Genomic DNA, 72089 nt, shown 5'->3' with positions numbered 1-72089 from the left:
TGTTTACATGGAATGGTCTGGGTCCTCTAGCCCAACTCAATCGATCATTGACTGGAAATGGTTATGTTGGGCTACTTGGAGACCATTAGAAGCCATTCATGGAATTAAAGTTCCCAAACAATGATGGAATATTCGTGGATGGCAAAGCGTCTTGTCACAGGACCACAACTGTTCAAGATTGTTTTGAAGAACATGCTGGACAGTTGGAAGGAATAATTTGACCACCCATTTCGCCCGACATGAATCCTATCAAAAATGCGTAGGACATAATAGAGAGATCAGTTCATACACAAAATCCTACACCGGGAACACTTTTGCAAATATGAACGGCTATAGAGGCAGCATGGTTGAATACTTCTGCAGTGAACAACCGATGTGTTGAGTCCGCGTCAAGTCGAGCTGCTGCACTACTCCGGGAAAGAGATGGTCCGACACGATATTACGAGGTATCCTATGACTTCTAACACCTGAGCGTATTTTCGTGGGCAGTGGAATTTTATCACTATCGCACAGATTTTTTGTCTGCAGAGGCGTATATTAAACGATCACGATAACCTTGCTGTAAAACAGCTCAGCAGTAAATGAAAATTTATTTCTCAGCTACCAAACACAGATCCACCGTCACCAAACCATCTATCTACATAAAAATGACATGTGTTGTATTCATGTAGTGCCGAGGTAAAGTTCAGTATGTGTTGCTTTGCAAGGAATTAAATAAGATGAACTTTTGGATTCAGGTACCTATGGTATAGATGTAGTAGTCTCTAAGGTTCCTAAGATATAAATTATTTTATGTTCATCAGTAATTTCGTGAGAGGCTCGTGGTCCCTGTTCATAGCCATATACTCTCTTTGCCCTGAACGGCTTTATTCTGAATATCTTAGAAGTGATGGGAGTGCACAGTCCCATTCTCCGTTAACCGTTGATTTTCATACTATTTTAGTGGAAGACAATGAGGTGGAACATTATTGTACCACCTATCTCACATGCTTTTATGCATTGTTTAGCGACTTGTGTGGGCCAAGGTCGCTATTTGTGAGGGAGTCGAGTGTTGGTGTAAGAGTGGTCGGGTGGTACATCTGAAGATATACCCATCTCGTTACTTCACTAGAAGGAGCTTTCAGTCCTAACAGCCTTTTCAATGATTTTGTCTCTGTTATTACCTCAAATTTCAGGCCACATAAGTAACAACCAAAATTTGAGATCACGTGTAGAACCGCTGATATTTCTTTTCCATCGTGGACTATTTACGCTTTGATTTGTTCAGCTGTAGTGAAGTATATGTTTGTGCATGTTCTTTTCCATCGTTATTCTGGCTGAGAATACAACCAACCGCTCCATTGCCGGAGTCAGACAATGTGTTAAACTCTTTTTCATACTCGTGATGGATCAGAAACCAATGTTGTCTTCATTGTATCAGACGTCGTTTGACATTCCGCCGACCACTGGAATTTCACACCCCTTCTTAACAAACGATTCAATGGATCTGCTATTTCTGCAATTTTTTTAAAACTTTTCGATAAGATTTTCATATTTCCAGAAACGACTATAGTCATTTCACTGTCTGTGGTGTTGTGAGGTTCCAAATTGCCTCTGCTAGGAGAGGATCAGATTGAATACCTTTCCCACAAATCACATATCCAAATTAGTTCACCTGTGTCTGCGCAAAATGGGATTTACCTATACTGCTGTCAAATGTGCTAACTGTTGTCTGCTGAACATGTCTTCCAAGTATTTCACAAGACGTGGTATATCTTTCAGAAACACAGTGATATCCTTCAAATATACCATGAGTGTCAGTCCACGTGGCACTCCCTGTAATAACTTCTGGAATGAGGTAGGAATATTTTTGGGCCCAAACAGCATTCTACAGTATTGGTAATGGCCCCACAGTACTGTGAATGCTGTCTCTGGACTATCCTCTGGAACCACCTCTAGCTGGTGAAATTAGATACATCATTTTTAAGTCCTGGGACTGTCCTAAGTTGTCCAATGTTCCCATTATATTTGGAGTCGAACTTGCATAAGTCACCATCTTAGCATTGAGATATCTGTAGTCGCAACAAAATCTGTATTTCTTTGCACCACACAGTGATTTCTTTGGTACAATGGTCTCTGCTGCACCCCATGAGCTGTCACTATTCTCTGTTATCCCTTCTGCCAGTTGCTGTTGTTTGAACTTCTTTATTAACGGTTGTGGATACTTCGATATTTGGTGTGGATTTCTGTAGACTGACCATTGCTAGCCATAGGTGTAAGGTGCTCGATAAAAGATGTTGCTAGTAAAGGACCCTTTATATTATATAAATCCACAAACCGTGGAAGCAAAGCCTCCATTGCCTGCTGATTACTGCCTTGCAAGTGATCCTCTTTCCTATCTAACGCTGATGCGCCAGTGGTTTATTAGCACCTCTGGTCATCACACGACTTACTAATGTCCTCTTAGGCTAATAAAACTGAAGTAGCGAAGCCCGACGACAGACTTACTATGTCCATTCCAAAGCTATCCTAGCTTACAGGGACCATGCGCCAAACAATGCATTTTGTCCAGTTCTTCATTATTTACCAGTGGCTCTACCACATATAATGCTCCACGTAGTAAACTAGTATCAACGGAAAGCCCCACTAATTACAGTGAAATGTGTTGTGTGCTGTCCTTAGGTTAGTTAGGTTTAAGTAGTTCTAAGTTCTAGGGGACTGATGACCTTAGATGTTAAGTCCCATAGTGCTCAGAGCCATTTGCTCCAATTACAGTGAAATGAATACCCTTAGCTGCATACAGGCGTTGATATAAGTCAACGGGGACAGTTGAAAATGTGTGCCCCGAGTGGGATTCGAAACCTGTATCTTCTGCTGACATGGCAGACGCTCTATCCATCTGAGCCACGGAGGACACAAAAGATAGTGCGAATGCAGGGACTTATCTCCGGTACGCCTCCCATGAGACCCACATTCGCATCTTATTGTCCCGCACTATATTAATGGTGTCCCTGCCCATCATATTCATTATTTGTGGCTTTACTGCCGATTCGGGTAAGAGTTCGGGCACTGTTTGTGCATGCGCGCAGAAGAAAATGGTCAAATGGCCGGTGAGCATTAAATACGTATATGAAGATGGTATCTGTTCCTTCGGACATGCTCAATTGGATTCAAATCAGGAGAGCGAGCAGGCTAAGCCACGCGTGTAGTATTTTCCAAGAAAACATAAACCTTTCGTGCTTGATGAGGTCGAGCATTGTAGTTCATCACTACGAAATCTGGGAGCACAGCACCTCTCAACAACAGTACATGAAGCCCCAAGATCTCAACACGGTACCTCACAGAAGTTAATTCTTCCCGATTCACTCGCACAGTTTCACGAAGAGGTCTTCGAGTGGTCAACTAATCCCTGCCCACACCATTAGCGATCCTTCTCGATATCTGTCTCGTTGCACAAATTTCGGGTCTTGACATCGTGCCACTTCAGATACGAATCCGTCGAGAATCAGTTTCCAGACCAAATCGGGACTCATCTGCGAAAAGAACAGTGGCACACTCTTCGACTGTACAGGTGGCATGTTGACGACTCCCCTTTTGTGAAGAGGTGTCAAAGGCAGACATAAGACAGGTCTCCGACAGTGTAAGCCTTTCTATCGGATCCTTCTCTACACCGTTGGCCTCGATACAACGCGTCCTGTGGACGCTTGAGGTCCGATGCCAGTTGCTACACAGTACTATGGCTGTACCGTCATACCCTTACAGCCAAATAACGGCCCCTTCTTTCTGATGTCACACGTGGTCGGCCGCGCCCAGGTCTTCAGGATATACTATTCACTGTCGCCACATCGGATAAATCCTACCTCGGGCATGGATGTGTGTGCTGTCCTTAGGTTAGTTAGGTTTAAGTAGTTCTAAGTTCTAGGGGCTGATGACCTTAGAAGTTAAGTCCCATAGTGCTCAGAGCCATTTGAACCACATCGGATAAAACAACAGAACGATTCACATTAAGCCATCGAGCCGCATGAGTTTACGACTGTCCTACTTCCGTTCTTCCCTCCACTGCAAAGAGTCTGGTAGGCGTCTTCTCTGTGCCATACTGCACCGTCTGTGACTATATACACAGCGATTGCGAATGTGGGATTACCCGACAACACTACTCTCTTTGATAGATGCCCTGACGTCTTTGTTGGCGTGGATTTCCGTTGACCGAAATGACATCTTCCGTGCAGAATGCAATCGTGAGGGCGTCTGTTGACAGTTTGTGTGATTATATCGTGAATTAAACACAGGACGGGGAAACAGCTGTTTGTCGCTTTAATTTTGGACATCAGTGTATTTATCACATGTTTGTACCCATATTTCGCCTGTAGATATAGCGAATTTTGCCCTACAGGTTAGCTTTCACGAACCTCAAAGCTTTTGACGTCATGTCTCCTGAACTGTATGTCGTACAATGATATAATTTTGCCGGTACGTCCAGTGGTATTACGTGGATACTGCTTACTAAATGTGTTGCGAATAAAGTAGGTAGTAACGAAGTAGTAAATTAAATTGAGAAGTCATGCCTAATGCTACTGGAGGAGAAACGTCTAGGGTCACGGTGTGGTTTACAGTTTATGTTTCGATATCTTAGCTCCCTAGAAGATGCATTGCTTCCTCCTATGTATATTTCGCGAAAAGACCATTAACATAAAATCCAAAATATTCGAGCCCACACGGAGGCTTACCGGCAACCATTCTTCCCAAGAACTTTTAGAGACTTGAACAGGAAAGGGAGGAAGTGACAATGTTATGCAAAGTACCCTCCTACACACACCATGAGGTGGCTTGTGGAATATACATGTAGATGTCGCAACTAGTACACGGGCTGTGCTAAAATAAAGAAAGAAGTCGGTGGAATTTGTGAACCACCTGCGTAAGTCCAACGTGTCACAATGAGCGACTAATTGTAGTATGAAGGTACCCGACGCAACCATTCTCAGGTGTACAAAGAATTTACTCTTACCAAACAGCTATTACGATGGGCACTTGATAATATAATAGTTCGGAAGTCCTCTGATGTCCATATGAGAAGACATTCTAACGATTACATTAGCACAGACCAAGTTTGAAACAACAGCATCGTCTTCTTCGGACAGTAAATGTCTAATGCCTGCGTAATATAAATTATCACTCATTGAATGTTGAGTGAAGTGTTATTTGTAGAGTTGATATTGAAATGACTGGAAGGCGGAAGGTGACACCCTAAATTGGTCTGTACGCTAGTGTGATTCAAAGATTAAGAAAAGCAGTCTATTACTCCTATAATATTGCAGTCCTGTTTGTACTTTCGTTATGAGCGGAAAGTATTCTTTCGGTGATGTTCACGGTTCCGCGGCACAGTGACTTTGTCGTTACTTCGAAGACTCAGAAAACATTAATCGCAGGTCAGTACTAGGTGGACCAGAAGGAGCTATTCAACAAAATGACAGCTGTCAGGACGTCACAACATGATTATATAAACGGCTAAGACCTGAGTTAAAACACCGTGGGGCCACCTGTCTCAGATTTACCAAGGCGTCGGTCTTTTGGCTAACGCGAGGTCAACATGGTTCCTTTGAAAAGAACGCGACCGGTTTCCGTCTCTATTCTCCCGTCATCCAAATTAGTGCCCCGTCGGTAATGACCTCGTCGTCAACTTTCTTTGACCGTCAGCTTGCTTCCTTACGACGATGATTCCAAAACAAGTGCCCCTAAAGCGCACAACACCCAAAGAAAATGTGTGTCGGGTGTGCAGAATAGTTACTATATTTATCTGGCTGTTCTAGCTCATTGTAGTGAACACAATAACCCTTTCATTATGGATGTAGTAACACTAGTAATACCGAGTTTGGGCGATGAAAGAATGGAGATACCTGATCAGAGAGCAATCCAGCTTCAGCTTAAAATTTTTTTCTCGTATCCCAATCGTCCCGAGCGACAGTGGTTCACTTTACTTATTTGTTTATTCATTTATTCATGTCAAGCGTCTAGTTCGGTAGGATCAAATTGAGGAGCAAATCTCCATGATCACAGAACCATTCAGTACATGTAACTAACATCAGAAAAGTTAATAACAGGTAAAATAAAATTTAAATGAATGGTATGCTGTCGACAAGCTGCTGGATATATACTAGCATACTAAACAATATAACGCAAGAATTTGATTTTTATTTTCATGATATTCCTGACAGTAGCTGGTACAACACCGACAACATGGTTGTTGGGAGTCACTGTGTGCTGAGACTTCGGGTTGGATGAAAGTACAGAGTTTCACATATTAGTGGTTTAAAGAATACGGCAATGAAAAGAGATATGTTATCAACTTTACTTTTGTGAGGTATTAAGGTAGGCTTGATCCAGAGTTGCTTTTGATTGACCACAATATCCGTCCACATTGAGTTGCTATAGAGTATAGATTTATGACCAATGAATACATCCAACATATGAACCGGCAAGCAAGACCTAAGGATCTGAACTCCAGAGAATAGGTGTGGGATGCACTCGGAAACGAAATACAGCTCTCCATTTATCGTCATTGACTGTCTCATACTTCCGTACAGCTCTTACTGAAGAGTAGGGCCGATTGCTAGTAGTACTCTTGAAACGCCACCTCACAAATAGCGTACCACGTCTCTGCCAAGCGTGCAAGAGAGCCAGGGGTAAAAATATCCTACATAAAATGTTTTGTTATTGCCGAAACTATTTTCGATTTTGGTAAATTCTTTTGTAATTTGTAGTTTTGCACAGCCAGAAGCAATATGAAATTGTTTTGGCTCCATCGAATGTCGTCCAGGACTCTGAAAGTCACCTGGGTTTTTATAGCACCAACAGAAACCATGGAGATATAAACTCCGCTTAGTGTCTTACCAAGCTGCCAAATGTGAGAAAAGTGTTTCTGTTTGTCGCCGAGATCCATATTTTGAATAGCATAGTAGCATTGAAGGAAATCAAACAGGAAAGCAGTCGTATATTTACATTTCAACTTAGTTTAATCTTTTGCAAATAGAAAACGCACACTGCCTTCTGACTGAAATAATGAAAGGTGGATACAAGTTAGCATTAATCTACTAGACGTGTAATAGTCGAATTAATAGTTCGCGTGAAATGATAAGTTAATCTTATACGAGGCTATGTTCAATAACGGTCTGACACAAACATTCTTGCCAACTTGTTTCGCGTCTAGGGCACAATTACCGCCATTTACAGTGTGGCATGAACTTTAGCTGCGCATTGTAGTTCTACACCCATCAGTTCCGCAGAAAGGAACGACGGCACGGTGCGGAGTAATGAAAATGGACGCGAGGCTAACTGGATTACGGCGCGCAGGCGCTGGGTCGATCGCCACAGCGACCTTTGCCGGGAAGCGGCCAGCTACGTGTTTCCTCTCCTTTCCTGCCACACCTCACCTCTCGCCGCTGCACTCTGCGACGTGATGCGGGAGGCTTCACGTCATACCACCCATTACTGTCCCTGGACGACAACGCAGTGTTCCAGATTCTCCACGAAAATCATAAATGATCTAACGTCTTTGGAGCTGAAGGTATTGCTTTCTCGGCTACCGTGTGATCTTCCAACTACTGCGCCAATTTGTTTACAGTGAGAAGTTCAGTGCTTCACTTTAACAATCTGTGTATTCGTGCGCTAGGTGCAAGATATACCACTTCTTTACTGTCAAAATTATAAGAATGAGATAGTATACTTTAGACAGGATATTGGTTCGAAATAAGGAACTAACGGTCGGAAATGAAGATTCGTATAGACACAACCAACTTACACTTAGTGACAACAACCTTTGAAAGTGACGACTGGCACTAACAATGCATACATTACTACAATGCTTGAAACTGCCTGCACGTCTCGAGTATCTCGGTTATCTGTTGCATAACTAGAGAAGCAGCTACGACCCCAGTCAGTAATTACTTTGTGACTTCTGCTGGTCTTCCACACACTAATGATTTCATTTCAACCCTTACTGGTAAGTGGGTGACGTCGTCCAAAAACAGACCTTTTCAATCTATCCCAGGCATGTTCGATAGTATTCCTATCTGGAGAACATGCTGGCCACTCAAGTCGAGTGATGTCGTTATCCTGTAGGAAGTCATTCACAAGATGTGCACGATGGGGGCTCGAATTTTTGTCCATGAAGACGAATGCCTCGCCAATATGCTGTCGATATGGTTGTACTATCGCTCGGAGGATGGCATTCACGTATCGAACAGTCGTTACGGCGCCTTCCATGACCACCAGCGGCGTTCGTCGGCCCCACATAACGCCACCCCAAAACAGCAGGGAACAACCTCCACCTTGCTGCACTCCCTGGACAGTGTGTCTATGGCGTTCAGCCTGACCGGGTTGCCTCCAAACACGTCTCCGATGATTGTCTGGTCGAAGGCATCTGCGGCAATCATTGGTGAAGAGAATGTGATGCCAATCCTTTGCGGGCCATTCGGCGTGTTGTTCGGCCCATCTATACCGCGCTGCATCGTGTGGTGGCTGCAAAGATGGACCTCGCCATGGACGTCGGGAGTGAAGTTGCGCATCATACAGCCTATTGCGCTCAGTTTGAGTCGTAACACGACGTACTGTATCTGCAAGAAAAGCATTATTCGATAAGGTGGCGTTGGTGTCAGGGTTCCCCCGAGCCACAATCCGTAGATAGTGGTCATCCATAGCAGCAGTAGCCCTTCGACGGCCTGAGTGAAGCATGTCATCGACAGTTCCTGTCTCTATGTATCTCCTCCATGTCCAAACAACAGCCTTCCGGAGTGGCCGTGCGGTTCTAGGCGCTACAGTCTGGAGCCGAGTGACCGCTACGGTCGCAGGTTCGAATCCTGGCACGGGCATGGATGTGTGTGATGTCCTTAGGTTAGTTAGGTTTAATTAGTTCTAAGTTCTAGGCGACTGATGACCTCAGAAGTTAAGTCGCATAGTGCTCAGAGCCATTTGAACCAGCCAAACAATATCGCTTTGGTTCACTCCGAGACGTCTGGACACTTCCCTTGTTGAGAGCTCTTTCTGGCACCAAGTAACAATGCGGACGCGATCGAACCTCGGTATCTACCGTCTACGCGTGGCTGAACTACAGAAAACACGAGCCGTGTACCTCCTTCCTGGTGAAATGACTGGAACTGATCGTCTGTCGGCCCCCCTCTGTCTAACAGGCGCTGTTCATGCATGGTTGTTTACATCTTTGGGGGAGGATTTAGTGACATCTCTGAACAGTCAAGAGGGACTGTGTCTGTGATACAATAACCACAGTCAACGACTATCTTCAGCAGTTCTTGGAGCCGGGATGATGCAAAACTTTTTTTGATGTGCTTATATGCATATCTGCAAGTTTGTTTAACGAGTAATTCTCCATTTTGGATAACCAATCGAGAAATGTATGCACTGGTAAAATCCACCAAAAAAACATCAAAGACGATACTCAATTGCTTTTCAAGGCAGCGCCGCCACTGTTCATACGGCAGAGAGATTGTTTTTATTATCATTAATATTTTGTTTAAAATCCCGTGTTCTAGTCTGCATTCAAAACCTCACACAGCCCGAAATATTCATTTTCTTCCATCTGTTTCTCGTTTCAAAATACTCATTTTGAGATAAACTATCTAAATCAAGATTTTAACCCTTAAGGTTTGTGCCAACATGAGTAAGATGGTCACATAACCAACTGCAGCATCGTCACATTGAGAAAATTATAGGAACTTAGACTTCTCAGAGATATTACATTTAAGAAACACTGTAAAAATATTAAAATGACAATCTCTATCTATAAAAATTAATCGCAATTTGCGTGGGTAGCATGACACGTCCACTAAAAGTCTGTCCTTTAGCAAACGTTCTTGATCAGTATAACATACGCCAACTCATTGTGTGATAGCCATAAAAGAAGTCAGTCGGCAGATTTCTGCTTGCTTCAAGCCGATTTCCAACAATATGGCTTCTTATACCGTGTGCCTTTCCTATGGGTCGTGAAGCGCATTTTCTAGGTGTTTCGCCAGATACTTGCAATTTCGTTTTTGCCACGTGTAGCTGGAGTCAGCCCGAACTAATACTGCTCATCACCTCTTTCATATGACGCCCATCGTCAATGGAGAGCCTCGGTTAGTTTCCCATTATAAACAAAATGATCCTTGAAGTCAAATTTTACGTGACAGTTCGATAGAGAAGTCGTCTATGAGTCTGGTGCGTTTTCGTTTTGTTGACTTCTCTAGGCAAGGATACTAAAACATGAAGAATGATGAACACTGTGGCAGCGACTGAGCAGCATTTCTGCATGACGGTAGCAGTTAGCGCGGACCATGGCGATGTTGTCGCTGCCGAAGTACTGGATAGTCTTCGTATTTTACTGTCTCTGTTACTTCACATCGATAAAAGGAATATCGTTCTACACTACTTGGGCACAGCTCTGTTGAATGGGCACGTAAGATTCTACATCAAAAATTATCTTTTTGTAACGGGAAAGAAACTGACAATTTCAATCGTCGATGGGCGTCGCATGAAAGACCTGAGGAGCAGTATTTGATTGGGCTGGCTCCAGCTACCCGTTGCAAAAAAGAAATTGCAAATATCTACCGTAACACCAGAGAAAATGTGCCTGACGACTGTTAATAGAGACACCCTGTATAGCTAGCCTACTGTCAGAGAAGAAACTGCCACTGTATTTAAAGGAACAAGGCCATTTTCACTCGCTGCTATGCCTGAGGACCTGGGGAGGTTTCTAAAAACATTTCTTGTCCACTCGCCAAATCAAGACTTGTACTGTGTAAAAAGATACCTCGCCTCACTAGATAGATGGCATCACCCGAAAAGTTACCTTAATAAGAACTGTTTGATACTCGTATGGAGGTATGTGAATAGACTGCCATCGGAAGTGGGGAAATCTGAAGAGAAAATCAATAAAATTTGGTTTCATCGCAGGTGACATGAACTGTATATGCAGACAAGAGCAAACTGCAATCGAAACGTCTTAGTTCCCTGTGTACACGACATGACGTGCAAATGATGATCGCATGCAATCCGCTCCGTGTAGTTTTAATGTTACAAAGGTATATGAAGACGCGAGATGCATCACATGTGTCCTGTTTTCACCTAAAACACGAATTCACTGTTCCGTGTGTTGGTAATAAAGCTACATATTCTCGCCTCGAAAACCACTGTTTCGAAAAAAGTTATGGAATTCATTGCAGCTAAAAGTAACGGCACTGTACATTCTGGAGTCACGGGTAATTACTGTAACTATTGTCCCATAAGAGCGGAGGAAACTCTAGTGCTGTAACAAATGGTTCAAATGGCTCTGAGCACTATGGGACTTAACATCTGTGGCCATCAGTCCCCTAGAACTTAGAACTACTTAAACCTAACTAACCTAAGGACATCACACACAACCATGCCCGAGGCAGGATTCGAACCTGCGACCGTAGCAGCAGCGCGGCTCCGGACTGGAGCGCGTAGAACCGCACGGCCACCGCAGCCGGCAACACCACATGACAATTGTGTATAAAATGAGCTGTAGTGAGAGAGGAAGTCATGTCATACCTTGCTGATTGATAAATACCTGCTGGAAGGTACGAGTTTTATGCAGGATGGAGCTCCTCCCCACATTGCCAAACGTGTGCAAGAGCTGTTGCACACATCGTTTGGTGAGGATCGCTTGCTGAGCCGTCACGTCCGTCACCCTTGGCCTCCAGGTCCCCAGACTTCAGTGAGTTTGATTATTGGTTGTGTGGTCACCTGAAGTCGCAAGTCTACCGCGATCGTCCGACCTCATTGGGGATGCTAAAAGATAACTGCCGACAGCAGTTCCTTATCACACCTAGTGATATGCTGCACAGTACTGTCCACAGCATTGTCCTTCGGCTATAGGTATTGTCGATGAATGACAGCCAAGATGTTGAGCATTTGTTATAAAGAGTAACGTCTTTGCTAAAAATCAATTTTATTCTAATTATTGCTCTTTTATCCTACGAAGGGCCATCTGCTGGTCATTTTGTGCACTTTTTTGGTTTCAGTAAAACTTTTTCTTATTTTACATGCCAATTTTTACCACTCTACCTACATTATTCCGTGAAGTATTGAATTTTCAGATGTTAACAGACTTCTGGGTCACCCTGCAGATAATTCAACTACGGCCAGTCAAACACAGAGTGTAAGTATCAGTTAGATGGTGAATAGCGAGATCCAGCGTGGATAAAATAACTTGTGAAGATTATCGTCGCGGTACTGAAGTGGAACAATAATTATTAGAAAAAAATCGCTCATTATAATGAGAAGACAATGGAACTGCTGAGCAAGCCAGGAAAAAACCACAGCCATCTGAATACATATCAAATAGCAGTGCCTGGAAGGTTCTTTCACACATCGAAAGAAATAGGCCAATTTAACTGCAGTATAGCAAAGAATACAACCAGAATACGAGCAAACCTTGATATAATATGGGTAAGTACATACAACATGCAAATTATCGGTAAGCCTATAGACATAAACTAAGAAGGCTGGTTTTCTTATTAGCATTATTTCTAAAGGGAGTGGCCTAGCAACTGTGTAGTAGCCTCTGCTTAATAAAATACAAACTAATACCAAAAAGAAATTTTAATCGAGTAAAACTGTGGTCAGTACATAATGTGATGATGGTGAAGTCAGTTCTTCCGCTCTGTAGGGGAGATGATGTAGTGATGGCGTGTGCTCATGATAAATGTGAGTAAGGAATTTAGATGAAAAGAGTATGTAGGAGATGTCTTAAAAAGTTGAATGTACTGTGTTTGTTCTAGAACGAACTGGTTATTGAGATATACGAGTCTAAGAGATTACCGGATGAATTCCAGTATGGCAATAAGAGGGTGGATTGGGACCCTGAATTTTTCTGGGATAGTAGAGATGGGCTACAGCTAATAGGATGAGTGCTAGGGTGAGTTGACAAAAATTCACCAGCGAAATCATGTAAAATGTTTGGAGATGAATGGAAACTAGTATGTGTTGACAGGAGCACAGCAGCTGCATATGGTTTTCAAAAATGGTTCAAATGGCTCTGAGCACTATGGGACTTAACATCTGTGGTCATCAGTCCCCTAGAGCTTAGAACTACTTAAACCTAACTAACCTAAGGACATCACACACATCCATGCCCGAGGCAGGATTCGAGCTTGCGACCGTAGCAGTCGCGCGGCTCCGGACTGAGCGCCTAGAACCGCTAGACCACCGCGGCCGGCGCATATGGTTTTCATGCATGTGGGACACAACGGTGTGTTGAGACTTAAGTTTACAGGAGATGTAAGGCTGGCGAAGGTATTGGGGGTGTTTGACAATGCGAGGGAATTTTATGTGCTGATACTGAATACAGTGTTGGTGTGAGATGTTTTCATTGGGTGTTTTTGAACTGCTACATAAAGCTCTTTGGAACTGCATGTACAGGTGGCTTTTCCTGTAATTCTTGCATGAGTTTTTGCATGGTTGATAAGGATGCAACGTTTCTTGTACTGTGACGTGAAGTTGTTGCGTTGGAATTGGCGGGGTGGGTGAAATAAGTGGGAAATGTGCCCTGGTTTTCTAACTGTGGTCAGCTTTTCACTCTATCTGCTCAGCCCTGGACTGTGATGTTGAGCGGTGAAGATTCTAGACGACGCTGGCGGCTGCAGAGCAGCGACAGCGCCCTCAGTAGACGATCTCACCTCGTAAAATATGAAAGATAACATCGGCAATGTGTGCACTATTGGCGTATGTGCACAGAAAATAGGCCATGAACCGGTATTGTATTTAGGATTGGATCAAACTCTTTCATGAAGGAAAGATACAATTGTTGACGCACTGCCATCAGGTAGGGCATCAAATAGCAAAACAGGGCACAACATTAAGAACGTACGACGTATTCCAACGGTAAGTTTCCAACTGTGTATTCCCCTGATACTGGAGGTAGTGATTAAGAAGGACAGTAGCTTTTTTCCGCAAACTGATTTACGAATGAAAGGCATGCACGCAGACATTACATGGCATGTGTTAGATACCCACCTTCTCTACAAACTAGGACTACATTGGCTGGCCTGTAGATACAGGCTCAATGTGGTAAACTTGATTCTCAGAAACCAAAGTGGTCTGCATGACATGGTGACTAGTATTCAGAAACGTGTAACATTTCTCGATCTTTTTTCAAAAAATTCTTCGCTGACAGTTAGCAAAAGTTTGTGGCCGTTGCTAAGGGTGTATCCTGCGTAACAGATGGTTTTGGAGGTCAGTAAAAGCATGTTGTTTCTATATTTGGCTTTCATTGTCTTATGGTATCACTGTATGCACATTTAAATGCATTTGGCATAACCAGAATTGAGTCATTTGATGATGGACTTAAGTTGTCACTCTTAAGTTTGTAAATTCATTGCATATACAGGGTGATCCATTGATAGTGGCCGGGCCAAATATCTCACGAAATAAGCATCAAACGAGAAAACTACAAAGAACGAAACTCTTCTAACTTGAAGGGGGAAACCAGATGGCGCTATGGTTGGCCCGCTAGATGGCGCAACCATAGGTCAAACGGATATCAACTGCGTTTTTTTAAATAGGAACCCCCATTTTTTTTACATGCTCGTGTAGTACGTAAAGATATATGAATGTTGTAGTTGGACCACTTTTTTCGCTTTGTGATAGATGGCACTGTAATAGTCACAAACGTGTAAGTACGTGGTATCACGTAACATTCCGCCAGTGCGGACGGTATTTGCTTCGTGATACATTACCCGTCTTAAAATGGACAATTTACCAATTGCGGAAAAGGTCGATATCGTGTTGATGTATGGCTATTGTGATCAAAATGCCCAACGGGCGTGTGATATGTATGCTGCTCAGTATCCCGGACAACATCATCCAAGTGTCCGGACCGTTCGCCGGATAGTTACGTTATTTAAGAAAACAGGGAGCGTTCAGCCACATGTGAAACATGAACCACGACCTGCAAATAATGATGCCGAAGTTGAGGCTAATCCGCACATCAGGCGCAGACAAACTGAGCGAGAATGGGGGATCTCTAAAACGTTGGTGTTGAGAATACTACATCAACATCGATTGCACCCATACCATATTTCTACGCACCGGGAATTGCATCGCGACGACTTTGAACGTGGTGTACAGTTCTACCACTGAGCACAAGAGAAATTACGGGTCGATGACAGATTTTTTGCACGTGTTCTATTTAGCGACGAAACGTCATTCACCAAAAGCGGTAACGTAAACCAGCATAATATGCACTATTGGGCAACGGAAAATCCACGATGGCTGCGACAAGTGGAACATCAGCGACCTTGGCTGGTCAATGTATGGTCCGGCATTATGGGAGGAAGAATAATTGGCCCCCATTTTATAGATGGCAATCTAAATGGTGCAATGTATGCTGATTTCGTACGTATTGTTCTGCCGATGTTACTACAAGATGTTTCACTGCATGACAGAATGGCGATGTACTTCCAACATGATGGATGCCAAGCACATAGCTCGCGTGCGGTTGAAGCGGTATTGAATAGCATATTTCATGACAGGTGGATTGGTCGTCGGAGCACCATACCATGGCCCGCACGTTCACTGGATCTGACGTCCCCGGATTTCTTTCTGTGGGGAAAGTTGAAGGATATTTGCTATCGTGATCCACCGACAACGCCTGACTACATGCGTCAGCGCATTGTCATTGCATGTGCGAACATTACGGAAGGCGAACTACTCGCTGTTGAGAGAAATGTCTTTACACGTATTGCCAAAAGCATTGAGGTTGACGGACATCATTTTGAGAATTTATTGCATTAATGTAGTATTTACAGGTAATCACGCTGTAAAAGCATGCGTTTTCAGAAATGATAGGTTCACAAAGGTACACGTATCACGTTGGAACAACCGAAATAAAATGTTCAGACACAACTACGTTCTGAATTTTAATTTAAAAAACCTACCTGTTACCAATAGTTTGTCTAAAATTGTGGGCCATATGCTCGTGACTATTACAGCATCATCTATCACAAAGTGAAAAAAGTGGTCCAACTAAAACATTCATATTTCTTTACGTACTGCACGAATATGTAATAAAAGTGGGGGTTCCTATTTAAAAAACACAGTTGATACCCGTTTGACATATGGCACTGCTATCTAGCGGGCCAACCATAGCGCCATCGGGATTCCCTCTTCAAGCTAGAAAAGTTTCGTTCTTTGTAGTTTCTTCGTTTGACTCTTATTTCGTGAGATATTTGGCCCGGTCACGAGCAATGTACCACCCTGTATATATTTGCTATTCATGCAGTTCTGTTGATGCACAAGTAAAAAAGAAAAAAAAACGTCACCTACGTCTAGTATACCAACATTAGTACAGAATTCGCTAAATGAACCCTACGTTGCAGACCGGGAGAAAATCATTTAGCAACCCAGTGTCGGTCTCCGTTGCTTAGCATCTGTCCTCGTGTGTATGCATTTGACAACCCGTATGGTATTCTTTGTAAAATGTAAACTGTGTGACGAAAGCAGTTTCACTTCTCTTCGTTCTTCACTCTCCATCATTTGAGACTGTAGCTTCCACCCGTTAGAGACCAATAGTAATAATATTTACTATAGAGGACAGTTATAATTATACATGAGCTATTTGTGAGGGCCCACACGAAAAAACGAATGATCATAGGACAATGAAACTTTTGTGCAAACAGCTGTAAGGATATGCGGAATAGAAGTAGTGAATGAACTATTGAAAGAAATACATTTAATTTCCACGTGAGAGGTAACATTTGTTGATTGCGTACTACGTTTACGTTTCAAGATGCAAACGTTGCTCACTGTGACGACCATCTGCGTCCTCGACTGTCTGGAACTGCACTAGAGATTGATCTGGATACCATATAGGACTATGAACTATCCAATACTCAGCTGTCGATACTCGCGAAGAGCAGCAGAGCTACTGCTGTTTTCCGAACCTAATCCACCTTCACTGTCTGCAACTGTAATCCACACTGATGATAGTTTATCAACCCTACGTCACCGTACCACTACTGGTGCTTAACAGCAAGTCATAACACTTACAATCCTAACAACGTAAATCCTGCAGCGCACAGTCTGAATATCACTCCCATCAAGCTGTGTACCCATTCGGTAAATAGTTTTCCATCTACACTGGCTCAGGTAGCGAAAGTTTAATAATAACCACCGTGTACTGTTATGCATTAGATACTACGCACGCTAGCTGATGCAGGCGAGGGGGAGGTGGGGGTTACTGGTACTGCCGCCGCCGCCCGCCACCCCCCCCCCCCCCCCCCCCCCGTTTCCGCTAGATAGCGCTTTAATATGTATGTATGCGGTGGTCAGAAATATTCTGAAAGGCTTGTAAGGGTATTGCAAGGGAGGCTGTCCTGAGAAATAATTATTAAGAAAAATTCGACACGTTGCGACGCTTCTGAGATTTTTAGCACTGAAATTAGCCAATCACATTATTGCGCGCGCAAATTCGAGTACTGTCTCTGGCAAGCTGCTTGAATGAATTTTAAAATTCTCACAGCCTACTTTCGGAAAACTATGACCGTAAATGGTATGGATTTTTAGAAGTTAGACGTTATGTGTGACACAAGCTACTTTTCAGTTGGCCATCCATTTGGCCTGACAGCCTGAAGAGAACGCACGAGTCAGGTAAATGGGCTTTCCGTGTCTGCTGTCGACTATAACCCCTTCCGGGTTGAAGAGGGCACAGCAGAAACCGGGAAACGATACGAATTTTAATAAGGCAAGTGGTGAAGGGAAATAACAGGAAGACTAGCTTACAGAACGTAGTCGCAAACGACCGAACCAAACCACAATAACGTGATTTACACACTCAAATTGATATAGCCTGTATACTTGTGTACACAATTTTGTTCTAACTGAAATACTGATAATGGTGTAATAAAATAAAAAAAAATAATAACAGTAATAAAAACTGGAAAAATGCTAGACTACATATCCAAAGATCTCGGATCGATCCCCCATCTGTTATAGGATTTTTATCTATTGTTTGTCACTTCCTTCTCGTCTGACAATGTTTGTGCAAAAGATGCGACCTGCACCGTGGTTCTGAATCCACGCTAAATTGTAAGTCCCCTTGTAACTGGCTGGGTAAGTCAGCTCAAAGGTCGGAGAGTGGCAATGGTACATTATCTCCGACAGGATCATTCCTAGTAAAACACTGTTGTTCGAAACAAACTTCCGACTGATGGCTGCTTTACTATAGTTGTTAATTAGCTAATACCATATTCCATGGATCATTTGGACGATCAATCTTAGTGATAGTTACGAGTCATGCACATTAAAATTACACATTCATGTCTAACTTTGGCTACATGATGATTATTTAATAGCTTCTTAACAACATTTGTGATTTAGTAATTCCTACCCGTCACCTTTTTCCAATCGCAAAAACAGATATTCTTCAAGTGAACAGAAGGAATAGTCAAGGAGAATCTTTTACAGTTTGTTTTAAAATTTAACTTTGTTGCCAGGCAGACATTTTATATCATTTGGTAAGTCATCAAGAATTTTGATCACCTCCTGTTGTAGGACGTGGAATTCCGCCATATGCAAGACACCCTTTTTCTGTTTGGTTTCTTGCATAAGGCGGAATTCCTCGTCCTATTTTTCGTACCAAGCACGGACATAACAAGGAGAACTGCATCACCACGAGATGATTACCTCCTTTTGCGCTAAAGAAAGCTTTATTGTGGAATAATAAATGTCATCGTATCAACTGCATGACACATGTTTTCCCAAATACAACATATCTGTGAACTACACTTCTAAGCACTATTTACGAAGTATCAGAACTTACAATAGACTACACTGATTTAAAATAGAACATGACAACTAATTTAAGAGGATCACCGATACCACCTTTCCCAATAGCTACTTTTTGGTTCTGGACACAACGCTTTGTTCGCGAGACGTTAGCTACCCGAGAAACCATTAAACAGGAGTTGGAGAGAAATTTAGACCAGTAAAATACCGTAGTCAATAGTCTCACAGGCTTTGATAAAGTGTAACAAGCCCATAATATTCGCCTTTTATCTGTCTGTTGTTAGATTTGTGTCGTATGGTTCTTTTGTTAAATGACGTGATGTGCTACGATATTTGCGGAACACTGATGGATGGTCTTTAGTAGGTTGTGATTACGGGTTCTGGGTGCTTAACAGCAAGGTTTTCAGCACCCTTGCAAAACCATGCAGGAACAATTGCAGTTAAAATTACTAAAATTCCATAAAATAAGTGGAAGTGAGGTTTGCTCAATTACATTTACTTTCTCTCAAACCTACCCAGAGTCACCCACACAGTCAGACTAACTGACGTGCTATAATAAAACAAAGAAATACATGCACAAAGTTGAAATGACTGCAAAGGGAAATGTGACTGTCTGATCACTTAAAAACGCATGGAAGAGCCAGTCACCCGATAGCACATTAAAAATTTCTCTCTAAATTTGTATGAAGCGATTCAGGCGTACAACGAAACAGTGACAGCCGAACCACATTCGAATAGGTAATCTCTTAAAACAGAGGGCAAATGGGTCGGTAGATTAGCTGCTGCCCACTGGTCGAAATGTAACACAGAGTCTGTTAAAATATGAAGCACTGGGATATGTATGCCACAAACACCACACATCGAAGAGTCCTTTCGCGAGAGCAAAAAGCCATGTGTCCTCGGACTGCGTCCTTTGCGAAGACGAGAGAGAAGTACCTTTGTGTCGCTAGAAGGAGTTATACCATGGCCGAGTTTTGGACTTTACTAGGCACAGCTTATTGTCTTTCACTTCCAGTCATTCATCCGCGTACGCATGACTGTACCATAGCAGTGAGGTGATAACATTCGGGGCGTTGGCGCAATGAACCATTTCTGTACTGCAACGCGCCTCTTTGGCTGCTACATTGAGCAGCTCTTGTCCCTTGATATTCAAGTGCCCTGGGACCCAGCAGAAAGATACCTTCTGTCCCAGTCTTTTAACGTGGAGAAAGACGTCCTGGATAATTGAGGAACTCATATGCACGACGCACCACGAGGAGGTACCGCTGGATGGTGAATGGCTGTTCAAATGGCTCTGAGCACTACGCGACTTACCTTCTGAGGTCATCAGTCGCCCAGAACTTAGAACCAATTAGACCTAACCAACCTAAGGACATCACACACATCCATTCCCGAGGCAGGATTCGAACCTGCGACCGTAGCGGTCGCTCGGTTCCAGACTGTAGCGCCTAGAACCGCACGACGGCCACTCCGGCCGGCAATGGCGGTTCCCCAGCCTCAGCACAGAGATTAGGTATGGGGCAGGACCTTAAGCACTCGTGGTCATCATTACCCCCTCGTGATACATAGAGTCAATGATCTTCAGGTAAGATAGTTTCACTAATACGTATACTATGCATTTGCAGTCTAGCCGTCATCTCATGAGAGTCCTATAAAACTGGATGAGACAATCGCTGTCCGCTCCCCAAGACCTGTGCCTAAGGCACTTTAATGTACTCAGCGATTGCTGGATCCCTGCCATAACGTCCCGGTCATAGTAATCATGACAATTTGCAATCACAAATGATGCCCACAAATATCTTCGAATGTTTAAAATCAAGAATGGTGCCCCTGATATACAAATGAGGTAAATTAAAAATACGACGACAACGATAATAAGTAAACACACACACACACACACACACACACACACACACATATATATATATATATATATATATATATATATATATATATATATACGTATCTGTAGAAAATTTAAAATCCATTTTTGAAGCTCTTTTCTTCAACCTCTTCGCTTTAAGATGTAATTGGCGAGGCGCCGTTTCAGGGTTGGGGGAGAAACAGGGAACTTCAAATCGTCCACAAATAAGGAACGTTCAAAAAGACGCCTGACGGGGTACTGTCAATAGCCATGGCAAAGAGGGCAACAGTTAAGATAGTTCGCTGCACGTCATCAACGTGGTACCTAGAAAAGCGTTTTTGTGGGAAGCTGCCACGAAAGCCCTGTTGGCGCTGTCTTAGGATATTGTGCCCCCAAGCAGTGTCGTATTCCTTGTTGATGCTAAAAGTACCCTAGACACTGCTATTTACGTAAAAATGCCTGCCAGATAGCGGTTTACACCTGGATCAGGTTGTCAACAGTGGATTGACATCTACTGAATACACAATGAGATCGGTTAAGGAGCTAACCGGTTTCCGACATACACACCATTCGATTGTTAACTATTCGCTCTACGCAAGCAGACTGTTCCCAGTAGTCTTTGATGACTCAGCAGGTGCTACATGTGCCCGAATTTCCTCCCTACCGTATGTTCAGTCGGCCAGCGTTGCCCTCAAATTGCGCCAATTATAACGTGCGTTTATACAACCTGAACGTCCAGAACCTGGCCAAAGGATGACGCAATGTTTCGCATGCCTCTGTTGGAATCAGCGACTCGTCATCGATACATTGTTCTCAACATGTACAACAATTCGTCGATAGGTGCATCCAACTTCCCGCAGGTCAACATTACGATAACGTTCAAATGGCTGAAGCTGTTCGACAGGAGTACGCACTCGTCGGTGGACAACCGTTGTACAGTACAATGAGTGTTGTCGAACTTGTTCACCTCTAGACTCAGCACAGTTGCAGCCTGCAGAGTCAAAACGAAGGATGTACTGACGGGCCCCCTGAGTACGCCAACCTCATCGCCGATGGCCGTGACAATTGAATCACTAACTCCAAAACCCCTAAGTATGCACATATTTTACGCCGCTGGTACTAAACACAGTCTTCTTGAAGATTTGCATTTCTTGCCGATGGTGTAGATGTTGAACTCCGTATACACTCAAGAACAGCTGTATTAGACGTATATCTGGTAACAAGTAGCAAACTCCGTCGTCCTAACGACGACACCTATGTGAAAACCGTGAGTCACGGAAACAGTTGGGAGTCATTCCGATCCGCATCCGCTCAACCACTGCCCACAACTAACGGAGTTCGGTTCTATGCACACAAATCTTGGTCTGCGGTATTCCAGAGGTGCTCAATAGGACTGAGCTCTGGCGACTTACAGAAGCACTACCATATCTGTGTGGTATTCTTCAGACCGTAAGTTGCAGGTCGTTAGGAAGTTGCTGTATGTGAAGAAACGAATAATCTGGCAGTTGATATCTTGCTGAGATACGATGGCAGAAATATCACATTTACCATGAATATATACCTCACACTAGATTAATTATCCTCACTGCTTCGTTTAACAGAGCCCTGTATGATTCATCACCATATCCGATTTTTATGTATTAGTATCCCACGTTATATGCATCGAGGACCCGGCGGTGGTATCCATACTCTCGTATCCTGGGAAGTGCGATGCGAACAAGAACATCTGTGTCAGTGCCTTCTGTATCCAAACTCATCTGAAAACTGTGTTATTTATCCAGACTAGTGTTAAGCTTTTGCTACTGATCTTCGTCATGTACCCACAACATGACCACACATAATTTTTATTACTGTAGGCCAAATATTTATGCATCGCTGCCAGTTATAAGCTGCACAATCGAGCACCTGAAGAGGCATCTTATTCAAAGATCTGTTGTTAATTTTGTAGCGTTTAATCATGTCTCACCAACACTTATGGCGTAAAATATCCTACCTGGAATCCTTAACTAATTGAATGCAAGCTGAGACTTAAAATTATAGAATTTTCTCTTCATATGGTATTAGTTTATGCCTAAAGAGTTCTACTAATAAAATTAGCTGGGCGACGGGCTCGTTACTACAACCAAATTAAAACATCTGCAGAGTGCAGACTATCCTGAAAGATGGTGACACAGATGTGGTAGTAAATTGTGCGATATCAGGCTCTCAGACTCATTTGTTGGTAGGTTCATGTATTGGAACATTGCAAATGAGCATAAAGTGACAAAATATTTACAAATGAATGAATAGCAAGAGCTGATAGAGAAAGTGTGTCAGAGATACACTAGAGACACATTATATCAGGCTACAAGTTATACAAGCAATAGAATATAGGCTAAATCTCGTGAACGGAAGAAAGAAAAGGATTACCATCTTCATAACTGACGCACCGGTTACAGCAGAAGCAAAATCAGGTATAAATGAGGTTTCGGATGGCCGGTTCCCATGCGCACCGTTGGGTGCGGCAAATACTTTATATCTTTATTTATGTATTTGGTCTCCAGACTGTGTAATCTACTTATTCATCTGAAACACATAATCACAACGTATATAGAATTTTATGAAGAGGGTACATTATCACTCATTAATTTCAATAAATAATAACTGACATCTAATTTCCTATAGAGCTCATATAATACAATGGCTACGGTTGTCTAAGCAAAGGAATAGCACAAAAGTGGTAGACATGTCAGGTTCATTTGGTTCTTTCTTCATCTAAATGCAATATACTCCACAAAAGTGTTTGTACATACAGAAATGTACCAGAACTGGTACGTTTGTTTACCAGTGTGACGAATGACTGAGCATTCCAGACTGACCTGCTGTTTCTTGTTGTGTTATAATTTACGCGGTATACTTCCAGCAGTGGTAGAATGCAGAGTATGTGGTTACTGCATTTCAGTTATTTAATGACAGCTGACAGTGGGCACATAGGCATTATTGCTCCAAGAATGGAGATATACATAGACTAACGTGCTGCAGTTGTAGCACTCAGACGTGCCGGCCGTTGTGGCCGAGCGGTTCTAGACGCTTCAGTCCTGAACCGCGCTGCTGCTACGGTCGCAGATTCGAATCCTGTCTCGGGCATGGATGTGTGTGATGTCCTTAGGTTAGTTAGGTTTAAGTAGTTCCAAGTCTCGGAGACTGATGACCTCAGATGTTAAGTCCCATAGCGCTCAGAACCATCTGAACCACTCAGACGTACAGTTTTATGTCTAATTGTTCACAGTCAAATTTGCGACACGAAAACAAGATGTGATTTATTTTAGCTTTCGACTCAGAATCACACTCGCATGCAGGAGAACTGTAAATGGTGATTCCATATAGATTGCTAGGAAAAGACACGTGAATCAAGTGGAATCCAATGATGGTGGAATTCGCTGATCGTTCCAACTGTTTCCTCGTAAACTACGGCCTTTTAAAAATTGAGGCGGTTGCAACATTGCAAAATAACAACCTTTTGTTTCTTGAGACACACTCCGCATTTCTGGCCACTGATGTTTTCCGTAGCTCGTAACCTCCCGTAAGTAGTCTGCTTAGGGTAATTTCAAATCAAGGACAGTGTACACAGATGCAACTTGCTTCGGTGATAGCGAATGCCAGCCTGGGAATGCACCAACAGCAAACGGATTGTCGCCCGCCTCTGTTTACTTTGAACTTACTCTAATACCACATCCAATATGTAACAATGGGTTGTTGTTTTGCCCCATCTCCAGTGTTGAGCACTTTTAAGGACACTCTGCGAGTTAGACGCGATTAATACCTTTGAGAAGTAAGTTGAAGATACAAACCTGAGTGCTTCGAGAAGTTAGACTCATGAAGGAGTGTGGTTTGTCCATGTGGTAGCACGAGCCTGCGATGTGTGAGAGAGTGCGATAACACACTTCACGAACTTTGACGGAAATTGCTGAAGATTACTGAGGCTAATGACAGTCATGTGAGTGCGAGTGCTTGTAAACGGGCGACACTGCTGGTGCAGCCGCGTGAGCGCTTGCTTTCAGCCACACGGATTTCAAGCATCTGCATTCACTTGCACATCAGCTGCGAATATGCACTTAACGCATACACAATACACTTCGGTTACCACCAACGTTGGACGAAATTTATCCGAATAACTAATAAAGACATAAATTAGTATTCGTTAATTAGCCGGCCGAAGTGGCCGTGCGGTTCTAGCCGCTACAGTCTGGAGCCGAGCGACCGCTACGCTCGCAGGTTCGAATCCTGCCTCGGGCATGGATGTGTGTGATGTCCTTAGGTTAGTTAGGTTTATTAGTTCTAAGTTCTAGGCGACTGATGACCTCAGAAGTTAAGTCGCATAGTGCTCAGAGCCATTTGAACCATTTGAGCCATTCGTTAATTGTGAACAACAAATATTATTCAAAACGTCTTTCACTTACACAAATAAAAACACTCATTCGTCATCTGTGAATAAAAAGTATTTCGAATAATACCCAACTGTCAAGTCTAGTGCCATTTATTGCTCCAGTTCTTTGTCATTTATTAAACGAATGTACTTTTTGGTTGTTTTAAATTGGTTTTTAGAAAAAGTCTTTTCTTTTAACCATCTCAAGAGAAACTGTTTGATTTTCGACGATTTATCGACGTGACACTGAAGAAAATACGTTTTGCATATGAAAAGAGGATATTGGTGTGCCATATGCTCTGAATTCGATTTTATATTATGATAATGATATACAACCTCCAACCAATGATCTTCAACAAAAATTGAGAAATCATTCATTCCATTCCAGTTTTTGGCAAATAACTCATTGTAAGTCCACATAAGCTTTACTTCTCGAATTATATTCCTAATAAAATCTTATTTTTATGTCACAATATCATTCGAAACTCGTGACCGTATTCTTTGGCTATTACATGTCTGTAATTTGTTGCAAGCCTCCCTTCGTTATGGAAAGCAATACAAGTCAGCTATGTATTTTAAATCGTTTGTAAGATATTTCTGCAATAACTGCAGTTGGTGTAGAAAGGCGAAAAATGGTTCAAATTATCTCTTGACACATTCACGATAGTAAAGTTGCAAAATTATAACTCCTTTCTGTACTCAAAACCATGGTCTCTTCTGAAATTTTTGAATCTTGTGACTCCATGCAACTACACAAAAGCATGTCAGAAAGAAAAACTATTATAACAGCAAGCTTACTCAGAGTTAATTATAAAACACTTTCGAATGATTTTGGACGTCCAGTAGCCGTCCAGAAAGGTTTCGGAGTTCTTTACATTTAACGTCTATTGATATTAATTGTTATCAACAGAGTTTTAAATTTGTTCACTCATTCTGTAGCACTAATAACATGGGGGTTGCATAATTGTGTCAACAAGGCTCATATTTGATAGTGATAGTAATCTAGGTACGATGGAGAAAGATGCTGCAACCTCTCAATCATTTATCAGGGAACAGTGCGAAACCCAAAGGTTTCCGCTACCATTGCACAGATGAAGCATTTGTCGACAAGATGTAACAGACCGAATTTTAGTTGTAGTGCAGTATCCACCTCACGGCCTGTCTACAGGAAGACTTCCTGCCACGTCACATGTGGACATGCATCACCACCGTGCAGGCACTCCTTGCGTTTCTCAGTCATGGCAGCCTGTGAGGCCCATGAAGCACACCTTTAGCCTGCCTTTGGGTAGTTACTGCATCTATATACTATGCATATATTTTGGATCTGAGCCCCACAAACCAATGTTCTGTGAGCATCTGCGTCTGTACACTATGCTTACATTTTGGACCTGAGTCGTACGAACTCCCTGTTCTGTGCGCCTTCGCCTGTCTTTCACCAGGCGGATAACTTTTTTGTTATGAGGTGTTACACTGTAAGGATTATTGTTGCATATACAGACATGCCGAATTCCTTGGTATGGATTCTAGCATTTCAAGCATTAGATGAAACTGTCTGTATCCATATAAAGTAACATGCGATCATAAAAGTTTTGTTTTGCACCTGAAAATTGTGTCCCACTTAGGATTTCGCCCAGCAATGTACTCTCTTGCGTTATAAGTTCGTCTTAACTGTATAATAAATGAATTTTCCTGAGGTTTCTAACATTATCCATGGTTTTGCCGAAAGGTGAATTATTCATTAATTCAAATCACATGTAGTGAGAGCCCTCTTTTCAGTATTTAGAGCAATGTACTCTTTAACCAGGACCACTGGCTCAAGGAGATTCCATGAGTGGTACTAATGAGTCGTATCCCAACCTGAGACATTGCTGGAAAATTCTATACAATAGTGCAGAGTGTATTTCTGTTTACTTCCCACGGTTTTCATCAGTTTGGGGATGGAACCACTTTACAGGACTAAGCGCTCTGGCCGCTTCATCATGCGAATTGGCGGGATATTCCTAGTCTGGCACCAGAATGTACCTCACACCAGCATCTGCAGGCGCATGATGTCTCTTTCTTTACAATCTGGCGATTTTCTCGTTGGACAGCCGTTGGAAACGTCCACACAGCAGAGTTTCTTGCATGAAATTCCCATAGAGATTGTTTGCAGAGACGTAACTTAATTGTCAAACAGCCTGTACTCCTCAATTATTCACAGGCGATTCACCTTGGATTGCATTGGAATTGTCCCCCGCAAACTCCGCCTTCGAAAAAACCAACGTATCAACAACAGTCAACACCTCTACGTTTATACGCTTCTTTATTAAAATAGCACCCCTTGAATGCCTTGCTGTGGTGTAGTAGAAGGCAAGATTCAGAGCGAATGTGCCCTGGTATACACTCCAGAATTTCTCAAAAACGTATGAGACCAAGTGCACATTTGTCTCCATGAACAATTTAGCATGTCCCTATAGATCAGAGATGTTGAAGTTCAGCCAAACATTCCAACTCTCCACCCATTATGGCAGTGCCTGTGAGTTTGCACCAGACTGCTGTTATTTCACAAAACGTGGTTTCATGGAGTCTCTGCATCGATTCCAGGTATCCATATGAATAGCGAAAGAGTTGAGGCTCCTACTGGAAAAAATGACTAATGCCATGTTGTTTTGAATATTGGGAGGAAAGTAGACCTTAAATCCCCGGACTTGCTTTTTTTCTCATCCGCTGCTACGCCATAGACGTAAACCGAATAACTAGGGTTCTGGCTCACAAATTTTCGTAGGTGATGGGAAATGGGATGCCTTTGAAACTATAATGCCCACAGATGATAGATGTTTTGCGTGTATCCTTAAGATGTGCAAGAACTGAATAACTTCTATCGCAAACCAGAAGTGACAATTTCAAGCAGTATTCACTCACCCCCGTCTTCAGTATTATTGAAGTAAATACGTGGCATTTTGTGGCAGTGCCTTCTGAAAGAGGTGTGAAACTGGACAGGTCATTAACTGCATCAAAACGTGTGGTTACACATCAAGGTGGGGCGCACACTTCAGCTCCGTATCTGACCCTCTTTCCAGGATACCACAGAAACGGCTCAGTATGACACTGTGCATAAAGTTTCATACCACTCTGTAGTTGACTTGTCCAACGATATCATGCCAGCTTCATTTAAATTTTGACAAACGTTTTCTCCACAGCAATACAGCTTACTTTCGACGGGTACATCAGCACACAATGCAGAATTGCTTTGCACCTGATGGCAGAATACCGTGTGTCATTGACGTGTTTTTCGAGCTCCATTTCCAGAATTGCTCAGAAAGCATTATGAAAGGTAGCAGGATCTTGATATCCCACATCAGTGTTGTGGTTGCATTATCTTGTATCCCAAAAGTGCCAGCAACCACAGAGTAGTCCAACGCAGGTGTGTTATTACGAGGTACTTATTAATGGGGTGCGCTTGATGACTGCTACTGATAGGGCCAGGACAACAGCCAGACAGTTTGAGATGAGGTTCAAAATGGTTCAAATGGCTCTGAGCACTATGGGACTAAACTTCTGAGGTCATCAGTCCCCTAAAACTAAGAACTACTTAAACCTAACTAACCTAAGGACATCACACACATCCATGCCCGAGGCACGATTCGAACCTGTGACCGTAGCAGTCGCGCGGCTCCAGACTGTAGCGACTAGAACCGCTCGGCCACTCCGGCCGGCTTGAGATGAGGTAATAATGACTCATGATGATATGACATGGGCTGTTCGACTCACAGAAGCTGAGGTTCAGTATACCTGCCTCCAGACATTTCTCGCAAAGAGGGCAATTCCAGTCTGTCTAGCAATTCTCAATCACCGGAATCACACACATCACAACAGTCTTCAAGCACCACGTGAAAATACACACACATATATACACATGCAAGTATGTACAGATAGATACATACTAAAAAACTCTGTCTTTCCCAGTTGTATTAAAGGCATACATGTGGCAGCTACCATCCCATTCAGTTCATCTGGCTACTTCACTGGGGCTGTTACAGGTGGAGGCAATAACACACCTATTTCATATCTGTGGAACTGAGCTATAAGTTATCAACCAAACCTGAAAACAATGTAACCGACAGTAAATATAGAAAAAATCCACACATATACAGACACAAACAAAATAACTGCTACTTACATGGTGAGAGGTGGAAAGCCACTCTCACTTTAACAACATTGTCGGTCAGATTAACGTTCATATTGTAGGTCATGATCTCGGTGTTCCCCAGCACTACATTTGGTATATGTGGTTCATGACTTCTTTACATGGGGAAATTCTGGGCAGAATGTTCTTATAGATGAGTTTGTAACTTGTAGAGAACTTGTACCCAAAGGGCCGTAGTGTAGGCGGTGGAGAACAGGGAGAGAGTTGAATTGGAGGCAATAACTGCTGAGTGCAGCGACCTGGCTGTGTGAGTTGTTCTGGGAAGCAGTGCACAGTGGATCGTAGTTGCAGAGCGTCTTCTGGCCAAAGCCCTCTCACCCTTCAACTCAGAGTCAGACAGAAGGGCTCTGGTTCATAAAATATTTTACCTGGGTCAGGTGGCAGTCCATCATGAAGGTGGCAGTTGGTGGAAAGTGGGTGGAGGAAGCCATTTAAGAGAAACTGCTGTAAAGTGATCTATTGTGAAAACAGTGTGAAAATCATAAAACTCCATGCATTCTCATGCTGGAAACTGGGACAATACGGACAGAGCGGCTGGTGTATATGTTTAGTGGAGGCTAGACAGTAATCCTCCCCCCCCCCCCCCTCCCCTGACACCAGGAAGTCGCCACATTCTTTTAGTGAGTGAAAAAGTTATATTTTCACGGGCACAACTGTATTGGAAGCTTAACAGCCTTCTTTCAGAAACTGGAAACTGATAGCCCAGAAAGATTAGATCTCTACATAAAAGAGTGTCTGTGGTTCTGTCTAGGTAGATATTTTCCCAAAATATAGCTATGTTTGCCATGAGAATGAAGCCCACTAGTCTAAAATCTCCCGTTTTCAGACGAGAGAGATTTGGAGTATCTGATTGGCTCTTCTCAGGATGCAAAGTGGAGGCCTGCTCCCCCAGCTTGGGAACCCTAGCGCTTTGTCTCGATTGGCTACCAGGCCAACAGAATAGTCAAGAGGAGAGACTGGTTCGTGCAATGTGGGGGCTGTTTCGTTTTTGCTAATTTGGCTCCTGTACAAAGGCTTTGTGGAAACTGATTGTGACCCTTTGCCTTCTTCGTCTTCTGGACTCCGCTGGTGGACAACTTCAGGTCTTTCTCTAGAGGCTGACTCTTGTGGTCGTATCTTCTCGTGGACTAAGAGCGAGAGGAAGCTTCCAACTGTACTGACAGCGGAACTACATATCATCTCGGACGTTTCGTGTATCACGAGGGTGAACTTATTCGTCCTGAGTTGGCTGTCTCAAGTTTGAGAATTCCAGCACACACCGTCCTGCTTCTGAGTTAATTTGGTTCGACAAGACCAGCGAACAGGTGCACCTAACTTTAAGAACTGCCGGGATTTCAGGGCTCTAATAGGAAAGGTTCCCGAGTTAGGATAATCAGATCGCAAGAAAGCGTAATTTGCAAATCTTCGTGAACTATTCAGAGCATTACAAATGCCCTAGCGTGCCGCTCTTCGCCCATAGCGCGCCGTTTTCTGCTGCCGCCTGAATCAAGGTGAAAAGGTAAAGTATTGGTGCACAGGCGTAGGATTGTTAAATGGTATTCACAGCTCCCTGTTCTGAGGAGAGCCATAGTTTGTGGAATACTTGGTCGTAGTTGATTCCATTTGAACAGACTTGTACCTCACAGTGGATTCATGTAAACAATGTCAGATTTCGTTGTAAAAGGGATTAATTCAGGGGAAAATTTGTATAGCTTCCACCGTAATGTATGCTTTGCCTATCAAACACCATTCCTTCTCAGATTTACGCTTGTCATTTTTGTGTAAGATTAATCAGTTAGCTGTAGTTACAAAGCGATTAATAAAATCTGTCATTATTTTGTAAAGTAAAATACGCCACTGTTATTGATAATCACTCAACTATTCACTTTTCTTTATTTTAGTTAGGTGATGCATGGATACACCAGAAATATATTAAATTAATTAATGTGATGAATAATTTGTGCTCTGAAGGTGACCACAAGAGTGCAATGGGTAAATGTATTAATTCATACATACAAATTAATGGTGTAGCTCACAATCTGAACGATATCGAGAAGTAATGCTTTTCTTCATGTAAAAATTATAACATTTTGCATCACTCAGCAGTATATTTATGATTAAAACATGCAAAGGCTTGCAACGGAATATCCTCATCCTGCATTAACTCTGAATATAATACATAATCGAAAAGAATTGTTGGCCCCCTCCCCCCATGAGCGGGAGCACTTACTTTCACCATCACCATCAGCATGTACTGACTGACATTTCTTGAGTGGGGCTTAGATGCTGGTCAGACTGACATGGATAAGGGGCTGTTCACTGCCGATTATTTATACTCAGTGGTCATGTTGGGTGCACATCTGGTCATGCGTACACATCTACTGCGATAAACTATTTCTCCTGATATGAGTTAAGCTGCCGCTTCCAGCGAAATGAGATACTCCCATTTAAATGATTTTACTATACACAAGCTGTGTATTTCTGTGGAAATCACTGTTTGCAGATGCTCTTCCAAGAGGCAGAAATCATCAGGTGAGCCATTGTTTCTGACAAATGCTCCATATGTCTGGAAATGATTTTACTGCACATGTGTACGTATTTCCGTAGACAGTGCTGCGCAGTGCTTCTGATAAATGCTACGCTATGTTTGTGCTTCACATGTATCTCTGATTTTGTCACCAATTTCCACAACTGTTAGTGTGTACGTTATCAAAATGTTGCAGGCACAACTGCACCATACCTGCTCGAGCCTGCTAGTGCAATACATGGTGGCTTTCCAGATGTGCATCACTTCATATGCCGGATGGTTGGCACTTGACCATGGGCCCATGGATGCAAGCAGCTGTCGACTACTGCCACTTCTGACGTCATATAGAGGAGGTGTCCAAATTTTTCTCCCTAGTTCGCCATGAGAAGTATAGACATCAAGTGTCAAATGCTTACCTATAGCCTGTGAATGAAGAAGTGGAAACAGGAAGTGAATAAATAAATAAAAGTTTTAAAAAATTATTTACAGGTAAAACATCTCAATAATAGCTGTATATTTTCTGAAGTGTTCATAAATTCGTGCTATCTACTTCCTCTTCAGGTGGCTGAGGGCAGGACATAGTTGTGTTGAGATTCTGAGTAGATACATTTTCTAAATTTCTTGTAACCAGGGCGTCTTCTATCAACATTTGATGTAAACTATGCTGTCTCTATGGTCATAAGTTCAGAGCAATAACAACGTATCTTCATACACCAAACCATTATCGTCCTAGTATTTTGGCCGGCAAAATCATCTCAGCCACTCCATTGTTTTCGAGTCTTAACACACAACACTGAGCTAAGCGGTTTGGGTAAATTGACCATTGAAAATGCCTTGTTAATACTTGTCCAGTCCTGGAAAATGTGATGAATGTGACATCTTTGAACACAAATTGTTCAAAGTCAGCGTAAAATCCCTGTGCGTCAGCAATGATATTGACACTTTCAGGGATCATTGCATAATACTCCACATGTTTCGTAATAGATCTACATTTATATTACACATTGTACAGTTTCTGTCGGTGCGAGTAGTTTTAGACGTGGTAATGCCGCAATAATGCGTATGCTTGCACTGCTTGTAGAGAAGTTTTATGATGATTCAACTTCACAGTTCCAGCTTTCATCACCTTGTGTTGCTTCGAACAATCTATCAGCACTATGGGTGATAAATACTTAAACTTTTGTGCACAAGGTGTGCGTCCGATACCATCATCAGTCTCATAGTCTTACGTACATGTCATACAATTGTCAACACACGTTTTTGTCCCAGTAAAGCTGTGACGTGTCGTATGGGATAAATTGTGAGTTTAGTTAAAAACTAACTTTCTTTAGTTTACAGTTGTCACATATGCTCGAATCCTTTTTCCGATATCCGTTCATGCCTGTTTGCAGCGTTTGAATTATAAATCAAGGCATTTCTAGTTGAACAGATGTCTGAATCATCCGCACCTGGCAAAATGAATCTGCAAGGATTAGACATTACAACAGCTCCCATGAACGCAAAATTAGTGGCAGTAGCAGTATACGTAGTTTAGTATTTTCTTCATCTCATAGACGAACCGGTTTCAGGCTCTGTCTCAGGCTGATACTGATCATCGGCCGGATATGGCTGCTTGTCCTGTTCCAGAGGTTGCCCCTCAGTCTGCAAGATTCGGGCGGTCGCAGAGGGTGGGCTTACTGGTAGTTGGGAGCTCCAACGTCAGGCGCGTAATGGGGCCCCTTAGGGATATGGCAGCAAGAGAGGGGAAGAAAACCAATGTGCACTCCGTGTGCATACCGGGGGGAGTCATTCCAGATGTGGAAAGGGTCCTTACGGATGCCATGAAGGGTACAGGGTGCACCCATGTGCAGCTGGTCGCTCATGTCGGCACCAATGATGTGTGTCGCTATGGATCGGAGGAAATCCTCTCTGGCTTCCAGCGGCTATCTGATTTGGTGAAGACTGCCAGTTTCGCTAGCGGGATGAAAGCAGAGCTCACCATCTGCAGCATCGTCGACAGGACTGACTGCGGCCCTTTGGTACAGAGCCGAGTGGAGGGTCTGAATCAGAGGCTGAGACGGTTCTGCGACCGTGTGGGCTGCAGATTCCTCGACTTGCGCCGTAGGGTGGTGGGGTTTCGGGTTCCGTTGGATAGGTCAGGAGTCCACTACACGCAGCAAGCGGCTACACGGGTAGCAGGGGTTGTGTGGCGTGGACTGGGCGGTTTTTTAGGTTAGATGGCCTCGGGCAAGTACAGAAAGGGCAACAGCCTCAAAGGGTGAGGGGCAAAGTCAGGCTATGCGGGGACCAAGCAGAATTCGGTATTGTAATTGTAAACTGTCGAAGCTGCATTGGTAAAGTACCGGAACTTCAAGCGCTGATAGAAAGCACCGAAGCTGAAATCGTTATAGGTACAGAAAGCTGGCTGAAGCCAGAGATATATTCTGCCGAAATTTTTACAAAGGCACAGACGGTGTTTAGAAAGGATAGATTGTGTGCAACCGGTGGTGGCGTGTTCGTCGCTGTTAGTAGTAGTTTATCCTGTAGTGAAGTAGAAGTGGATAGTTCCTGTGAATTATTATGGGTGGAGGTTACACTCAACAACCGAGCTAGGTTAATAATTGGCTCCTTTTACCGACCTCCCGGCTCAGCAGCATTAGTGGCAGAACAACTGAGAGAAAATTTCAAATACATTTCACATTAATTTTCTCAGCATGTTATAGTCTTAGGTGGAGATTTCAATTTACCAGATATAGACTGGGACACTCAGATGTTTAGGACGGGTGGTAGGGAGAGAGCATCGAATGACATTATACTGAGTGCACTATCCGAAAAATACCTCGGGCAACTAAACAGAGAGCTGACTCATGGAGATAACATCCTGGACCTACTGATAACAAACAGACCTGAACTTTTCAACTCTGTATGTGCAGAACAGGGAGTCAGTGATCATAAGGCCGTTGCAGCATCCCTGAATATGGAAGTTAATAGGAATATAAAAAAATGGAGGAAGGTTTATCTGTTTAGCAAGAGTAATAGAAGGCAGATTTCAGACCACGTAATAGATGAAAAAGAAAATTTCTGTTCCGACACTGACAATGTTAAGTGTTTATGGAAAAAGTTCAAGGCAATCGCAAAATGCGTTTTAGACAGGTACGTGCCGAGTAAAACTGTGAGGGTCGGAAAAACCCACCGTGGTACAACAGCAAAGTTAGGAAACTACAGCGAAAGCAAAGAGAGCTTCACTCCAAGTTTAAACGCAGCCAAAACCTCTCAGACAAACAGAAGCTAAACGATGTCAAAGTTAGCGTAAGGAGGGCTATGCGTGAAACTTTCAGTGAATTCGAAAGTAAAATTCTATGTACCGACTTGACTGAAAGTCCTAGGAAGTGACTCGAAACAGCATATCCAGACACTCCGGGATGATGATGGCATTGAAACAAAGGGTGACACGCGTAAAGCTGAAATACTAAACACCTTTTTCCAAAGCTGTTTCACAGAGGAAGACCGCACTGCAGTTCCTTCTCTAAATCCTCGCACAAACGAAAAAATGGCTGGCATCGAAATAAGTATCGAAGGAATAGAAAAGCAACTGGAATCACTCAACAGAGGAAAGTCCACTGGACCTGACGGGATATTAATTCGATTCTACACAGAGTACGCGAAAGAACCTGCCCCTCTTCTAACAGCCGTGTACCGCAAGTCTCTAGAGGAACGGAAGGTTCCAAATGATTGGAAAAGAGCACAGGTAGTCCCAGTCTTCAAGAAGGGTCGCCCAGCAGATGCGCAAAACTATAGACCTATATCTCTGACGTCGATCTGTTTTTTGCTCGAGTATCATGTCGTTTTTGGAAACCCAGAATCTTTTCTGTAGGAATCAACATGGATTCCGGAAACAGCGATCGTGTGAGACCTAACCCGCTTTATTTGTTCATGAGACCCTGAAAATATCAAATACAGGCTCCCAGGTAGATGCTGTTTTCCTTGACTTACGGAAGGCGTTCGATACAGATCCGCACTGTCGCCTGATAAACAAAGTAAGAGCCTACGGAATATCAGACCAGCTGTGTGGCTGGATTGAAGTGTTTTTAGCAAACAGAACACAGCATGTTGTTATGAATGGAGAGACGTCTACAGACGTTAAAGTAACCTCTGGCGTGCCACAGGGGAGTGTTATGGGACCATTGCTTTTCACAGTATATATTAATGACCTGGTAGATAGTGTCGGAAGTTCCATGCGGCTTTTCGCGGATGATGTTGTAGTATACAGAGAAGTTACAGCATTAGAAAATTGTAGCGAAATGCAGGAAGATCTGCAGCGGATAGGCACTTGGTGCAGGGAGTGGCAACTGACACTTAACATAGACAAATGTAATGTATTGCGAATACATAGGAAGAAGGATCCCTTATTGTATGTTTATATGATAGCGGAACAAACACTGGTAGCAGTTACTTCTGTAAAATATCTGGGAGTATGCGTGCGGAACGATTTGAAGTGGAATGATCATATAAAATTAATTGTTGGTAAGGCGGGTACCAGGTTGAGATTCATTGGGAGAGTCCTTAGAAAATGTAGTCCATCAACAAAGGAGGTGGCTTACAAAACACTCGTTCGACCTATACTTGAGTATTGCTCATCAGTGTGGGATCCGTACCATATCGGGTTGACGGTGGAGATAGAGAAGATCCAAAGAAGAGCGGCGCGTTTCGTCACAGGGTTATTTTGTAACCGTGATAGCGTTACGGAGATGTTTAGCAAACTCAAGTGGCAGACTCTGCAAGAGAGGCGCTCTGCATCGCGGTGTAGCTTGCTCGCCAGGTTTCGAGAGGGTGCGTTTCTGAATGAGGTATCGAATATATTGCTTCCCCCTATTTATACCTCCCGAGGAGATCACGAATGTAAAATTAGAGTGATTAGAGCGAGCACGGAGGCTTTCAGACAGTCGTTCTTCCCGCGAACCATACGCGACTGTAACAGGAAAGGGAGGTAAAGACAGTGTCACGTAAAGTGCCCTCCGCCACACACCGTTGGGTGGCTTGCGGAGTATAAATGTAGCTGTAGATGTAGACATATGTGTTGCACATTCCACGCCAATCTATCAATCATAATTTTATGCCTTTTTTTCTACTTCTCCTCGAATGTACGAGTTATTATCAGTAGCTCTTGGAAGTAAAATCAGCTCCTGTTTAGTGTTCGTAATGATCCTCAATGAATCCCATTGACATTGTGAGCGGGATTCATACACTAAAGGAGCCATCTACCGATCCGTCTATGAATCATCTACTTATTTGTAAGGCATTTACATCTGATGATGATGCAGAGACGTATGTTTTGAGAGTCGATGCGTTCCCAACATTTCTGATGCGATAGATTTCGGAGCCATTAAATTCATATCGTATTACTTGATATAAAGGCAGATATATTATAGATAATGCGCACTTCACTGCTGCTGACAGAATCCATCCGCTGATCTTCTTCTTAGACACAGACATTCCTTCCAAATGTAGGAAACACTTGCTTCAAAGCGTTAAACCACACTGATGTTGAATAACAATTCTTATCTCTTCATCGTCATTAAATGTTGCTGAAGCACAGGGTTCACGAGAAAAGTATGTTTGACTAATGATACCCTTGTGATATGGAACTAAAGATGTTATATCGAACAACGTCTTTGCGAGGTTTGAATCACATTGCTTTAACAAACAAGAAATTCTCATGTGTTGCAATGTTCTGCTTCCTTTGCAAAGTGGCTGTCTGATGAGTGTGTGCATCTGTCTTACACCTAATACCCATGCTGCTTCACATGAGGACGTACTATATTTACCTCTCTGCTAAACCTAATTGCATTCGCGTTCTGATCTATGGTATTCAACTCGAGAGGGTCTCATGCCTGATCTTATGCCTAAACAGTCACAAGGAGATATATTTGATTGTTAGGTACCTCAGGAGTTTATAACCCTGTCGTAGAAAATAATCCATATACACTCCTGGAAATGGAAAAAAGAACACATTGACACCGGTGTGTCAGACCCACCATACTTGCTCCGGACACTGCGAGAGGGCTGTACAAGCAATGATCACACGCACGGCACAGTGGACACACCAGGAACCGCGGTGTTGGCCGTCGAATGGCGCTAGCTGCGCAGCATTTGTGCACCGCCGCCGTCAGTGTCAGCCAGTTTGCCGTGGCGTACGGAGCTCCATCGCAGTCTTTAACACTGGTAGCATGCCGTGACAGCGTGGACGTGAACCGTATGTGCAGTTGACGGACTTTGAGCGAGGGCGTATAGTGGGCATGCGGGAGGCCGGGTGGACATACCGCCGAATTGTTCAACACGTGGGGCGTGAGGTCTCCACAGTACATCGATGTTGTCGCCAGTGGTCGGCGGAAGGTGCACGTGCCCGTCGACCTGGGACCGGACCGCAGCGACGCACGGATGCACGCCAAGACCGTAGGATCCTACGCAGTGCCGTAGGGGACCGCACCGCCACTTCCCAGCAAATTAGGGACACTGTTGCTCCTGGGGTATCGGCGAGGACCATTCGCAACCGTCTCCATGAAGCTGGGCTACGGTCCCGCACACCGTTAGGCCGCCTTCCGCTCACGCCCCAACATTGTGCAGCCCGCCTCCAGTGGTGTCGCGACAGGCGTGAATGGAGGGACGAATGGAGACGTGTCGTCTTCAGCGATGAGAGTCGCTTCTGCCTTGGTGCCAATGATGGTCGTATGCGTGTTTGGCGCCGTGCAGGTGAGCGCCACAATCAGGACTGCATACGACCGAGGCACACAGGGCCAACACCCGGCATCATGGTGTGGGGAGCGATCTCCTACACTGGCCGTACACCACTGGTGATCGTCGAGGGGACACTGAATAGTGCACGGAACATCCAAACCGTCATCGAACCCATCGTTCTACCATTCCTAGACCGGCAAGGGAACTTGCTGTTCCAACAGGACAATGCACGTCCGCATGTATCCCGTGCCACCCAACGTGCTCTAGAAGGTGTAAGTCAACTACCCTGGCCAGCAAGATCTCCGGATCTGTCCCCCATTGAGCATGTTTGGGACTGGATGAAGCGTCGTCTCACGCTGTCTGCACGTCCAGCACGAACGCTGGTCCAACTGAGGCGCCAGGTGGAAATGGCATGGCAAGCCGTTGCACAGGACTACATCCAGCATCTCTACGATCGTCTCCATGGGAGAATAGCAGCCTGCATTGCTGCGAAAGGTGGATATACACTGTACTAGTGCCGACATTGTGCATGCTCTGTTGCCTGTGTCTATGTGCCTGTGGTTCTGTCAGTGTGATCATGTGATGTATCTGACCCCAGGAATGTGTCAATAAAGTTTCCCCTTCCTGGGACAATGAATTCACGGTGTTCTTATTTCTATTTCCAGGAGTGTATTGTATTAATTCATCTCTTGTTAAGGTATAAATTCGTCACGATATTAGACTCAGTACAAATAGTACTGACTGGCATTACATTCACTTGCTCGTCCGGTTTTATCAGTATTATTCTTCAGCATTTCGCCCATCGGGAAACCTAATACTGATCTTAATGTTTGTATACAGCTCAAACCCCTTTACAAAACATTTTATATGCGCATTTACATCATCAGTATCGTACGCACGAGGAGGTATTACCACAACTTTGCCACTTCCGAGATGCAGTTTATTGTTTTCCTCGGTGACACTTCTATGCCATTGTACGTTTCCAGACCGATCAATGCAATAGTCCGCTCCCTTGTCCTTAGGTCTATTGGAGAGAAGTAGTTCACTTTTAATGTGGACGAACGTTCTTTAGGCTTGGAGTGTATGGCGTCACATCTAAATTTCAACTGATGCGTTGTGAAGTGATTAGTGCTTGTTTCTTTGCAATAACCAGGAGAAACATTAAATACCTGTGACCACAGAGGTATGAATTGATGAACTGGTAGCACAGAAAACTATAGAACACCGGGCTATTGTCCGTAAAGTAACAACACAATTTATCTGATGGTGTTGAATCGCCGAATGAATGAAAGCAGCAGATGCGCTCCAGTTTTCCTTTTTTTTTAAACATACGCAACCGAGTGTGTCCTATAGCCTTCCACGACATATATATCGAAAACTGCAGATGCTTCGGATTTTGACATCACCTTTGACAACGTGTTCCACATAATCAACCAATGAAATCTTGGGGTTCTCAGTTTTCTGAGGAGCTTAAGCAGATCTATGTCTATAATGGGTTTGTCCGCTAGTATGGCTGTGAGCTTTCTCGTACGAACAGCGCAAGCCCTTTTCCGTGCGGTTCTAAATGTAGTCCACTACCAGAGATGCTGGAATTAGAAATGGAATTATTCCACCAGTTATCTAAGGTATTGGTAGAAGCTATACGTTTTAACACGCCTTTTTCTTCATCCTCTACGCCCCAAGGCACCTTTCGCCGCTTCCACCGTTAATGAGATGTAATTTTGTTAGCACCCAGTAGGTTTCTTCCTCTTCTTTAGTGTACAAGGGGATCAGTTCATAATTTGCCTACAATTTATACCAGTTCCCAATTTAAGATTGACACTTAGGCCATATCGACTGTAAATGCAGTAATACATTATCTTGCAGCAGTGTCCTCTCTTCGATGTATCTGCTTGATTTCGATGTGCAGTTGACGTTCTGCTATAAACTGATTTGTAGTGTACTTTGTGCTTCGATGGGAAGTCGGGCCGTTTCACTAACAACAATTTGATGTGGGCTAGTGCAAGTGTTTCTGTCGTACGCCACTTTGACGACTTGAATGGCCAAACCTATACTTGGTATCCAACGATTTACAATTCAACATGAAACCCGAACCACACGTCTTTCAGACAGCTCCTCGAATTCTTACGACCCTCTACAATAATCAGGTCCAGTTCAGAATTTTTCTGCAATTACTCTGTGCAAAACTCCCTGCAGTTTCTTCTCCAAGGCTGTCCTTTAAGATGTAAGTTCTCGCGTTTGTGTGGTGTAGTTTTGAAACTGTAAATATCTCCGTTGGTCATTTTAGCAGGTAAGACCTCTCAAACGCAGTTTTGTACTTCGAAATAAGCACAAAATCACCTATTTGAAATTCTGCATGTATGGATCCATCATATTAACACAACTGTAAACCATACTTAGAATCCCATTATTACGAACTTCAATAGGTCTCATCTGAAACGATTGCTATGATTTCGTTAATGTGACCTACATTCCCTGCGGCACTTGATAGTCATAATCCTTCTATGATTCTGTTCGAGTCATTGTAACACATACAGGGTGTTACCGTAAGAGCGTGCAAAAATTTAGTAGGTAATACAAGATGCTCCACAGACCAGTTTGATGTAGGGAACTTGGGGTCGAAGAAGCCAGCTATAGGAGATAATAGGAATAATCACATTACTGCGTACTTTTTTATTTATAGTTAACTGTAAAAGCCATCACTGATACAATGAACGTACCATTTGCACTGTATCTTACGAAATATGCTGAAACTGACAGCCATCAACTTGAATGCAAGCTTTACACAGACGAACATGATTCTGACGCCCACAGACAAATATCCTTGGTGTGTTTCGAATCACATCAGAGGCAGCTACAATTCTGGCAACTAATACGATCTGTGTATCCACTGGGGTCTCATACGCAAGAGACTTTAGATAACCCACATACCGTGCGGCGTGCGGCTCTCCCCGTCGGGGTTCGTGTCCTCCCTCGTGCTTCGGTGTGTGTGTTGTCCATAGCGTAAATTAGTTAAAGTTAGATTAAGTAGTGTGTAGGCTTAGGGACCGACGACCTAAGTAGTTTGGTCCCATAAGACCTTACCACAAATTTCCAAATAACCGGCGCAGGAAATATTCAAGGAGATTCAGGTCAGGTGACCCCGCTGACCATTGAATAGACTCGAAAGTCAAATCCACGCATGCCAGCAGTGTCATGTTGCAAGATTAATTTGAGCCTGACCTGTTTAATTTGAAATGGAATACGACCTCCCTTTCCAATCCAGCGACTAGGAAATACAGCACTGAGATGGTTGCGGACATCCACACCTATGTGAGGAGGGTGCACCGCCATGTTGTATACATATCCTCTCACGAACAGCCAAGGGTACGTTCTCCAACAACTGAGGTAGAACTCTTTGCACGAACCTCAAGTGCAGGTTGCCATTCAGACGCTCAGGTAGAAGATATTGCCCATTCAGATTTTCGCATATATTTTTATTTATTTATTTATTTAACCTGATCAGATTAGGGCCATCAGGCCCTCTCTTACATCGGACCAGTTCTCCACACATGCAGCATTTCACACATCAGAGTTACATCATGGTAATACTTTAAATAAAAAAATTAGATTACTCTAGTCACAATATGAATAAAGAATAATGACTAAGACCTAATAAAGTAAGTACTGGCAGTATTTTTACGACAGGTGCTGTACATACAAATTATGATAAAAGTAATAATAGTAACAGTAAAAAAATTAAATAATAATGATAAACATGAGAAAAATGGGCAATAGTAATGAAGATTTGTGCAGATGTACATCAATATCTTGGTGTGTAAAGTAGATGTTTACTAGTATAGCGAGTTTTGGGGGAGGGAGACTTAAGGAGGGGGAAAGAGGGAAGTAATGAGGTGAAGTGCATTCGTGTACAAAGGAAAGCATTACTGTTGCTTAAGTAGATACGTCATTAACTGTTTTTTGAAGCTGGACGTGTTTTTAAGTTCTCTAACATACCGAGGGAGGTTATTGGCTCTGAGCACTATGGGACTCAACTGCTGTGGTCATAAGTCCCCTAGAACTTAGAACTACTTAAACCTAACTAACCTAAGGACATCACACACATCCATGCCCGAGGCAGGATTCGAACCTGCGACCGTAGCGGTCGTGCGGTTCCAGACTGTAGCGCCTTTAACCGCTCGGCCACTCCGGCCGGCAGAGGGAGGTTATTCCAGAGTCGAGTTCCCGCTACTGTAAAGGACTTGGAGAAGGTGACTGAGCGATGCAATGGAATAGAGAGGATTTTATTATGATAGGAACGTGTGTTTCTTTCATGTTGTTCCGACATAAGCGTTAAGGACGAGGAGAGATATGAGGGACAGTGTACATTTATAAGGCAGTAGATGAGACAAAGTGTATGGAAATCTCTGCGTTTATCTGCACGCAACCAGGACAATTTTGCATATGCTGGTGAAATGTGATAAAAAAGTCCAACGTCACAGATATATCGGACGCAGGCATTCATGACCAGTTCCAGACGCCGCGAGTTTTCCTGAGAGAGGCCTTGTAGGATAATATCGCTGTAATCAATGATTGGGAGTATAAGCGTTTGTACTAATTTCTTTTTCAGATCGAAAGGGAAGAGTTTTTTATATTTTTGTAGGACATGAAGGGATGCTGATGCTTTTTTGCACACTGCAGTTACGTGCTCTGTCCAATTTAGATTTTCATCTACTATTACTCCCAAACTCTTTGCTGAGGGAGAGAAGTTAATATTTGTTCCATTTAGGATAAGAGATGGTACGGATTCCCGATGTTTTGGGCTAATGAGCTTAGAGTGATCAACAAGTACCGCTAGGGTTTTAGATGGATTTAGTTTTAGTCCTATGTCCTGTGCCCATTTTGATAGTGCATCGAGATCAGTATTGAAGTTTTCAATAGGTTTCTTAAGATTGCTTGGTTTCGCACTTAGATACAACTGAAGGTTATCAGCATACATATGATATTTGCAATAAGTCAGAACCGATGACACATCATTGACATACAGAGAGAGGAGTATGGGACCTAGTACTGAGCCTTGGGGAACCCCTGACACTACCTGCCGCCATTGTGATTTTATATTCCCGGACAGGACGCGTTGCTGACGAGACGTTATGTATGAGCGAAACCATTGCACTGCACTTGGCGAGATATTTAGACCGCTAAGTTTGGCTAGTAAGATGTCGAAGTAGACAGTATCAAATGCTTTGCTGAAATCTAAGAAGCAAATGATAGTCGTTTCTTGTCTGTCCATGGCAAGTTTCAGGTCATCTGTCACCTTTAACAGTGCAGATGTTGTGCTTCGATGTTTACGGAAACCTGATTGGTATTCGTCTAGTAGGTTGTTAGTAGTTAGGTAGTTGGTGAGCTGGTCATGGACTATATATTCTAAGGCCTTTAATAGTGCAGGAAGAAGTCAGATGGGGCGGTAGTCAGAGGGTGCTGTGGCGATGTCCTTTTTAGGCAGTGGCATAATTTGTCCCAGTTTCCAGGCCTCTGGGAAAACACTTGTGATTAATGAGTCGTTGAAAATGTCTGTTATGGAGGGCAGTAGTTTATCAATAATAAGTTTTACCATCTGGATAGTGACGCCATCATGTCCAGTAGATGCTTTTTTTTTTTTTTTTTTTTTTTTTTTTGCGGCTCAATTGTGGTTACAGGTAACGTGAAGAATCGGTTTAGTTCTTCAGCTGGGACCATGGGATTTTCTGCAACTTTTATTTTGCCTAAACCGAGACTACGGAGATTTCTCCACAGGATAGCTGGTCTACATCTATTGTCAGCTAACGTACGGGCATGCCTGAGCTTAGCGTTTCTCACCGCTTGATTGACTTTGTTTCGCTTCTGCTTGTATACAATGTGATTTCCAGATGTAGTGTGTATCTTGTAGGCTCGATGTGCAGCGTCTCTGAGATTCATGAGCTGTTTTAGTTCATCAGTCAGCTAAGGTGCAGGCTCCCTTTCTACTTTTTGGAGCGTATTTGTCATATAGTTTAGTAATTTTGGTAGTGAAATCATGGAGTTTGTCGTTTATGTCCATGAGGGGAGTAGAGGTCATCCCCCAAACTATTTATTGTGCCTCAGTTTCGAGTTCAGGCAAATTTATGCGTTTGAAGTCTCGGTATGTAGACAGTTTTTGTTTTTTTCTAGGACATTCTAGTGAATACGTCATGGAAATGATGTCATGGGCAGACATGCCAGGTGCAGATATTTGAGAGGTGCGGATTATTCTGTTTGGAGATTTCGTTGCGAATATATCTATGAAAGTGTGACTGGTAGTCGTGTGATGAGTAGGTGCCAGCTGAAGTAGCGTCATATTTGAGGAAGAATGTCAGCGATTCCGGTCCAGATATACACAGCAAAACGTGCTTGATGGTGTGACAATACTACAGCGTGCGGGATTTCCTGATCCCACACATGGCTATTCCTGCTGCTCGAAATACCATCAAGATCAAATGAAGCCTTATCAGTAAACAGAATGATTTTGAGGAAATCTGGCCGATCAGTCCAGTTTTGGAGCAACCACTGACAGAATGAAACCTTTGGTGTAAGGTCACTCACAAGCATTGCATGGTCTCGTTGTGGGTGATACGGTTGTAACTGTTGTTCTTGGAGCACCCGCCACACGCTAGTATGTGCAGCGCCCATTTCACGTGCACTATGACGAGTACGTTTGGTGGCGTCTGCTTCAACACGTTCCAGAATCTCCTCTTCAAAATCGGGTGTGCGAGTGGTCCTCACGTTGCCAGGTCCCTCGTTTCTTTATTCCAATGAACCAGTCTCCTGCACTCGTCGATCGACATAAATAAACACTCGTCGTGGCGGATGATGCCTGTTAGGAAATCGTTCCCTGTACAGCCTTTCAGCAGTGCAACGCACTTCCCCATACACAAGGTGCATATCAGTGAGTTCTGCGATACTGTACCGGTGGTGCTCCATCGTATTGTACTGTACATATCTGAAGAGCACTGAGTAATGAATAGATCTCTCGTTGTTTCATAGCACGTTCTGTTATGGGACAATATTAATACGGAGCCACCATATGGACAAGTAAAGTAAGCAAAACCTGCATCATGACCTCCTAGTAATCAAGCTCGTCCTCACTGTTACCTTGCAGGAAATAAACAATGTACATGTACATAAACAGCACAATACATGTAAACTTGTACGCATGTTAGTTGTAAATAATCTGGAAAACAGTAACGCTAGACAAAGCGGTAGACAAGTTTACTGCCATATCTCCTTGAGCTGGCGTCTGCGACCCCAGGTTCCCTACATCAAATAGTTCAGTGGAGCAATCTCTATGTCTTGTTACATTTTTGCATATTCTTACGGAAACAACGTGTATACGACAAAGGTAATACTTCAGTCTTTCATTCTGAACTTCAATGCGTTTGGCTTTGCTAAAAGTGGCTGCTAACGTGAGTTAAACTATATTCTAGTGTTTGTTACAACCTGAGCCTTTTATTCGTCCCGTTTGCTTTCTACCCTTCCTATGTGTGTTAGTCACTTGAAATATTTCCCCATAAACTCTTATCTATTTCAGAAGATACATTGTGAAGTCCGAAATTTAGAGGATATTAGCTCTATTAAACCAGGTTTTCTGTCAGATTCCTTATTCCTAACTGGTACTGAATTCTTGGTTAAACATAAAAGGTGATTGCCTAACATACATCGTTTCTGCATGCTGACCTTGCATGTCTTGTATGACTTACCACCACTGTAATGGTTAATGAAATTGCTAATAGTAGCATATCCTTCTTCTTCTTCTCTTTCTCCTCTCCTGTCTCCACCCATAGCGTGTGAGAGCCTTTTCAGACTTTTATTCACTGTTTTAAACATTTTCTAGGGAGACTAATCTCGTTGCAGCCACCGTAATTTCAAAAATCTTAATTTCCGTTGAATATCTTTCTTCACACTAATAACACTACACTTTGTCGACACGCTGTGTATACCAGTTTATACCAGGGCATGTTGAAAAGTAATCCCTCCGATATTTTTATGTGAAAACTCTTAAAACATTTTAAGTAAAAGAAACTTTATTAACATACTACATCTTTAACCCTCTTGTCCACATATTTATTTCTCAACGGAATTACCATGGCGATGTACACATTTCTCCCAACGAGAAACCTGTTTGTTGATACCACCACTGTAGATTGTGGGACTTTGTTGACAGACCCGCAACCTCATCTTTGCTTACAAGACTTCATCACTATCAAAGTGAAGTCCTTGAAAGTGTTCCTGAAGTTATAGAAACAGTTGAAACCCGGATGGGGCCAAGTCGGGACTATGTAGAGGACGTTCGACGACAGTGAACTGAAGGCGTCGGATTGTTGGAGAAATCGCAGCGCTCGCATGTGTGGTATGGCATTGTCATGCTGAGAGACAGGGTGCTCCATGTGTGGAGACACTCTTTGAACCTTGATTTCAGTTTTCTGGAAGTTTTACACACACCAAGGCAGTGACATTACGAACCACCATGTTATTTGTCACAATTTGGAGTCGTCTAGCGGCAGATGCATGCAAGCAGTTAAGTCGACGTCTAAAACCGCGTCGAGTACTAAGGACAGAATTAAATATTCCGAGGAAATACTTTTGCGGATGCCCTCATATGTACTCTGAACGTACTTCATATCTCTTGTCCTGATAAAACTAAGTTATACTAACAAATCCATTGAATGTCATGTTGGTTCCTACATGTGCTTGCTTCAAAAATGGCTCTAAGCACTATGGGACTTAACATCTGAGGTCATCAGTACCCTAGACTTAGTACTACTTAAACCTAATTAACCTAAGGACATCACACAAATACATCCCGGAGGCAGGATTCGAACCTGCGAACGTAGCATCAGCGCGGTTCCGAACTGAAACACCTAGAACCGCGCGACCACAGCGGTCGGCATGTGCTTGGTAAATGTATTTTAAATTTATGTTGTCCAATACAAATTTGGATAATAAGAACTTTATTATCCCATACCAACTGCTGTGGAACTCTGGAATTTGTCTGTCCCACATAAAAGATATTAGCTTTCATGTAATGGCTGAACGAAAAATATTTGCGTATCGTATTCTGGTTTTCCCCTATGACGTCATAAAAAATTAATTCCATGCTTGATTTTACTTTCTTGTGTGGTGGAATATCACTGCCTTTGCTGACTGTCTGTAGGTTACTCTATCAATGCCACGCAAAATTTCACAGTGAAATAGAGTTTTTGAAAATATATGTAGATGTTTTCAAGCAAATGCGTCAGGATGTGTTACAAACTGACAAAATAAGAATAGTTTTCCTGCAGTCTCACGGTCTGGCATACAAAACACTATATTATCATGAAGTATTGAGCCATTTCTCTTGTCCTGATTTCATCTACATCTACATCTACATTTATACTCCGCAAGCCACCCAACGGTGTGTGGTGGAGGGCACTTTACGTGCCACTGTCTTTACCTCCCTTTCCTGTTACAGTCGCGTATGGTTCGCGGGAAGAACGACTGTCTGAAAGCCTCGGTGGGCACTCGAATCTCTCTAATTTTACATTCGTGATCTCCTCGGGAGGTATAAGTAGGGGGAAGCAATATATTCGATACCTCATCCAGAAACGCACCCTCTCGAGACCTGGCGAGCAAGCTACACCGCGATGCAGAGCGCCTCTCTTGTAGAGTCTGCCACTTGCGTTTGCTAAACATCTCCGTAACGCTATCACGGTTACAAAATAACCCTGTGACGAAACGCGCCGCTCTTCTTTGGATCTTCTCTATCCCCTCCGTCAACCCGATCTGGTACGGATCCCACACTGATGAGCAATACTCAAGTATAGGTCGAACGAGTGTTTTGTAAGCCACCTCCTTTGTTGATGGACTACATTTTCTAGGGACTCTCCCAATGAATCTCAACCTGGTACCCGCCTTACCAACAATTAATTTTATATGATCATTCCACTTCAAATCGTTCCGCACGCATACTCCCAGATATTTTACAGAAGTAACTGGTACCAGTGTTTGTTCCGCTATCATATAAACATACAATAAAGGATCCTTCTTTCTATGTATTCGCAATACATTACATTTGCCTATGTTAAGGGTCAGTTGCCACTCCCTGCACCAAGTGCCTATCCGCTGCAGATCTTCCTGCATTTCGCTACAAATATCTAATACTGCAACTTCTCTTTAAATTACAGCATCATCCGCGAAAAGCCGCATGGAACTTCCGACACTATCTACTAGGTCATTTATATATATTGTGAAAAGCAGACGTCTCTCCATTGATAACAACATGCTGTGTTCTATTTGCTAAAAACTCTTCAATCCAGCCACACAGCTGGTCTGATACTCCGTAGGCTCTTACTTTGTTTATCAGGCGACAGTGCGGAACTGTATCGAACGCCTTCCGTAAGTCAAGGAAAATAGCATCTACCTGGGAGCCTGTGTTTGATATTATCAGGGTCTCATGAACAAATAAAGCGAGTTGGGTCTCACACGATCGCTGTTTCCGTAATCCATGTTGATTCCTACAGAGTAGATTCTGGGTTTCTAAAAACGACATGATACTCGAGCAAAAAACAGATCGACGTCAGAGATATAGGTCTATAGTTTTGCGCATCTGCTGGACGACCCTTCTTGAAGACTGGGACTACCTGTGCTCTTTTCCAATCATTTGGAACCTTCCGTTCCTCTAGAGACTTGCGGTACACGGCTGTTAGAAGGGGGGCAAGTTCTTTCGCGTACTCTGTGTAGAATCAAATTGGTATCCCGTCAGGTCCAGTGGACTTTTCTCTGTTGCGTGATTCCAGTTGCATTTCTGTTCCGTGGACACTTATTTCGATGTCAGCCATTTTTTCGTTTGTGCGAGGGCTTAGAGAAGGAACTGCAGTGCGGTCTTCCTCTGTGAAACAGCTTTGGAAAAAGGTGTTTAGTATTTCAGCTTTACGCGTGTCACCCTCTGTTTCAATGCCGTCATCATCCTGGAGTGTCTGGATATGCTGTTTCGAGCCACTTACTGACTTAACGTAAGACCAGTACTTCCTAGGGTTTTCTGTCAAGTCGGTACATAGAATTTTACTTTCGAATTCACTGAACGCTTCACGCATAGCCCTCCTTACGCTAACTTTGAAATCGTTTAGCTTCTGTTTGTCTGAGAGATTATGGCTGCGTTTACACTTGGATTGAAGCTCTCTTTGCTTTCGCAGTAGTTTCCTAACTTTGTTGTTGAACCTCGGTGGGTTTTTCCCGACCCTCACAGTTTTACTCGGCACGTATCTATCTAAAACGCATTTTGCGATTGCCTTGAACTTTTTTCCATAAACACTTAACATTTTCAGTGTCGGAACAGAAATTTTCGTTTTGATCTCTTAGGTAGTCTGAAATCTGCCTTCTATTACTCTTGCTAAATAGATAAACCTTCCTCCCCTTTTTTATATTCCTATTAACTTCCATATTCAGGGATGCTGCAACGGCTTTGTGATCACTGATTCCCTGTTCTGCACTTACAGATTCGAAAAGTTCGGGTCTGTTTTTTTTCCAGTATCATTACAAGAGCCCCATGAGAACGTTGTTTCATCCAGTTCTCGTAATGACCTCATTACATTAGTATATAGGGGTTTTATAGAGATATAAATGACACACATCCAGCTCCTACATACCTTTTTTAAACTTTCATAAATTTTTACATATATAAGATCGAGGGTATTATAATACCTACATAATACAGTAGCTCTGTGCCTACATCTAGCTCACACAAATCTTCTTGTATCCATGCGCAATGTGAATCGTAAAGCTGAACGATAGTTTCTTCTGATGACTGATAATTTTTATTTATCATCTCCAACTGACTGTGCCACAATTTTCCAGAGAAACACTAGTCACACGTTTGCCAGCTTGGTTGACTGTGTAAGGCATATTAGATTGTACAACTGGGACATATTAGATTCTTAAAAGTGTGCTCCTGTAAATGTGTACATCCTATGCCATTCAATATTTTAACTGTTTGCGGAAAGTACTCTACTGTGATGGCGTTTTTGCCTAATATACTGAGGATGGGTATATATTTTGATGGAACAAAGCAGCGATATAGACTGATCCTGGACTGACCTAGACATGCACGGATAAAGTTACTGCACCGTTACTTAATCGTGGGTTTTAGAATGCCACCCCTGGGCAGAATTCACGATAAAACGTGATGACCACAATGATAGAAATAGTGCCACATATGTTGGGAAGATTATATAACATCACTTCCATAACAGGTGGCTGCTGCTGTGATGATTGCCACCCATCTGTGAGGAGGAGGAAGAACAAATTATTAGGTAAGGATATATTACGTATATTGAACTTCCATCTTTTATTCAACATCACCAACGTCACTAATAATTGATGATGATTGTCTTGATACTATATAACTAGACAAGTTCAGATTTTGAGAGTTGCCTTTAATTTTATATATATACTTTTTTCTAACACAGGGTGTTACAAAAAGGTAGGGCCAAACTTTCAGGAAACATTCCTCACACACAAAGAAAGAAAATATGTTATGTGGACATGTGTCCGGAAACGCTTACTTTCCATGTTAGAGCTCATTTTATTACTACTTTTCAAATCACATTAATCATGGAATGGAAACACACAGCAACAGAACGTACCATCGTGACTTCAAACACTTTGTTACAGGAAGTGTTCACAATGTCCTCCGTTAGCGAGGATACATGCATCCACCCTCCGTCGTATGGAATCCCTGATGCGCTCATGCAGCCCTGGAGAATGGCGTATTGTATCACAGCCGTCCACAATACGAGCACGAAGAGTCTCTACGTTTGGTACCGGGGTGGCGTAGACAAGAGCTTTCAAATGCCCCCATAAATAAAAGTCAAGAGGGTTGAGGTCAGCAGAGCGTGGAGGCCATGCAATTGGTCCGCCTCTACCAATCCATCGGTCACCGAATCTGTTGTTGAAAAGCGTACGAACACTTCGACTGAAATGTGCAGGAGCTCCATCGTGCATGAACCACATGTTGTGTCGTACTTGTAAAGGCACATGTTCTAGCAGCACAGGTAGAGTATCCCGTATGAAATCATGATAACGTGCTCCATTGAGCGTAGGTGGAAGAACCTAAAATGAGCTCTAACATGGAAATTAAGCGTTTCCGGACACATGTCCACATAACATCTTTTCTTTATTTGTGTGTGAGGTATGTTTCCTGAAAGTTTGGCCGTACCATTTGTAACACCCCATACAGATAGGGTGAGTCGCGTAAGACGTAACATCCCCATTATTCCTTGGGCGATTGCACGTATCGACAAGCGGTGTTCGGCGATTCATAGCCGACTGTGGGGCACATACTTTGGTACATGCACAATAATCACAACATTTATATTGTCCGATATAATGAGGCAAGTACATGTTTTTTAAATGGGACGCTATACTTTTTTTACCATCATTCGAACGCTCTGGAAAAGACGCGTATAGTGATGTAACGGATGTTGCTATTGTGATCCAAACTTTGCTTAAAAGAGGGCGGATAAGGATTTACCTACGTAGCGTAGGCCGTGGTTCAAATGGTTCAAATGGCTCAGAGCACTATGGGACTTAACTTCTGAGTTCATCAGTCCCCTAGAACCTAGAACTACGTAAACCTATGTAACCTAAGGACATCACACACATCCATGCCAGAGGCAGGATTCGAACCTGCGACCGTAGCCGTAGGCCGTGCATGCTGCATAGAGCGGGTTGCGCGAGGCGTCTTTACAGTCTGCAGCCGCTTCCGGCCTCCAATCGTATAATATTTCCCAGCACGTTTACAAGCTTCTGCGTAAATTTCTAAAGCTATATTATCCAGTGTCCATTGTCCATCGCTTCGGATAGCTTTTATTACTGGTCAAATCAAATGGTCAAATTGCTCCAAACACGATGGGACTTAACATCTGAGGTCATCAGTTCCCTAGACTTAGAACTACTTAAACCTAACTAACCTAAAGACCTCACAAACATCCACGCCCGAGGTTGGATTCGAGCCTGCGACCGTAGCAGCAGCACGGTTGCGCACTGAAGCGCCTAGAACCGCTCGTCCACAACGGGCGGCTGTTATTACTGGTTATTTGCATGTCCGTTGAGGACAAATAAGACAATGGTTTATCTCCAATACAGACCTCAGGCCGAGTGTGAAGAGATGGAGAATGTCTGAGCAACTTTGGGATGCGTCTTACAAACAGTTTCCAACTACTGTCATGCACATTTAAGAAAGAGTTTTTGCCATCGTGACTCCGACAAACAGTCTGGCGTGTTGTCATGGTAGGTAATAAATAATTGTGACACGTGGGAGAGACATGACCTTCGCTCTTTGGTCTCCTGAAACATCTGCTTACGTGGGAGAGGTTTAAATTGTAGCAAAGTGTCTTCACTTCATGGAGCCATTGTAAACTGTGACCGATCTACGTCTTTCGTCATGTCAATAAACTTCTAAAATATTTCTGGTGAAGGAAGGGCTATTTGCGTCATGCATGGGGAAAGAAATTGTGCGTGCATTGGCGCTCGGTTGGCACGGAGGGCAGCTTGCCGAAGGACCAGAACCAATCGCTGAATGAAATGCGCGGCTAAGCTGACCCGGCGACCTGCAGACCCCATATACCAACGCGCTTAGCTGAGCATTATAAACAGTCAGAGATTCTTTCACAATTCACTCAGCTTAAATCATCAACGGTAATGCGTACAGCGGCCGCAGGGTTTGCCGCAGATTTTTCTCGTTCGATCCACGGCGCAAAGGGTACTTACTCCTCACGACTGCCAACGTTTCCTGTGTGTGATCTATAAGGAGTAGGAGCTCCGTAAATTGCAGTATTTATCAGGATCATTCGCCTCCGTTACTCTTACCTATCGTGTAAGCAAGGATTCTTCTGATGAAAGAAGCTGCCAGCATTCGTGTCTTATCTTGTGAATTGGTGCATATAAAGCGTTTATTCCATCCCCATTTGGCGATCGTGATTTTTGTGTTTCCCCGCACCCTTAAATCATACTATATCCTTCATGTGATTAAATAAAGTAACAGCTCGTTTTCAGTACTCCGCATCAAATCAAATGATAACGCAAAAAGAATTCTCATGGTGAACCCTCTTACAAGAGTTTTTGTGTGTGTAGAAGTGGAGCCTGATTCAGTGTTACATTTAGCTTTGCTAAAGTGTCTGTTGAAAAATTTTCTGTACAGTGGAAGATCATACACGTGTCACGGAATAAAATATGCACTTGGCTTTACACTGGTGAGCCAAAACATTATGACGACAGCCCATCGCAAGATTGAATGCCACCACGTGACGTTCTGGGCACGTGACGCTGTAAGGAAAGTATATAGGTGGAGAAGAGAAGAATTTGGAATCTTTCTCGTCACGAAGTGGGCCGAAAATGGGGAAACTCACTGACATAAGCGAATTTAATAAATGGCAGATTGTTATGGCTCTGCTCCTGGTATCGAGCGTCTAGAATAGGCGAAGCTGATCGACTGTTAGCGTGTTGCTGTCGTGAGAATCTGTGGAAATCTGTTAAATGACGATGAAAACACAAGTACGTGAAAAGGAGTTGGACATCAACCCCTTGTCGGATGACGTGGTGGTCAGAAAATCGCCCGCTCTGTGAAGGAAGACAGGTGGCGACCAGTGCTGCAGACGTAATACAATGTTAGTGCAAGCACAAGTGTATCGGTGCACACCGCTCAGTGCACGTTGTTGAACACGGGGCTCTGAAGCAGACGAAAACTACATGCTCCTACGCTGACGAAAAGAAATCGTCGTTTATGTTTGCAGTGGGCACGGGGTCATCGAAATTCGGCTTCGGATCAATGGAAACGTGCCACCTTCTTGAATTAATCGTGTTTTCTGTTATACCAGGTCAATGGTCGTGTCCAGCGAACGGCTTCTTAAACCATACTCCACGCCATTGACACAGGCTGCTGTGGACAGTATCGTTTTGCATGAATTTCATATAGGCTTCCATTAAACCTTAGGTAATAATGGAATTTACCACGACAGCTGTGGACTACGTGAACGTCGTTGTCAGTCACCTGTATCCCTTCATGCTTGATGTCTTTCACGATGGCGATGGCCTCTACCAGCGGGATAACTATGTCAAGGCCATAATTGTGCTACAGTGGTTTGAGCAGCAAGATAATGAACTCACAGTGATCTTGGCCACAAAATTCACTTTATCTGAGCCCGATGGAATCCGCTGCTGCGCACCAGCTCCGCTCTCAAAAACCGTCGGTCCATAATTTACGGGAATTGCGTGACCTGTGCGCCGACATCTGGCGCCAAATACCTCAGAAACCTACTAAGAACTTCCCGAATCCATGCCACCCAAAAGTTTTTCTTAAGAAAAAAAGCTACTAAACAGGTGTCATAATGTTTCGGTTCGTTCGTGAGTGACTGCATTAAAGATGTGCGAATATTTTATGCAGTGGCATCTGAATGTCATAATTATGGTAAAGATTTGTGTTACATGTACGATAATACATGTAACTGAATAAAGAAAATGTAGCTGAGCTGTGATTTTCGTTCAAAAAATTAAATGAGACTTTGAAACTCCACTGGAACGCCAAGAATTATGTCGCAGTTCTAAGACAAGAGGGGCATATATATGGTACCAAATCGTAGCGTCATTAGGGAACTCACTCATCCGTGGTAATTTTTAATTCATGTAACAGTCGGTCATTCGCAGTAGAAACTATCTCGCACCGAAATTTACAGTTGCTTCCAGGCCATGCCGTTGGAATATTCCTTATTTTAATGGAAAAGTATCAAATCTGCATTTGAGGCTGCGGGTAGCAGAACAAGATCAAATAGAATATTTCCTCATCGGAGGAATTTGTATTATGAATGGTTCATAATATGGTGAAAAATGGAGGTAAATTCGTGAGAAACGTAACATTGCCGCATGAGACACATTTCTATTAACTTGAACGAAACATTAATTTAACATAGCTGTAGGAGTTAGTACGCAGTTAGTCGAAGTCGAAAGAAAAGTCAGTTTACCACGAATTAACATCTGGTATGGACTGACAAATGGCTCTGAGCGCTATGGGACGTAACATCTGAGGTCATCAGTCGCCTAGACTTAGAACTACTTAAACCTAACTAACCTAATGACATCACAGACATCCATGCCCGAGGCAGGATTCGAACCTGCGATCGTAGCAGTTGTGCAGTTCCGGACTGAAGCTCCTAGAACCGCTCGTCCACCGCGGCCGGTTTGTGGACTGACATGTGAAGATCTATTGTCATTATTGTTTTTTGCAGATACCGCAAACGGTCAATCGCGAGTTGACAAACCCTGTACATTCATCTTACCATCCATTTATAAACCCTACCGTGACGAGCATTTTCCTCTCTAGGAAGATAGAGTCATCTTAAAAGCTTTTATTCAACTCCATTTAACGAATTAGTTTGGTTGATTTATTACACAAACTGATGTAACAATCACGTAATGTAGAGGATGAGGTGTGGCTAGTGCGTAGCTACTACTTGGCCGTCATAACGAATATATATATTTTGATAGTACTACCTTTCCACCCCGCAAGATGCACACATCCCATTTTTGCGAATTTTTTTCTGACGTCTCCAAATTTTCATCGGAAACATATCAGTGCTTTAACTTTGCGACCAACTGGTCCTCTGTAAGTTGTTATTTTCTTGAATCATACATTGCCTCCCATTCATGCAGTGTGCCACGCTGTAATATACAACTCTATTCCGCAGGTGGGCGATTCACATCCCCTGCCGACCACCCAGACTTCCAGTGAATACCTTATGTCAAATGCACAGGAGGTTTCTTTGAAGAGCAAAGATTTCTTTTCACACCCTTCCATAATGTAAGCTTGTACTTCGTTTCTAGTGGCGTCGTAGTCGACGGGACGTTAGGCCCCAATATTCCGTCTTACTTCTCTAAGGCCTTCCCGAGGTATATACATATAAAAGATATCGAAATGCGAAACAGACCTCCAAGGCGAAATCTTGTTGATCTGAATAGACCTTGCGGTGGGCCATTGTGTTAAAATTTATGGCAGAATTTTAACGATCAGTCACCTATGATTCAGTTCTTGTCTAGCTACTAACATGCAAGTACTTCAGGTGTATGCAAAATAATCACCTAACTGATAAAATGCTAGATAAGATGGAGTGAGCCACAACAAATAATAAATTGTTTGTGGTTACTTTAATAGTCACGATGTAGATCTAATGCGTCGAACTGCATTTCTTGCAACCAGTTCAGACGTTATTAAAAAAATCTATTAATAGTGAGTAAATAACTTATACCCTTGTATTTGATGCTATGAGATATATGTAGATTACAATTCAAAACACTTTGAGAAATATAGTGAACTAATGTACATGGGAGAAGAAAAATAATTGCGACAGGAAAGAACTCTGAAAATAATATTTTCAAACACTGAGCCGTAGGAGCCAATAAAACACTCTAAAGGGTTGGATGTATATACCATGATCCGATAAATTTAGCTTCATACATAGAGTCGTGTCGTTACCTTTATATCTACAGGACAACTCTACAATTCCCACTTCAGTGCCTGGCCTTCAGATTATTTCTCTACCATTCCGCTTTCGAACAGCGCGCGGGAAAAAGTAATACATCAGTCCTGCCGTGCGATCTCACAGTTCTTTAATTCCCATGATCATTTCTCCCTATATATGTGGGCCACAAGAAAATATTTTCACATTCGGAGGAGAAGTTGGTAATCGAAATCTTGCCGCAATGAAATAGGGCTTTGTTGTAATGACTACCGCCCCAACTCGCGTATCACATCGGTGACAAGCCCGGCTCTCTCTCTCTCTCTCTCTCAAATGTTCAAATCTGCGTGAATTCCTAAGGGGCCAAACTGCTTAGGTCATCAGTCCCTAGACTTACACACTACTTAAACTAACTTATGCTAAGGACAACACACACACCCATGCCCGAGGGAGGACTCGAACCTCCGGCGGGAGGGGCCGCGCAGTCCGTGACATGGCGCCTCAAACGGCAAGGCCACTCCGCGGGGGTCTCTCTCTCTTCTGTTTCACGATAATACAAACGGAGCTGCCCTTCTTTGAACTTCTGCGACGTCTTTTGTACATCGTAACTGGTATGGATTAAAAATTAATTACTATAATTGAGCAAAGCAGAAAGGAAAAAATGAGAAATCATCGTACATAGCAAAATATCCCCAAAAATAGAAAATGTGCTGCCTATATAGGTATCTCTGAATTCGAATAACCACTTTATCTAAAGAAAGGGAGACACTGCAATTGGCACATAATGTTTCAGTTTGCAGTTTCTCTGTTAGCAGAGAGTATTTTGTTAATGGACTTAACTCTTTTTGGAGCCTGTTACTGGATCCTTTGAATAATGTAAATCAAAGATTTCAGTGTCAGATGAATTGTATGTTTCACAAAGCAGCATTTCAAAGTTTTTGAGACAGTTCAGTGACACAGGAATTGAAAGCCCTATCGTAGTATATGCTCAGTGAAGAGTAACAGCTCCACTGCAGCCTTACTTGTAGAACTAAATCCAAAGATTTCTGCCAGGCAACTGTCCATAGAGTTTCCAGATGTCGCAAAAGTTGCAGTTTATCGTCAAACTGTGTATCTACATCTACATCTACGTCCATACTCCGCAAGCCACCTGACGGTGTGTGGCGGAGCTAAGAACGCTTGGTCAATGTGTTAGACACTCGGTGATGCGTACCCCATTCTTTTTGTAGTAGAGTTACACTTATTGTTTCTTCTCTTTGTTAATATTTCGATCCTCGATACTGGAGAGGGTGGAAAGGAGAAAGCTTGTATGCCCCATTAATGCGGGTTACATTCTAATAAAGAAATTTACTTAAATCAAAGTATTATAAAAAAGTGACTATTAACAAAGAGTCATATCAAAGGTGGATGGCGTTGAAGCATGATAAAAGCTGATCTCCCAGACACCGATGCATTTCTGTTAATGATACTCTTGTTCTTTTTTTTAAATTGTGTATTGCCTTTCAGATCGTGTTCATACAGTCATCTCAACACTGGATAAATTTATACTACGGGTTGTTTTCTCAGTTCAGATTATACAATAGCTTAAGTCGTACCCAGGTACGGAGTAACATAAGCTTTACAAAATTGCAGATTCCGACTAAAAACAAATGTCACATCCACAGTATACTGAAATGACTAAACACGATGAAAATGTAACACACGAGACACAGAGGCAGTATGCTATAAATGTTCTATGGATACTCTTTATGGTGTCGTTGTAGCTTGCACCAGGCGATTTCCTTGGGTTTAATAATAGAGATGAATAGGGTGGTACGAAAAGAGACTATAGTGTTACCTGAATAGAGAACTGATTTTCGGAAAGTAAATTGAAGAAGGAGATTTTCTGAGCCACTGTTATCACCCACACAAGGCAGTGCATAGGTGGAGCTGTCATTTGTATTCATCTCATTCATGCTGAAAAGTTTCTGACGTGATTATGGCCGCACAAAGAATTAACAAACTTTGAACACGGAATGGTAGTTGGAGCTAGACGCATGGAACATTCAGTTTCGGATATCGTTAGGGAATTCAATATTCTGAGAGCCATAGTATAAAGAGTTTTTCGAGAATATTAAATTTCGGGCATACTGTCAGCATGGTAACGCAGAGGTCAGCAGCCTTCACTTTACAACTGAGAGTAGTGGCGTTTGAGCAGGGTTGTCAGTGCTAGCAGACAAGCAGTAATGTCTGATCCAACTGCAGATATCAATGTGGGATGTGCAACTAGCGAATCTGTTAGGACTGTGCAGCGAAATCTGCCATTTGCTGACTTTGCTACCTTTGCTGACAGAACGACATTGCTTGCAGTGCGTCTCCTGGGCTCATTACCGTATTGGTTGAACTTTCGACGACTGGAAAACTGTGAACTGGTCATTTGAGTCAAGCTGCAGCTGGTAAGAGCTGATGGTAGGGTTCGAGTGTGGCGCAGAACTCATGAAGCCACAGATCTAAGAGTAGGGGGGAACAGGGGTGCAGTGTCATTTGTGGGTTGCCTACATCAGGGGCGAAATTATTGTTCTCCTTTGTTTGACAGGTACTTAACTTATTGTTCTGTTAAGTGGTTTTCCATGTCACTGCACTTAACCTATCGTTCAACCACCCCCTCTCACTCGCCTCCCCCCATGCTGCTAGAGTACACTTTCGTGTTTGAGTAATCTATTGTTCTCATTTGATTGACAGGTACTTAACCTATTGTCCTGTTCAGTGATTTTCCCTGTCACCGCACTTAACCTATTGTTCCCCCACCCACTTTCCCCTCACTACTACAGGTACACTTTCAGGTCTGAGTTATTGGAGTAGTCTCTGTCACTACTATCAGTTTGATTGACTACATAATTAAGTTGTAAACCCCCTCTCTCCACCCACCCTCCCTCCCTCCCAGAAAATGTTTGGGGAAAAAGACACAGTTGATCGGCCATTTGAAGCGAAATAGTTTGCTGTGTGTGGGATATTGTTTTAGAGGATTCAAGGCGGTGTATGGAATATTTGGAAAGGGTATATTTTTTATTTATAAAAAAAAATTTGGGGGGGTTGGATTTCTCTTGCTCATCATTCTCTGCTGTCTGGAAACATGTACGTCTTGCAAGAAGCAATTACATTGGGCAAACATGTTGCATATCCCAATGTTCAGCACTGTACTCTGGGTGCCTTAACCTAATGTTTTGACCTTTGTCAGAACTTAACCTATTGTTTTGTTAAGTGGTTTTCAATGTCACTGCACTTAAACTATTGTACCGCCTTTGATACGAAATTAAGTAATCAATTATGTCCCCCCACCATTTTCTGGTACACTTTTCGAATTTCACTTGCGTTTGAACACCATTTCTGGCATATTTTTCTTTGTCACCCACCCACTTAAACTATTTTACTGCATTTTACTTAAAAATTATTCAAATGTACTTAGTGTTATGCACTTACCCTGCTGTTATGCCCCATGTCACCCACTCACACTCACATCCCCTTAACTATTATACCGCTAACACCACATTGATATAAAAAAAAATTTGCAAATTAATTAAATCGATAATCTTCACATGTATGGGGTAGTTTTTATTTTTAATTCACGGCATCCTATTGGTCTTAGAGTATTGTTCGTCAGTTCCCTTACCAGTAGTTTCCCTTACCAGTTGGGTCTGATTCAGGAGAGTGAGAAGGTTCAAGCCGGCCACCGTGGCCGAGCGGTTCTAGGCATTCAGTCCGGAACCGTGCGACTGCTACTGTCGCAGGTTCGAATCCTGCCTCGGGCATAGATCTGTGTGAAGTCTTTAGGCTAGTTAGGTTTAAATAGTTCTAAGTTTTAGGGGACTGACGACCTCCGATGTTAAGTCCCATGGTGGTCAGAAACATTTGAACCATTTTGAGACGGTTCAAAGAAGAACGGCAAGATTCGTGACTGGTACATTTAGCCATCGCGAGAGCGTTGAAAATCTTATTGAAATTTTGAAGAGAGGCACACTTGCAAGTAGATGACGTGTTAAACGGAAGGGGCTGCTCACTAAATTCCAAAATCCGACCTTGGCTGCGGATGTAGAGCATATATTATTACCTTCAACTTTCTTATCACGCAGTTATCACCATTCAAAGATAACGGAAATTAGAGTTCGTACTGAGACGTTCAGACAGTCGTTTCTCACTCGTGTGAACCGCGAGGGGAACAGAAGGAGTAAAATATGACTTTGGTGCGAATAGTGCTCTCCACCATACACCACTTGGTGGCTAGCAGAGAACATATGTAGATGTAGATGGAATATAGTTTAAACAAAAGATCGCCAGTAATAGAAAACACATCCCACCACTGAGCTCCTGGCGCTGACGCAGGAGTTCGGGTGCACTAGCGCTCACAGCGAAGCTACGACGCGACAGTTCGGGCCCTAAAAGGATGAGGAGGCGACATCTCTTTCATACTTTACACTTGAGAAGTTCCTATCTAAGTACGTGTCCACCTAGGTACCGTTGCTGGTGCGATGATGCATAACTGTGGTTCGGTCCACAGCGTAGAGAATATCACAGGGTACATTCCTAACGGGATCACAGGGTACATTCCTAACGGGACAATTTGTCCGTCAGTGGATTTACCCGTCAATCTGCCAGTCTGGGAGCACCATCCGCCATTGTTTTCTCCAGACACTACTTTCAGAGGCAAAATTATTTTACACAGATGGCCACGTTGTACTGACAGTTAAACCCCGCAGAAGTTGTCTACAGATCATCAAATACATACAAGACTCAGAAAAATATTTAACAGTCTAACTACAATTAAATATTACAATTGCTGCTGCTGCTGACACCGATCGATGTACATGTAATGTTTCCTCTGGAACGAATCTCAGTATCTATAGCCCACATAATTTTCCACACAAAACAACTCTCGCGGTTATCGACGTCCTTAACCTTTACGTCCCTCACGATAGGACATACACTCATCTTCTCTGGTCGTGCCACAACATAAGCCACAGTAACATTACACTGCAATATACATACAAATTTTACACAAATAGTACAGTTATCTTTTATATCTGTACAGCGCCCGAAAAAATTATGGTATACCTACACTCACACATCCTATATGTCTCGATTCTCCTCAGTCCTAGTATATTATCTGACAAAGTCGTTGAATCAGCGCTTCTGGAAGGTGTTGCCAAGATTCTCTCAAACAAGTGTTATGAAGGACAGATGTCCTGAACTGTTTGTGATAATGAATACCGCACTCGCGAACGTAATGCTTCGAAAGACATCACCGACGTGGGCTGGTGTACTGTATTTCAACATCACCATCGATAGAACAGCAAAGAAAATGCTAGGGTACGCTTGGGGCTGCCGATGAGGGGGCATATTGTTACAGCCGTTTCTCCGTCATGTTTTTACACTATAGCAGATCCAGTTGAACACATGCATTGGTATTTTGTGCAGCTGTTTAGGAAATGAATCTATCACCACTTACTTCTCATTGCGTTGAAATCACAATTCGACATGTTCAAACTATCCCTCCATTACGAGTAGACACACAAAGTCTTTTTTTGTTTTTATGTGAATAGTAGTTTGATTACTTCCCAAAATCATGTGTCGGAACATAAGCTAAGGTACCTTCACGTTCAAGCAGCAGCATAACATTTCTGACCATCAATTATAGGTGTATAAAAATATATGACACGTCCACACTTGCACCAGCTGGGTGCCGCTTTCGCACTGCGAAAAAGCGTCCCACCGTTACGTATTTGTCGATGAATAAAGGATGTAGTTACAATTTAAAAGCCCTAGAGTATTTTAGGTTTATCGATTTCACCACTTCCACGAAGCCTTTTGGTATTTTGGATATTTGTAAATCCAGCCAACACACAGAGAAGTCTTTTGTATATCCAGACAGCCAAGTCGACGTTTGTGTCAGTGCGTTCCACGCATAGCTTTCACCACACACACAATTTTCCCCTGACTAAGAAATCATTGTGAGTGCGAAATATACTAGAGTACATTCATTCTAAGTTAATTTTAACGGGTGGAGCAGGTGGTGGAGAAACCGGAAAACTGTTTTAGTCTAAGCGCCGTACCTGTTTAACACATTGGAGTAAGAGTAGGATCATCGCGGTACGGATATGTTATTTCAATTGGTAAAATTGAGTTTGTTACGAAAAACAAAAGAGCCTGTTAGAGCGTCAAACAAATATTTTGTTTGTTACATGTGCGAGAAATGGTGCTACAGCCCTGTTTAGATCCTATAACGTGTATGTGTGTGGGAGCTGAATTTTCAAAAATGAATATCATGTTATGTAGAAACCTCCTATAGACCTGAATGCAAATAATGATTTATTACAAGCGTGCAATAGACTTGTGATTGTCTCTTTCAGCGCACTAGCTTTATCTAACTGAATAATCACTATGATTCCATTGTCATTTAGTTATTCAACTTCAAGTGTGTCGTACATGTCCGTGAATAAGGTACTGCCGCACTTCTGAGGTGCGGTAGTAAGTGTAGTGTGCAAAGTATGGTCATGCTTTAGTTATCGCTATTGAAGGGAGCTAGTGATTGCGCAACTCTGATTGTTCAACAACAGAGCTGTAACCACACATTAGAAGAAATATTCCATAGCTCTTACTTCGTTAATGATAACTACGGATTCAGGGGAAAAGAGAATGTTACTGCTTACAGCGTGTTTGAGCTGGTGAAATCAAGAAATGCGTGTAGTGCGCTCTTGAATATTTATATGAAACTGATAAAGAGTCGTCGCCACGTGAACGCTTTTGATTATTACGTGTTCCCTACACAACTTGTACCGTTACTACGTGATATATATTTTACTTGTATCTGACATATGTCAAAGTATGAGCCACGCTTTAAGCACTATTATTCGAATGAGCGGTGCCACACTGATGGGCCGCCATTAGCGTCCCTTATATCACTTTAATTTAAGCTTTACAGTAACGTCTTGCTGGGCTACAGAACATACATTATGTTGCTACCAGACACGGAATTTGTTAACGTAAATGCCGGAAGTTAGTCACCGATAAAGTATTTGAAGGAGATGGAATCAAACGCGGATGGACGGAGACACCATGGGTGTGCAAAACCTCACGTTAGATTTGCCGATAGTTAAAATACTGGGAGGGTTGATGGGCTGACTGCAAAGTGGGACAAGCGTTTCACTGACTGGATCCTTTCAAAACCCTGGATAGCGATAGTCAAAGGACTTCGTAGTCAGAGAGTCCGTGTTGCTCGATGCCAGCCTCGGGGAAGCTACAATTCAAGTTTTTTTCTCACTTGGAGTGTTGCTATCAAATGTTTGTTCTTTACGACTGTGCTAGTGATTACGACTTCTGTTAGCTCTCACCCCTGGGACGCAGACACTGGCTTCTGTACTACCAACAGCCGAACGCTTCGCTTTTTCTCATGCTTAGGAATAGCTTTCATTGTAGTAGTTTAGACTGAATGCAATAAAATTTTTTTATCCTGGTCCCTGCGTTCCTTGAGTCTCCTACAAGTATCCTTGTCACGTCCCAAAGCCTACACCTCTCATAGGTACTCTGTCACAGTGTTTGGCGCTGATCCAACTGATCATCTGCCATCACTGGAAGTTCGTCTTTCTGCATTACCTCTCGACAGCTCGGAAATTCAACAGTGACGAGAGCTTCCCCGACGTTCCGATATTATTTCTCTAGCCTATTTCAGTACACAACAATTTAAAGATTTCTGTTGATTATATGATACCATCAAGTCAAAGTTGTTTTAATTTGTTACTTTAAAAGTAAACTCTACTCTCTTTCAGGGGAACTTGTAGATTTATTTCATGTTAGAAAATGTGTTATTAGGTATTAGAAATTGTTCAGTGCATCTAGAAAGACGTAAACTTAATTGACACGGAGAAAACGAATTCCATTGTTGGAAAAGAAAGGGGAAAATATTGCAGGAAATCACTGACTGGGGGAAAAGAACGAAAGATTAATCCTCCCGGTAGGACTCTGCACACAGCACGATTTAATCGTTTTAAGCAATTGGTTTCACAATGATGAAATTAGATGGTATTTCTAGAATTAACCTGGAGGAAGAGGAAGGTTTCATACGGATTTTATACTGGTAAGACAGAGGTTTATAAATAAGTTCTAAGCTGCAAAACATTTCGAGGGTCCGATGTGGATTCTGACCGAACGTTAAAGGCTGAGAATTGAAGCATAAAGTTGAAGAGATTGCAAAAAAATAGGATAATAAGGAAATACAATCTAGATAACCTGTAAAAAAAAAGAAAAAAAAAACAGACTTTAGTGAGAGTTTCAGTGAGGGCGTAAGACAGCGATTAACGTAAACGGGAGAAGGAATTCAGTACAAGAGAAATGTATAACTTTGAGAGCTTAACTGCCGGCCGGTGTGGCCGTGCGGTTCTAGGCGCTACAGTCTGGAGCCGAGCGACCGCTACGGTCGCAGGTTCGAATCCTGCCTCGGGCATGGATGTGTGTGATGTCCTTAGGTTGGTTAGGTTTAGTTGGTTCTAAGTTCTAGGTGACTGATGACCTCAGAAGTTAAGTCGCATAGTGCTCAGAGCCATTTGAGAGCTTAACTACTGAGGGCAGAAGTGGAAAAAATTAGACAAAAATACAAAGTAAAGTAAAAATACCTGGTAAAACTTGAGCTATTACACATGACGTATGGAAGGAAACAATATAAAGATGTAGGAAATGAAACAAACCAAACGGAATACAGCCACCTAAAATATAAGCGTTACAATCAGTACAAAAGGGCAAAATTGAAATGACTATTGTAGAAGCATTTATTACTATTAGAAAGGGGGATGAGACTTGAGAAAGTAATGGACCCAGGAATACATAAAAGTGCTGTATAAGTAAAATTACCAGAAAGACAATATAATGATAAAAGAAGAGGAAGTACATGAACATGAGGAAGAATTTGACTGCTTCCTGATTAACCTAAATCGTAACAAAAGCATTGAGCCTCATACATCTGGGTGTCGAAAACGACAGTTCCTAGTGTGATGAGAAACAGAATGACATTCTTGACAAAATTTGCCATTATTGACACTCTCTAGGCAATTTAGCCCTTATCTAAGGACATCGCGGGGCTACAAGCACATTAAAGGTGACCTCAGTACTTCGGAATATAACATGACAGCAATATTTGCTCTGGTATACAGGGTCGAGCCACTGGGGACCGTTTCAAAACTATTGGACGAAAACTGAATATGATGGGGGGCTTTCGCGACTTCCTGCGGTGTGTGCAGGTGTTGTTGTTGTTGTTGTTGTTGTTGTTGTGGTCTTCAGTCCTGAGACTGGTGTGATGCAGCTCTCCATGTTACTATATCCTGTGCAAGCTTCTTCATCTCCCAGTACCTACTGCAACCTACATCCTTCTGAATCTGTTTAGTGTATTCATCTCTTGGTCTCCCTCTACGATTTTTACCCTCCACGCTCCCCTCCAATGCTAAATTTGTGATCTCTTGATGCCTCAGAACATGCCTTATCAACCGGTAGGGGTGCGATATTGACACTCATGTGAATGAAATGGCAAAGAATTCCTCTAAGCCCCCCCCTAATTCAGCAACAGCTTTGGTGCCACTCAAGCATCCATTTGCGTACTTTAAAAATGTCCCTACACAGAGATACTTATTCACCGATCGCTGTCCGCTGGTGGGACTGGCAACCTGCACCACACAAGCGCCTGCCGGCCACATGCAAAATCAGAGGGCGGCGAAAGAGTTTCCTATCTGGTCATCGGGTTGGGGTAGTTAGATGGGAGTCTCTGTGCAGACACATTTTTAATGTACCCAATTTAGTTGAGCAGGTGGCACCGATAAAGTTTCTTCCGAACTCAGTGGAATAAGCGGGGCCCTTTGCCGTTTTCTTTACGTGTGCTTCAGTCTCGCACTGTACCCACGCCACGGGGAGGGAGTGGGAGGGGTGGGGCGTAAAGAACAAAGGATGAAAAAGGATAAACATCCGTTTTTTCCTTAGGTCAAATCTTTAGACAAGGGTTCAATTGTCCAGAGGGTGTTATCAGTGGCAAAATGTGGCAAGAACGTCGTCCTGTGGAAATAAACGCCCATATGGATAGGGTAGTTTCATTGAAACCATTTATGCCACCTCCTGGGTCATTTTTGTGTAGATTCTGATCGGCTGTTAGTACGAAACGCTTTCATCGGCCACCCATAACAAAATCGCGTGATTCCTACACTGGGTGTGGCGGTTGTGACTTCCTTCGCAGAGACATTAAGAAGGACTGAAATGTGAGTAAGAAGCGGTGTGACGACTTTCCAATCAGGTGACACGTCCACGATGGCGTTTGGAAGAATTGTTGTGAAATTTGGTACCGGTGTGGCATCATTAATCCATCTTACACGTTACATGAACTTCTGAGCTATGGCCTGTATTTCGCATGTGTCGACACATTGCTGCTGAAGAGTCGCCGAGCCCAAGGGTTACGTCGCAGGGCGCCAAGGCCTTGCACCAACACAGAGGAGGGATGTATGCACCTTTGAGCCAAATCTCAAACTGATGCCTTGCAATGGAAGACAATTGCGGGGTTCAAATATTTGTGATCATAATTAAACTTTCCTTGATATAACACGGAAACTAATCATCGTACGATTGCGAAGAGAAAAAATGCAGAATCAATTTAACTGAAACACTTTTAATGTACTGCTACGGTACATTATACCATTACATACTGGTACCATAACTGCTGTAAAAGGGGCTTAGTATGGCACCCATCATGTCCAGAAGAGTCTGAAACCGCAATATTGCATTCTGCACAGCAAAACGAAATGTGTCTGTAGGTATGCTGGCTACCTCTCCTCATAAGGTGCGCTTCTGATCAGAACACGTGTGAATGTCAAATTTGAGGAGCAGGTGACCTTCACGAGCGATGTACGCTGCGGTTCCATCTTGTATGAAAATTATTGAGTTCAATACGTCTCTCTCCAGGACTGGTATGACATGCTGGCGAAGCATACGCCAGCATGTTCAAAAAAGAATAAGCCACTGATGAACGTAGCCGTGAAGCCACACCATACTGTGACAGGTTCACCACATGGAGGAACTTCATGCACAGTGACTGGAGGTGAAGATCCACACACTCGGCAATTTTGGTGTGTTCACGTCACCCGTCAGAGAAAAGTGAGCTTCCTCTGGCCATAGCATGGTCCAGCGCCAGCCCTCATCAACTTCAATCCATGCGAGAAAGTGGAGAGTGAAGTCGACACGTTAGTTGTGAACCCTGTGGTGCAAGCTGCTGTGCGATATGGATCTTGTACAGATACCATTTGAGAATGGTTCGATGGATCTTCCGTACAGTGGACCACGGGATGTTCAACTGTCGTGACGCAGCACGCGCACTTCCTGACGATCGCGAACTGAGCGCAGCGTTGTCTGCCATAGCAACAGCGATTTCATCAACCACCTGTGGCGCAACCAGTCGTTGGTCTCTTCCCGGAGCGACGCCCATCATGATTTGCACAGCAGGTAGAGAAAGAGGCCCCCTCTGTAATCCTTACACCCGGCGATATTCTGGAAGTGCAGCTGCAGCATTACTGTTGTTTTGATAATAGAGCTTCACCAATAATGCCCTGCTACTTTTGTCCAGACTCATGTTGACACGTGAACAAGTGAACTGCACGACTGGTCAGGTGTGTGAGACTACGAATCACGATGATTGATCACGGCACCTCGTGGACATGGTTGGAACTCAACGATGGTGTTGTAACGCACGGAAATATGCACCCCATACTCTGGACATAAATGCTACCAAGTTTGGTACTCGTACGGTAATTAGTTTCCGAGTTATAGCGTGTTAAATAGTGAAAGATTAATTACAACCACCCGGTACTTCTCGCCGCAGTCGACAATGTTGAATCAGTCCTTCAGTGGCGTCGCAGATGGTGACTGCTAGAAATTAGAGAAAATTCTGTAAAGGATAAAAAGTCTGTACCCAGTTTCTTGTAGGGGAAAAGTGCCTGCTCTTCCTTCTCCTGCGACCTCCCTCTCCCCATGTGGACTCCTATTGTATTGTAGGATCTCCAAGGTCGGGGAGTGCGAATTGAAGCAGATATACCGTTTGACCGAAGGCTGTATATTGCTGCCGTCAGTGGACTTGAGCACCGCGCGGCGAAGGAGGAAGCAACCATAAAAAGTGAATAAGAAACGTAATTCACTTGCACCTCCAGTCTAATACTTTCACTGGTCCTAAGTTGTCTTTGGTACGGCATGCTGTGAGAATAAAAGAGGATTCAACAATAGTGGCCGACTAGGCCAGACTAGGCGCTACAGTCTGGAACCGCGCGACCGCTACGGTCGCAGGTTCGAATGCTGCCGCGCGCATGGATGTGTGTGATGTTCTTAGGTTAGTTAGGTTTAAGTAGTTCTAAGTTCTAGGGGACTGATGACCTCAGAAGTAAAATCCCATAGTGCTCAGATCCATTTGAACCATTTGAACCAAATCAACAATAATCCTCGTATAGCTGATTGATAATATCACGGGAGTTATAAGACGTTGTGTGCCATTTGCCATCGACTGCATTTCACATGCATGTAGTGTCGTAAGACAATTGGAAGTAAACTTTTCTTATGCATTAGATCTTTTGTTGTTATTCTACTCCAATTGAAACTCTGCGACACGCTACAGTAAGTAAGTGGTTTGTTTCATCACCGCCAGACCGCGACGGCGGTCTGTCACTAGCGAGGACATAGCGTAAACCTGCAGAATCGAACACGGCTGTACGCAAAGAGGAGACTCCAGTGACGTAACTACAGAGGAATATACAGCACTCTTTGGGCATTCATGTCCTGCCCACGAAGAATCGATCGTAGTGACATCCAGGCATTTGCCTAAGGCCACGGGTTATTCCAGCTTAAACAGTCTCACCTAGAAACCCGATAATCCCTTCACTCGTACATGTCTTTCTACTGTATATTCTTAAAAGTTGTTGTGAGAGGTACTTGTACTCTAAAACTTGAAATAGGTTTACTCTGTTTTCTCTCTGTCTCTATGTCTCTCTCTCTCTTTCTCTCTCTCTCTCTCTCTCTCTCTCTCTCTCTCTCTCTCTCTCTCTCTCTCATACTACTTCATGATGAATTAACGCGAGGTGTACTGGTAAATTATTTTGCCTCTCTGTTTTTCTGTTAGCTGTACCATTGTGAATAAACATTCTTTGCGCGATCAGATTTAACAGAAGCCATTTAGACCATCATATTTGAGTGCTCGCAATTACATTACCTTGAAGTAACGTTATTTAGGTCCTACTACTAAACGAAGTGTGAGCACAACATAAGTTCTTACAGAAAACGAACCCTAATGTCCGTCTGACATATAAAAATAATACATTCCTTAGTAAATATCACGTTCTGTATTATTTTCCCTATTAATATGGCTTCGTTCTTAAATTTTAAACTTACAGTTTTCACCTTTACGTTCTTCTGCTGTATGGTTTCGGTTCGCATGATCTTCTCAGGCTTTGAACGTTATGTGTAACTTGTTAGTAAGTAAATGTGATCATGAGAAAGTAATGCAAGGCTTATCACATGAATGTGCCTACAGTTGCTATCTGTACTTCTCGTTTTATAGTTTAACCCGCCTATCAAACGGCACTGTATGCGGAATGGCCAAAAGAAGAGTAACTAAAAATTTTATTAATGTTCGTAAGAGATTCGCGATGAACAGTAAGTTCCAAAATTATCAGCGAGAATCATATTTTGTATGAAACACTTAATGAAAATTTGGGGAATGTAAGTGGGCTAGTGTAGTATACGATAAATATTGCACTTCATTGTTGTGATATACCAGATGATCTACTCATGTGAGTCTCGTAAAATTTCTGAAATTCACAGCCAAGTGCAAAGATATTTTGATTTATATATTAGTTTAAAGCTGTTTTACTATTAAGAGACTGGTAAAGGTTGAGAGGCTGTTTGGAGAGACGGCTGAATGCGAGGCAAAATTTATCTCCTCACAGAAACTGTTTGAGCTCGAATGCTTCAAAGTATTTGATAGAAAACCGAGCTCTCATACATCAGTCCACTTCGCCTCGCTTTCATTTCATCTCGGAAAAGTCTTCAATGAAAGTTCTAGATCTCGAATACTGAAATATACAGCTGACTTTGGCACCAAATATAACAGAGATATTGATGCAATGGACAAAGATAACGAAATAGCTGCGTTGAAGACCCAAGTGAAAGATCTTATTAAGGGTTTCCAATTTACATATTATGAAGGTTTTGCAATGCATTGGGTTAACAGAGCACTAACCAACCAATGAAACAGGTTTCGGAGTATTTATGACACAGCCTGGAACTGTGGCACCTTGTGAACGTAATTTCAGCAAGTTGAAGATGATAAAAACTATGTAAGGTTGAACATTGTGTTAAGCAGACTGTGAAATTTAGCTATGTTGCCGACAGAATACGACACAGTTGCTGAACTTGACTTCAGTGAGATAATAAATGAGTATGTTTCACTCAAAACAAAAAATGCAGAGCATAAGGTAAAGAAACATTTCCTGAAAAGTCTATTTCCCTGATTATATTTATAGAAAAGGAAGGAAATGCGGAACATAATTAAAACAAGGAAATAGCTCCTGAAAAGGATATTTTTCCAATTTCAACTGCAGCTCCTTTTTTAAATTTGTAATTCATAATTTATCTACTATCAGTAATGTATGAGGGGCAAATAAAACTTTTTTTTATGCTAAGCAGCTTAATAAAACCTTTGTATACCAGCATGCATTAACTATAAGATAAAGATTTTGTTTTACTTTCAAGCACGTATACACATTTGCAATTTATTTCCAACAGTGCTACTTTTAATATGTTGTGTGCAGTATTTTTCATTTAGGTTATTAGAGATTCATGCGTCTGTGAAAAGATCTATGGGCGAAGGTAGTGTAAACACATTGCAAAATGGAGAAGATGTAATCTATCAGAAACCAGCGGAATAATCCATGGCAGGCCGAGGTGGCCGAGCGGTTCTAGGCGCTACAGTCTGGAACCGCGCGACCGCTACGGTCGCAGGTTCGAATCCTGCCTCGGGCATGGTGTTGTGTGATGTCCTTAGGTTAGTTAGGTTTAAGTAGTTCTAAGTTCTAGGGAACAGATGA

Source organism: Schistocerca piceifrons, chromosome X (genome assembly GCF_021461385.2).
Source record: "Schistocerca piceifrons isolate TAMUIC-IGC-003096 chromosome X, iqSchPice1.1, whole genome shotgun sequence".
NCBI lineage: Eukaryota > Metazoa > Arthropoda > Insecta > Orthoptera > Acrididae > Schistocerca > Schistocerca piceifrons.
Note: the sequence above shows the minus strand (reverse complement) of the source record.